The following is a 68,257-nucleotide window of genomic DNA, read 5'->3' as shown; positions in this document are numbered from 1 at the left end:
AAAGCTCCCCGGTGATTCAAATGTGCAGCCGAGAATGAGAGCCACAGGAAGACAGTTTCCATTTGATCCTTTGTGCTCTGGAGACCAATGCTTCAGGGGGAAAATGATGTGGCGTGTCCTCCCTGCAGCACAGCTGACAATGATGAGTAAATGCACGGCTTTGTAAACTAATTCACACTAGAGTGTTGATGGTCGGTACATTTTCACTGTCTCTGTGGAGAGCCGTCCATCCATAGGAATGGATGATGTGGGCCCTCTGGCAGGAGACGAGGATTATTTTTCAAGGCTGCACCCTTGTACTCACCCCCCACCCCGACCCACCTCTGCTCCACGATTCAGGAAGGAGGGTTTGCCTTTTTGCCGCATCTCCCTTCCCTGCCTCGGACAGCGTTGTCAAAATGTAGCAAATAAAAACACAGCAGCGCCCGGTTCCATTTGAATTTCAGACAAGCAACATATTTTTTAGTATAAGTCCATCCCACGCAGTAGGAGATATACTTACACTAAGAAACGATTCACCGTTCACCCGAAATTCGGATTTAACCGGGTGCCCTGGATCGTACCCAGCAGCCCTCGCTTTAGACCCACCGCACCGACAGGGGGTCAAATGGCGAGAGAGTCGCGGGGGCAGGAAGTAGTTCAGTTGGATAAGCCTGTCCAGGGGTGAGATCCCAGAAGCAGAATCCAGAAGACTTCTTCCTTTGGGCTGTTTCCCCACCTGTGAAGGGAGGATCCTTAGGTTATGTCGCTCTTGGGGGTGACGCACCTTACTGAACGGCCCCACCTGGCTTCGGGCGTGCTGCAGGGGGGGTGGCCGGTGGGGGGTGGGGTGGCCGGAACTGCTCGGCTTTTGGCGTCTCCTCCCCTGGAAATGACAGATGGTCCCCAGCAGCTCCAGCCTTTTCTATCCTCCTGCAGGCTCAGCAGGGAAGACAGACATCCTGTTCCAGCAACAGCTCCTACCAGGGTCCCAGAACCTTCTGCTGTCCCGAGTTTATTTATTCCCCACCAGATCTCTGCGGCCCGGGGCCTGGGGGGCTCGTATCGGCCAGCCCTGACTCACGATCCCCGACTGTCCTTCAAGAGAAAGGAGCCTCATGGTCTAACACGCTTAGCCCTGGCTTTACCAGTCTGATGGCCGCCGTTCCTTTCTGAGGTTCCGAGTCTTTTTCTGTTATTATTTCTTCAGAGAACCCAACTTTGCCGCCCTTTGGAGGCCAGGATGGCAACACCTTGTCCCGATTTCCCCTCCGTCTGGGCCGGCCTGTGTTTCTCCTTCATTCCAGCCTGTCTGCGGAGGAAGGCTGTTCTCCACCACTTTCCTCGTCCTCCAGCACCCCAAAATGTGACCGGGTTTGGAGATGGGACCTTTAAACGAGGTGATGGAGGGGGCACCTGGGGGGCTCGGTCGGTGAAGCATCCGACTTCGGCTCGGGTCACGATCTCACGGTTCATGCGTTCGAGCCCCGCGTCGGGCTCCGGGCTGACGGCTCGGAGCCCGGAGCCCGCTTCGGATTCTGGGTCTCCCTCTCTCTCTCTCAAAAGTAAAGAAACATGTAAAGAAAATTAACGTAAAAGGTGATTAAGTCATGGTGACCTGATGAGAAGACAGGAGCAGGATGCACAGGGAGATCTGTCCTCGAGCTGGGGAGAGAGGCCTCCTGAGCCACCCAGCCTCGGCCTTCCAGCCCCCAGAACAGAGACAACAAACGAGTGTTCGAGCCTCGCCCTCGCTAGCATTTTGTCCCTGGGCTCGTAGCAAACCCCTGTCTGTCTCCACGTGGTCTGTTCGTGAAGACACGGTGGGGGGGGGGGTTTGAACCCGCCCCCGCCCCGTCTCTCCCAGAGGGAAGTCTCCCCGAGCAGGTTCCCTGCTTCCCCCCACACCGGGCTCACGGAAGGCCCTGGAAGGTGTTGTGCTGCATTGCAGGCAAGAGACAGAGTGCCCCGGGGCTCTGGCTCCGAGGCCTGTCTCCGGGACGTGCCCGCACAGTGAGGGCTGGAGGGACACCCAGGTGAGGCGGGCTCCTTTTTGGCCAGGTGGAGAAGGTAAACTCTATTCCTAGGGCCTTGGAGGGTCACAGGGGGTCACCCGGCCCCGGGGATGCAGGTCCCTGGGAAGTGCCATCCGCCATGGGGTGTAGAACAGAATGGGGAACGTCATCGCCGGAGTCCCCCAGGCCACGTGGGTGGGGTGCGGTCTCTGTGGCAGTCAGGGCTCAGGGACAGCGGGGGGAGAGCGGGGGTCCTGGGAGGAGTCCTCACCAGCCCCAGCTCTGACACCAGCAGCTGACCCCCTGGGCCCTTCGGGGGGGCCCCATCTTCCCGCCTGTTGACTGGGGGGGTCCTTGGATTCCATTTAGAGGGGTGTGTATTTTTCTTTATTAGCCAAGGTGTGGGCAGGGCCTCACTCCCTCCGGAGGCTGTAGGGGGGAGGATCCTTCCTGCCTCCTCCAGCTTCTGGGGGGCTCCAGGCATCCCTGGGCTGATGGCTGCGCCCCTCCGGCCTCTGCCTCTGGCTTCATGTGGGTAATCCAGAACGATCCCGTCTCAAGATCTTTACATCTGCCACGATACTTTCCCCAACTGAGGTCACATTCTTTGGTTCTGGGGGTTAAGAGGTGGACACATCGTCTTGGGGAGCATCATTCAACCCACGACCGATGGAAAGTTGAGAGGAATTGCCACGTCGGAAAGGGTACGCACGTTACGCGTCTTTCCAGAGGCCGCCGGATTGCACGCTCAATTTGTCCAGGGGCAATGCTTATGCACGTGACGTGTGCAGTCAGGTCCCTCAGAACCACCGCAACTGTTTACTTTAGGAAGGACGGGGGGCCGACGGTGAGGGCGCCAGGCCTGGAGTTTCACCCACGACCGACACCAGCCCGGGACTGGTAGGGCTCCGGCGGGGTGGGCATGGGAGAGGCCCGAGGCAGGTTGGGGGTGGGTGGGGGTCACCTTCCTCGTCAGCTGTCCAGCCCTGTGGCTCCTGGGCCCCCAGGTAGCGTGGACGGAGCCCAGGCCCAGGTGAAGCCTGGATCCAACACCAGCCCTGGATAAAGCGTCTGAGAGCTGGGGGCAGCTGGGCTCAGACCAGAGCAGGTTGATGGGAGGAGTTCTAGAGTGCTCTCCCTGGGAGACCTGGGACTCGGGGCTCCGCGATCGTGCTCCTCATCGGAGCTGGGTGATGTCAGTCGGCCAGGTTTCCTTCTCCTTATGTGATCAGAGTGCTCCCAGCTGGACAGGGGCAGTGAGTGGGTCAGGACCTGCTCTCATGGGGGCTGGGCGGCTAGAGGCTGGGGTAGGCGGTAATGGAGGGAGGCCATGTGGTCGGGGGTGGCTTTAACATCTGCCCCTTAGAAGCCACGTGGCCCCCCCTCGCCCCCAGAGCCTCAGGGTCCACCCTGAGTGATACTGATAACATCCCTCCAGGGCACATTTTTAAGAATTACAAGTGATAACCTAAGAAGAGGTTCTGACACACAGATAAGTGGGTCCTTATCGTCATTATTGTGGCCTGGCTGGGGAAACGGAAGCAAGGGATAAGAATGTTCTAGCCCCGTAAAAGGGCCGCCAGTAGGGATTTCCCGAGCCCGGCGGCAGGTGGCCCGGAGCCGAGCTGGGAGGCGCGGCCCGAAGCGCAACGGCGCCCCCCAGTGGCGGGTGCGCGAACGGCCCGCGCGCGGCCGACTCCGGCCTCCTGCCTGCCAGGGTCCGCGTCCACCTGCCCAGTTTCGCGGAGAGCCTCTGATACTGGACCCCAGGAGGGCGCGGAGGGAGGGGAAGGCTCCTTCCCTGCTGCCACCTGCCGTTAGACACGCGCCTGGAAAATAACACATAAATATACACGTTTATAGATATAAATATTTATATTGACAAAAACGAACATATATCACGTGTATATCTATGAATATGTTTATTGCATTTCCTGCATGCCAGGCACCCATCGTCCCATCATGCCTGCGAGGCGGGGAGGGGACCAGTATTCTTCCCATTTTACAGATGAGCAAATGGAGGTGAGTCCCACTAATGCCCGGTCGGTGAGGCTGATTTTCAGACGCTGAGAAAAGCCGGTTTCCTCGAGCAGCGCCACACACCCGAGTAGAGGAGGAAATGGAAACAAGGGTCTGGGCTTTACTGCTGCAGAGCTCAGAATGAGTGTGCTCAGGTTTCGGGAGCCCCAGCCTCGCCCCCCCCCCCCCCCCGAGGTCACTGTCCCCCGTTGGGAGGCAGATATTCAGGCCGGGAGATAGAAGAGCTCTCCCAGGCTGGGCAGGAAGCCCAGAGAGGGGCGCTGGGGCCAGAAGGACCCTGCAGGCCGTGCTCAAACATGCCAGGCAAACAGGGCCAAGGTGACGTCTGGCCCCTCCTGCCTCCCATGGCCCCGGCGGTGGGGGGGGGCGGGGGGGGGGGGAGGGGGGCTTCCCAGCCAGCCACCTGCCAGCGGAGCTCTTCCGCTCCTTCCTTCGCCCCCACGTCCGGAGCGTCTGCGCTGCACTAGACCCTTGGCAAAGTAAGCTTGCAACTTTGGCATCTGCAAAGATTCAGACGTTCGTATTTTCTTTGACACCTTCGCCGACTTTGAAAATCACAGTTTGGGAGACCCCCTCCTCCTCCTCCCCCCCCACCCCCCCCCAGCCCCGGCCCGCTCACGCTAGACTCTGTGCAAGTGGGAAGCAGCCAGCCCTTCGGGGCAGAAGCCACTGAGATGTCAGGGTGTGTCTGTCACTCAGCACAACCGAGCCCGTGCTGACACAAGGGTGCGCGGGAGAGGTCGGTCCCCTCTCGGCCGAAGTAAGTACGGCTGCCGGATCTTTGTGCCACTTTACCCCCGATGGTCTCTGCCTCTCCATAAGCGTATGACTCTCCCTCTGAGACCGGCCGGCCTTTGAAGACTTCGGGGGGGGGGGGGGGGGCTGCCTGCCCAGACTCTCCTTGTCTCCTCCTTGCATTTGGAAGCACTGGACGTGTCCCCGTGGATCCCAGAGCAGTCAGGAAGATGGAGGGATTCGGAGCTGGGGGGCCTGGGTGGTGAGCTCGGACCCAAATCTCAGAGCGGGGCCCCGGGGGGGGGGGGGGAGGCTGACCCCTGCCGGCCAGGGCCCTTCCGTAGGGCGTGAGTGCTCGGGGATGCCTCTTGGTCGCGGGTCACAGCACCAGACCCCCAGTCTCTCTGCATGTCTCCTGGCTTGTAGCTGTCAGAGGCTCCCAGCGGGCAGGTAGAAAACGGCCCTTCGGGCTGGGAACGCACACGGGTGCAGCCGCTGGAGAGAACAGGATGGGGTTTCGGCAAAAAGCTAAAAATAGAACTAACGCATGATCCAGTTATGGCGCTGCTGGATATTTACCCCTCGAAATACAAAACCGCTCATGCAAAGGGGTACGTGCGCCCCCATGATTATAGCAGCATTACTTACGATAGCCAAACCATGGAAGCAGCCCAAGTGTCCACTGGCTGAGGAATGGGTAAAGAAGACGCGGTATGTATACACGATGGAATCGAAAAGAATGAAATCTTGCCATTTGCAACGGCATGGATGCAGCTAGAGAGTACAACGCTAAGCGAAATGAGTCAGACAAAGGCAAATACCGTACGATTTCATTCATATGTGGAATTTAAGAAACAAAACAAATGAGCAAAGAGGCAGATCAAGAAACAGACTCCTCATTATAGAGAATAAACTGACGGTCACCAGAGGGAGGTGGGTGGGGGGCATGGGGAAAACAGGTGACGGGGGATTAAGAGTACACTCATCGGGGGGGGGGGGGGCGCCTGGGTGGCTCAGTGGGGGAGAGGGGGGCGCCTGGGTGGCTCAGTCGGTTGAGCGTCCAAATTCGGCTCAGGTCATGATCTCGCGGTCTGTGAGTTCGAGCCCCGCGTCGGGCTCTGTGCTGACCGCTCGGAGCCTGGAGCCTGTTTCAGATTCTGTGTCTCCCTCTCTGTCTGACCCTCCCCGGTTCATGCTCTGTCTCTCCCTGTCTCAAAAATAAATAAAACGTTAAAAAAAAAAAAAAAAAGAGTACACTCATCATGGGGGAGAGGGGGCGCCTGGGTGGCTCAGTCAGTTAAGCGTCAGAATCTTGATTCTGGCTCAGGTCATGATCTCACGGTTTGTGGGTTCGAGCCCCGTGTAGGGTTCCACGCCGTCAGTGGCGCCTGCTTGGGATTCTCTTTCCCTCTCTCTCTGCTTCTCCCCCCACTGACAAAAAATAAATAAACTTAGGGGCGCCTGGGTGGCGCAGTCGGTTAAGCGTCCGACTTCAGCCAGGTCACGATCTCGCGGTCCCTGAGTTCGAGCCCCGCATCGGGCTCTGGGCTGATGGCTCAGAGCCTGGAGCCTGTTTCCGATTCTGTGTCTCCCTCTCTCTCTGCCCCTCCCCCGTTCATGCTCTGTCTCTCTCTGTACCAAAAATAAATAAACGTTGAAAAAATAAATAAACTTAAAAAAAAAAAACAAATAGAGTCCACTTATCATGACGGGCACTGAGTAATGAATGTATAGAATTGCTGAATCACTATATTGTATACGTGAAAATTATATAACGCTTTATATGAACTATACCAGAATAAAAATAAAAACTTAATAAAAAAAATAGTGGGTTAAAAACAAGAAGAAAAAAGAAAATGGTCCTTCTGAGCAGGCTCCCGCGTTTTCTCCTTTGGGGAAGGAACAGAGGGGAATTAGCCGAAGAGCCTGCCAGGGACCCAAAGCGTGGATTCTCTGTCTCCTGTCCCAGGGGTCAAACTGGGATTTGAAAGCCTCCAAAATGCCTCTTTTTCCAGTTGTGTCTTCCTTTATTTTTGATGAATAAAGAACGAGAGGGAGATTTATTTCCTGGAAGTCGTCGCCTAAATGACTTCCTTTTAAGAATTTGAAACTGCTTTTTTTTCCTTCTGGTTATACAAGGCACATTTGCTCCACGATGAAAAGAAAAATCAAACACAGAAACACATCAAGGAGAAGATAAAGATTACTCATCATCTCGTCAACCCATTAGCCAGAAATGAGCACTCCAGCTCTGTAGCTAAGGACCGAATTAATCTGTAACGGGATAAGGACCTATGCTTGCAGGTTATTATTATTATTATTTTAAAGTTTGTTTATTTATTTTGAGAGAGAGCGCGCTAGTGGGGGAGAGGCACAGAGAGAGAATCCCAGGCAGGCTCTGCCGTGTCAGCATTGTTAGTGCACAGAGCCCAACACGGGGCTCAAACCCACAAACCATGAGACCGTGACCTGAGCCGAAATCCAGATTCTGATGCTTAACCGACTGAGCCACCCAGGCGCCCCTGCAGATTTTGAAACATATATTGAAACTGGCCGAGAGGCCTGAAGTTTTTTTGTTTTTTTGTTTTTGTTTTTTACTGCCTTGGGAACAAATGACACATTTTGTTTTTATCTCGCTTTTTTTTTTTTTTTTTTGTCCTAACAAAATGGATGTGTTTCCAGGTTAACAACTGTAAATCTGCACGTTCAGGTTCATTTTGCTTAGTTTTGCAGGCTGGTGAATATTTTGCTGCAGATATAGGTAAAATTAAAAAAAAAATCAATTCCAGTAAGCGAATACTTTTCAATGAACTTGGATGAATTTCGTTTTTCTCTTTACTTACATTGACTTGGTTCCATTTGAACCTGAACAAGAATACGTGAAACATTACAATTTTTTGAAGTGTGTTTTACTTGTTAATACGGTGGATTCCCAGGAGTTGATTATACTATCCCCTTGATACTCTTGTTATACATTAAATATTTAATAATAGTGTTTTGAAGCCATTAGAATTAATATAATCAAGGCAAGAAAGTTCTACACCTTTGAAAACCTTTTTAGTTTTCATTATACCTAAACAAATTTATGAATTCTTATTCCATTCAATTAAATGGAGAAATTTCAGTTCCTAAGAGCTACCCAAACAAATATCACGTTTTCTAAAAAACTCAAAAACATAACAGGGAGAAATATTAATTCAGAGTATTTCTACCTACTTTTTAATGGGTTCAGGTATTGAAAAGGACATCAAATTTGAAACATTTAAGAATTTTGAGGGGCACCTGGGTGGCTCAGTCAGCTAAGCATCCGACTTTGGCTCAGGTTATGATCTCATGGTTCCTGGGTTCCAGCCCTGTGTCAGGTTCTGTGCTGACAACTCAGAGCCTGGAGCCTGCTTCGGATTCTGTGTCTCCCTCTCTCTCTGCTCCTCCCCAGCTCACTCTGTCTCTCTCACAAAAATAAATAAACATTTAAAAAGATTTTTAAAAATCAGCTGAAGCTAATCCTTATTAAAAAGAAGAATTTTGAAGTAAATTATATTTGTACTTGAAAATTGCCTTTTTCTACCTTTGAGGCCATGTTTTAAAAGTCTTGTCCTTGTTTGGAAATGAAGCTACTTGTGAACAAGTACTGAAAATCCAAGATAACAGGGGTGCCTGGGTGGCTCAGTGGGGTAAGTGTTTGACTCTTAATTTTGGCTCAGGTCAGGATCTCACAATTCGTGGGTTCAAGCCCCACATTGGAGCCTGCTTGGGATTCTCTGTCTCCCTCTCTCTCTCTCTCTCAAAAATAAAAATTAAAAAAAAGAAAAAAATAAAATCTAAGACGACATAACCAATCTCTGACCCTTTAACGTTAAAACAGTCTGGGTTGAAGACAGTATTTTAGGAACATAACCATGGAACACAGTGGGGGAAGATCTCTCCAAAGTTGTTTTTTTTTTCCCCCCAAACAATAGTTTGAATCAAATTGTGTTGTTTGTGTAGCACATATAATCTTTCAAAGCTGTATAAAATTATTTAAAAGTTTGAAATTAAGATTCATACCGTTCTGCATACGACTTTATGTCCACAGATCTTATCCTGTAATCGGTCTCTTCCTCATCACGTATTCTTTTCCCATGGCAAAATATTTGGTTTATTTCATTTTCTTTCAGCTGATGAGGTTTATGTTCAAAAAACCTATTTTATGTATGTAACAATGAAAGAACCACTCCCTTATTTGGGACATATTTGTAATATAAAGTTTTATTACTCATTAATAGGCAGGGAGAAGGATATGAAATTGTATGTGTGTTGCCATTTTCACCTGAAAATTCGAAGAAAATAATGTAACAAAATTAGCAAAAATTAACTGGTGGCCAGAGTGCTGGGAGAGTGGATTTATTTGCTTGCTTGTTTTGTTCCTTTTCCTACATCCCAAATGTTTTGTGGTTTTATTTGCTGATTAAAAAAAAAAAACAACCCTAAAAATGAAAAGATATTTAAAGAACAAACTCATTTCATCTTCTGAAAATCCTATTTCATGGGGCTCTCTTAATGCTCTTAAGACGAAAAAAATATAAAAGAGGATATTTTAAAATTACCGTAATTCCAAAATCTAGATCTAGTCACTGTGAACATTTTGGTGGTGTGCTTTCATTCTTTTTAAAAGGAGAATTGCTTAATGTAATTGGAACTGGAGGATACGTGTAATCCTTTTTCCCCGTGAACCTCAGGAGCATTTTCCATGACCTCACTTTTGCTTCCAACATCATTTCTGGCGGCCGCTGGAGTCGTCACGGTGCTGCGGGGAACATCAGCGCGCGTCCTGGAGGCGAAGTGACAAGGTCTCGGGCACAGCCCCCGTTCTCCACACTGCCTGACCCGTGGGTTCCGCCCTCAAGCCCTGGGCCCGTTGCTTGTCCATTTTAGTAAGCTCTTTACAAACAAGAAACGTGATTCCCTTAGGCATGACGTTCATGAAACACACACCTCTGGATTGTTCCTTAGCTTTTAACGCTATCGCCACTTTGGGCATGCACGGATTTGCATTCTCACGGAGTGAAATGTACTGCTTTTCCCTTTAGGATTTCCTCCACGGCTCTGGCGTAGAAACTGCAACTCCGCGCTCACCTGGAGCCAGAACGCGAAGCCTTGTGTCGCGAAGGGGCCGCTGGACCTCGCCGGCCCCGGCCCCGCCCCCCCGCGGCCGGCGCGCATGCGTCCTGGCGCCCCGGGCGCCGGCTGGGCCCTCCCGCGTGCCGTCCTTACCCGGCCTGCCCCGCGCCGCCGTCCCCGGAAGTGGCCTCGCCTCCGCGGCGGCGGCGGTGAGTGGCCCCCGGGGCGCGCGGGTGGCGGCGGCCGCCGCGCGAGGGGGCAGGGCGGGCCGGGCGCGCCGCCATGGCCGGGAGTCAGGACGTGTTCGACGCCATCGTGATGGCGGACGAGAGGTGGGTGGCGGGGCCGGGCCGGCGCCCGTTCTCGGCCGCGGAGGCTGCGCGGGCCTGCCGGGCCGCGGGCGTCGGGGGGAGCGCGGTGGGGCCGCGAAGGCCGCGGACGCCTGTGGGGCCGAGAGGCCGTGGCTGCCCCTTCCCCGCTCGGCCGCGCGCCACGTGCCCAGCTGCTGCCCCAGACCCGCCTCCCGCTCCGGGGCGGCCCCGAGCATCTGCTCGGCCTGCTGACTGCCTTCCTCCGGGGACGCCCCGTACTTGGGTGGGACGGGCCTTTGCCATCTGGGCGCTGCCCCCTTTCCTTGTTCCGTGGTGGCGGGACATACGGCCGCATTCATGGGCACGCTGATAAATGTGTCAGACGTCATCCCTTTGCCTCCAGAGCCCCCGGGGGAGTGCCGAGGGCTGTGACGGCGGGGACCTGTGCGGCTTTGTGGCCGGCCCACCGGAGACATCAGTAGACCTCAGCCCCGAAAGAGAGCGGACATTGAACAATCAGCCGCTGACATTTATTTAGAGCTTTCTGTGAACCCGGCACTGAGCGAAGTGTTGCATCCGCGTGTTGTTTTAGCCCTACTCGTGAGTCAGGCCCTGTAACTCCCCCTGCGTCGCAGAGGGGGCGAGGGCACTCCCCGCGGTCGCACAGCCAGTAAGTGGGAGCTGTACGTTGCCTCATCGGGGGCTCCAGCAAACTTACTTTGTTCTTGGTGATCGCAGGTTAGGACGGTACCAGTTCCGCTGTTGAGCCCTCAGAGTCAGAGCCTTGACTGTGTTCCAGAAGCCGCTGCGGTGGCACATTTTGCGGCGATCTGATGGCATTTCTCTCTCCCAATGTACTGGGTTGTGATGGGAAGCCCTGTGTATTTCGTAGGGTGTTTTGAAGCAACTGAGCTGATAGACCCACAGAACTCACCTGGCTGCAGACGAGCGGCACCTCGGAGGTTTCAAAAAAGTAGATTCCTGGGCCTTATGCCAGATTTACCAAATTATCGGCGGCGGTGGGGGCCAAGGCTCTTGAATTTGTATCTTTAAAAATTTCCTGTGGGGGCGCCCCGGTGGCTCAGTCGGTGAAGTGTCCGACTTCGGCTCAGGTCACGATCTCGCGGTCTGTGGGTTCGAGCCCCGCGTCGGGCTCTGGGCTGATGGCTCAGAGCCTGGAGCCTGCTTCCGATTCCGTGTCTCCCTCTCTCTCTGCCCCTCCCCACCTTGTGCTCTGCCTCTCTCTCTCTCGTCTCTGTCTCTCTCAAAAAAAAATAAATAAGAATTAACATTTTTTTTCCCTCTGTTTCTGGTATTTTACCAGGTTTGGGAATCACAAATTTACCCCCCCCTCCCTCCCTCCCTCCCCCCCCCCCCACGTAGAAGAGGCAAATCGGGTTTCAAGAGGGGCAGTGACTTGCAGCGAGAGACCGACCAATTTAGGATTGGAACCTAAGTTTTCTTTTTGTACTATTTTAAACAGTTGCTCTTTTCTTTTCTTTTCTTTTCTTTTCTTTTTTCTTTTCTTTTCTTTTCTTTTCTTTCTCTGCTTTCTTTTCATTCTTTCTTTTTTTTTTAAGATTATTTATTTATTTATTTTGAGAGAGACAGTGAGCAGGGGAAGGGCCGAGAGAGAGGGAGAAAGAAAATCTCAAGCAGGCTGTACGCTGTCAGTGGGAAGCCCACCTCAGGACTCGAACTCGGGGATCACGACCCGAGCTGAAATCAAGAGTCGGATGGCTAATCGACTGAGCCACCCGGGCGCCCCTGGGACCTAAGCTTTCTGACTTACATTCCACATTGTCTCTATTATACAGTGTCTCGCCTTGCTGAGTCTGGGGAACGTGGGAGAGAAGGATTTGTCGAGGAAAAACACTCTCCCTCCTGGTTGTTTGATCAAGCTGGTCTCTCCCTTACAGGTTTCATGGGGAAGGATATCAGGAAGGCTACGAAGAAGGCAGTAGCTTGGGTATAATTGAAGGAAGACGGTACGGCACGTTACATGGAGCCAAAATTGGGTCCGAGGTAAGCGAGAACCCCCCATTGAGAAATGAGCCCTTTTCGTGTAGTTTATAATTCGCTTTGATGATCCATATGGTAGAGCCAGAGCATCAAGCCTCCCTAAACAGCAGCGGTCTAGACGGTGCGGATGGAGAAATGTTCTTGGTACGGAGCGACAGAGCAGACTGCTGTACAAGGACGCCTGGTCCCCTTGCGCTCTGCGGGTACCGCGGCTCGTACAGGTTGACGTTTTGTGGCAGCCCCGGGTCGGGCAAGTCTGCTGGTGCCATTGTTCCAACAGCATCTGCTCTCTCCACGTCTCCGCGTCACACGTGGGTACTTCTCGCAAGGTTTCAAAGCTGTTCGTTATTTTCTTTTAGGTTTTTAAGGTTTATTTATTTAGAGAGAGACAGCGTGGGTGGGGGAGGGGCAGAGAGAAAGGGAGAGCGAGAATCCCACGCAGGCTCCGCACTGTCAGCACAGAGCCGGACGTGGGGCCGGACGTCACAAAACTGAGATTGTGACCTGAGCCCAGATCAAGAGTCCGACGCTTAACCGACCGAGCCACCCAGGCGCCCCTCAAAGCTTTTCATTATTGTTATTTTCGTTTTGGTGATCTGTGGTCCGTGGTTATGCCTTGCTGAACGCTCAGGTGTTGGTTAGCGTTTTTTAGCAATAAAGTATTTTTAATTAGGGTATGTACATTGTTTTTTTTTTTTTAAGGCAAAATCAATTGCACACGTAATACAGTACAGCGTGCTGTAAACATAACTTTCACGTGCAGTGGGAAAGCAAGGCATCGTCTGTTGCGGCGGTCTGGAACCGAACCTGCAGGGTCTCCGAGGTGTGCCTTTATAAAGACAATGAAACTGCCGCCTGAGGAATGAGGAGACAAGTCCTCGGTCACCTCTGTTTGTGCCGGAGTGGCCCGTAGTGGCGCCCTGTGTCTTAAGCCAGCTGAATCCTCACCTTGTGTCCTATGACAGCATTCCATTTCCACTCCCCTTGAAAGTCCATGAAGTGTCCATAGTTTTCCTTCTCGTCTGCCCTTCGTGGCGGATGACCGGCTCTAAACGGCCAAGCCAGTGGCAGTCGTGACTGCGTTAGATGTCTGTTGCGGTAAAGCTGATCCCCACAGGCGGTGTGGGCCGCAGACAACACGTGCTCATCACGTCACGCGCATTCTGAGGGTCGGGAGTCCAGGAGCAGCGGGACTGGGTGCTTCTTGCTCCAGGCCGCATGGCGCTGGGGTCAGGGTATCAGCCAGGCCTACAGCCATGTGAAGGCTCGACTGGGGCCGGGGGCCCTCCTTCCGGGATGGCTCGCTCACACCGCTGTGCCGGCCACGTGGACCTCCCCATAGGCTGCTCGAGTGTCCTGGTGACGCTTGGCGCGAGCGATCTGAGACAGCAAGGCAGAAGCGATGCTGTCTGTCACGCCTAAATTCAAATTTTTTTTTTTTTCAACTTTTTTTATTTATTTTTTTGGGGGACAGAGAGAGACAGAGCATGAATGGGGGAGGGGCAGAGAGAGAGGGAGACACAGAACCGGAAACAGGCTCCAGGCTCCGAGCCATCAGCCCAGAGCCCGACGCGGGGCTCGAACTCACAGGACCGCGAGATCGTGACCTGGCTGAAGTCGGACGCTTAACCGACTGCGCCACCCAGGCGCCCCTGTCACGCCTAAATTCAGAAGCCGTGTGCTGCCTTCTCTTCCGCGTTCTCCTGGCTGCGTGGGCCGGCTTGCTGCGGCTACAGGGGACCACACGGGACACGCCTCCCAGGGTGCGGGGCCCGTGGGGCCTTCTTGCGAGGCTGCCACCCCACTGATGGCTCGGCCTCTTGACTTCCGTTGCGTGAGGCCCAGCAGGTGCTTCCAGAACCTGTGGCGCAAGAAGCACCACTGCCCTCCGTCCCCCCCTTGAGTTCTGAGAGCTTGAAGATTAGATCAAGTGTAGCTGGTTGCTGATTCATCTCACTCTTAAATGTTTTTATAAATTCACAGATTGGATGCTATCAGGGGTTTGCTTTCGCTTGGCGATGTCTCCTGCACAGTTGTGCCACCGAGAAAGACAGGTAAAGTTGAAGATTTCTTTCTTTTCCAGCATGTGGACCAGGAGTCCTGGTTCCATAGCTCACTGTGATTTTGGACAGTTAATGCGTCTGTCTCCTCACCTCCAAAGTGGAAAAACAATCGGGCCAGACTTGAATGTTGTCGCAATATTTACAGGGAATGGTAAATAGAGAGTGCGGGCCCTGTTTTCGGTGTTCGATGAGCAAGGTTCCGATTACTTCTGAGGAGTTTTTGGTGCCCTCTGCCTTTTCCTGGAATCTTAGATACCCGGCCAGTAAGATAATGTTCAAATTGATGACATCTTCTTGTTCATCTTTCCCCTGGGCTTCTGGTAAGCTCCGTAGGATGTTCTTGGTGTGAACGGGGCTCAGGAATTCGTGACTGTGTTGTCGTTAGCTTTTTAATGCAGCTGGTCTGCTTGCGTGATAAGGCATTGAGTATGTTTGACCTGACTCTGGTACTTGGAGGCACCTAGTAAATGTTGGCCGTGTTTTGTATCGTTCGTACTCTAATTCTTAAGCTCTCCCTACTGTGTGCTACCTGCTCAAGCCCCCGCGGCCCCGTTGCACATCTGTCTTTGCCCTAAGCTGGAAATGAGCCTTACGGCAAAAGGCACACGTGGTCTGGCCGTCCTCCTGCTCGCGGGCTCCTGCGTCATGCTGTTGTCTGGTGGCTTTGCCTGGCCTGGGAGGGGCCCTAGGACACTGGATAACAGAGCAGGGAGGGTGGCATTCCCCTGTCGGAGCGACTCATTGTCTTATTTGAAATAATTTTGAACTTCTAGAATTTGGGCCGCCTCCGTATCCGAATGTGAGGAGAGGAATGCCGGCGGCTGACTGTGGGTGATGCCGAGATCGCCCGCGATGGGCTGCCTCCATTGAGTCCCCCATGAGTAGCCCAGGGTGGACCGGATGTGGAGTTAGCCCGGGGCACCTCGCTGGGGGTCGGGGCGGGGAGGGGGGGGCAGGGGTGGTCCTCTGAGGACTGCGGGAGCAGTCGGGGAGCGAGCGGTCGGCGTCTTGTGGCAACCCTGGGCGGCAGTCCCAGCTGAGCTCGGCTCTCCGTCTGGGTCTGGTCCACAAGAGGACAGGATGGGGAGAGGCAGTGCTTGGCGCTCTCCATCAGTCTCCCCTTCTCTCCAGCTCCGACGCGTGCTGGCTTCCGGAGGAGAGCCGCGCTGTGTGGAGGGGTCCCACAGCCAGGGCCTGCCGCCCCCGCCCCCCATGGGGGCTCCTAAGTCCTTCCTTTTTGTTTTCTTAAAGTTTATTTATTTTGGGAGCGAGAGATTGAGCCTGAGCGTGGAGGGGAGGGGCAGAGAGAGGCGGAGAATCCCAAGCAGGCTCCGCACTGTCGGCGCAGAGCCCGGTGTGGGGCTCGAACTCACAAACTTTGAGGTCATGACCTGAGCCGAAATTGAGAGTGGGACGCTTAACCCACCGAGCCACCCAGGCGCCCCTAATTTCTTCAAGCCGTGCACGCAGCCCCTTGTCAGGAGAAAGCCCTGCAGCCCCCTCACTGCCGCCCCTGCTGCACCAGCACAGCCGGAGGGGCTCTTTGAAACACAGCCTAAAAGCCTTTCTCACTGAGCTGTGGTTCCCAGGTTTTTGCACTTAAAAGAAATTTTGTTAGTTTATTTTTGAGAGAGAAACAGAGCATGAGTGGGGGAGGGGCAGAGGGCGGGGGAGACACAGGATCCGAAGCAGGATCCAAGCTCTGAGCTGTCGGCACAGAGCCCGATGTGGGGCTTGAACCCATGAATCGCGAGATTATGACCTGAGCCGAAGTTGGGTACTCGACCCACTGAGCCACTCAGGCGCCCCCGCAGGTTTTTGCATTTTTATGTCAGTATGATTTTAAAAAATTAAAAAAAATTTTTTTTAACGTTTTATTTATTTTTGAGAGAGAGAGAGGCAGAACATGAGAGGGAGAGACAAAGAGGGAGGCCCAGAATCCGAAGCAGGCTCTATCTAGGCTCTGAGCCATCAGCACAGAGCCCGACGCGGGGCTTGAAGCCACGAACCACAAGACCATGACCTGAGCCCAGGTCGGACGCTTAACTGACTGAGCGCCCCAGGCTCGGTACAGGTTTTAAATGGTTGTTTAAATGTGCACACATGTGAACAGTCTCCCCCAGCCCCTGGGGGTGGGCCCCGGCCTCCAGGGTCCGGGGGAAGCGGAGAGACGTAACCCTTGCAGGGTCCAGTACTTTCCCTCCGTCCTGGGTACTGAGCTTTACGGAGATGACTGTGCTCCAGAAAGCTTGTGATGTGGCCGGCAGGTGTGCGTGTTGCAGACGAGGATGCCGAGGCTCAGAGACGTCCCACAGCCGCCCCGCCTCCCAGCAGAGCTTTGTCTTGCCGGGAGAGGGGACCGAACCCGGACCCCTGACCCTGATTCCTGCCCTTGGGGGGAGGGGCTTGCCGGTTTACCTGCCGCCCAATTCGCCAGGGCTGTGAGCGTGAACGTGTCGAGGTCCCGAAAATCCCAGGCCCCAGAGCAGGCTGGGTCGTGCCCCGGCACTCTTTTCTTGTCTGGCTTTGTCTGTCCCCGCGTCTGTGACCTAGAGAAGCCGTGGTTGCTGTGGTCGTGGCGGGCGCTTGCTCCCTGGCCGGGAGACCGGTCTCTCCGGAGCGTCATACACCCCGATGGCGAGTGTGGGGTGTGGGCGAGAGCACGTGGCTAGGTAAATAAATATTATTGAGTGTAGCGAGAAATTAACCATCTGGCTTCTGAACCCAGGCACGCTTCCCACGCCCACCGCTTTCAAGTACGCGATCGGCAAAGCTGCTACATAAGCGGAGCCCATTATGTAAAAGGGACTAAAAGTCTTTATTTCTGTGCTTTACAGCAAGAAGATGAAGGCCTTAGAATCGTTGATTGGAATGATTCAGAAGTTCCCTTACGATGACCCTACCTATGATAAACTTCACGAAGACTTAGACAGAATTAGAGGGAAATTCAAACAGGTCTGTCCCCTGCACGTCTCTCTTCGATTCGGAAGTGCGTTTCTCCGGCGGCTGGTGCGTGGTCTCGGGGCTCACGTCGCTCGTGGTCTGGGGGCTGCGTGCGCGGGGTTAGGACTTCCTTAGGGGGTGGGGTCGTGGAGTCGAGAAGCTGCAGGTGGAAAGTTTTGTTCTGATTTGTGAGTAAAAATACGTAAGGCTTTAAAAAATACACCCTTTTTCTTTTGTGTTTTCAGCTTTGTTCACTACTGAATGTTCAGCCGGACTTTAAAATTAGTGCGGAAGGTTCTGGACTTTCATTTTGAGGATGACAGATGAACAAAGACGAAACATCAAGGAACAGATGTCCGTATGTTAAGTGTTTAAAAATGTGATTCAAGGCAAAACAATGATGGAGTATTCATTGTTCTGGGGGGAGGGATCCAGTTCGGCCGGTGAAAGGGCTTCCTTCTCCCTGGGGGCCTCCTGTGTCGCCTCGGTGCCCCCCCCCCCCCCGCCACGGTCCCTATACACAGGCCCGGCCTTTGTCGGGTCCTGTCCACGCTGCGGTCTGAGCCGGTCCCCCCCCCCACCGCCCCCGGGCCTCGGGAGGCCTCTCCCTTGCGGTGCAGGGTCCGCTGGCCTTGCGGCCCCCTCCAGTGGACGGGCCCGGCCGGTTCTAGACTGGGGGTGGCCCTGGCTGCGATTCCCCCCCCGAGCCTGAAATCAGCACTCAGAAGAACAGCTCTTTAACAGCCGAGAGCACCGTGGCTGGCCTGATGGGAGATGGCGGCGGCGTGCCCAGGACAGTGCCCTTCGTTGACCCGTAAGATGTGCCAGCGCCGGGTGATGTGCTCCCCTGTTCCGGTTAATCCCTGCAGCGTTCCCACTTCACAGATGTGGAGACCAAGACCCGCGGGGACTGCCCGGTCCAAGGGCGCCCGGCAAGCAGAGCTGGGGCTCCGTCCTGCGCCCGCCTGTCACCACCGTCTGGTGCCGCCTGCCCTGGAACGCGCCTTCGCAGCCATGGAGCAGGGTCGCTGCTCTCGGGCCCGGTGTGCCCAGGTCCCCGCTGGGGAGTCCACCACGGCCGGCTGACGTGGGCACCTGGCTTGGAGCGGGTTCCGAGGGAGCCTGGACACGCTCTTCGCACGGCCTCTCTCCGCATCGGGCTGGGGCTTGGCAGCGTTGAGCGTGGGTAAGGGGAAGATACTTCAAGGACTAGATGTCAGGCCACTGTCGTGCTTACGCAGAAAGTTTGGGAGCCTTACGTTGAGGACGCTGTGTTTTCTTGTCCTACGAGTTCCTTTGCCTTCTGCCCGTCCCTGGCGGGCATCCGAATACACCGTGAGGTCTGGATTGCTGGAGCAGGTGACGCAAGGTCGTGGCTCCTGGGCGTCCCTCTGCCCGTGCGTCTGCTCGCCCCCGGGGGCTGGGGGGCAGGGTTGCCGGCAGGTCCCGCCTGCTCCTGTCCGCGGCAGCGTGGCCGAAAGTGACTCGCGAGATTGATAAGGGGTAACCGCGAATCGTCCCGGTTTTTAAATACGTTCCAGAGCGTCTTAGCGACGGCTGTCGTGCCGCCCGGGCCGGTGGTCGTGAGAGCCTGCCGGGAGACCCGAGGCCCGGGGCCTCGAAGGAGCGGGGCGCTGGGTGTTTTCTTTCCTCTGGTTCCGTTGCCCTGGCGAGTGTGCTGAGGACGAGAGAGGTGGCTTCAGCCGGCGAAGGTGGACACTCGGGCTCGAGCCTGGCACGCTGTCGCAGGCGGGGGCGTCACTGCGCACGTCGCTGTCTCCGCCCCAGCTGGCTTCGGGGGCGCTCGCGTGCTCGCGCACCGCCTCACGGCCGGACCCTGCGGCCACAGACACCGACCGCGGGCGTCCCTCGCCGGTGGGATGGGGGGCTCTGGTGGTTTTCCCTGGGGGACTGTTTTCTGAGCGTTCTGTTTTGATAACGTGTTACTGTTACAAGCGGAGAGCACAATAAATAGATTGCAAAGCAGAAGCCCTTCTGGTACCGTTTGTAATGTGACATCCAGCAAATTAACTACTTTCTGGTATTTGGGATTTAGGTATAAAAGCAGGCAGGCATGCAGTCGGCCCGGGCACAGCTTCCTGTTGTGTTTCCGTCCACGCGCCTCCTTGAAACACGGAGATGTGGTTCTTGGGAGAGAGTAGTGCCCTGTGATGTTCGGGGAAGGGTCAGCTCCCGCCGCCCCGGGCCCAGCCACCTGTCCGCACTTACTACTGTTCCCTCCTGCCCAGACCCGCCGTGTCCCTCTCTGTGTCAGCCTCTCCCGCCGCGGGTGTTAGCGTGGGCCAAAGGCGGCCCTTCCCTCTTCCTCTCCACACGGGAGGCCGAGCTGCCTCCCCCATTTCCTTCAGAGGCTCTGGACCCGGGCTGCCCCCGTGCCCGCCCAGCTCCTTCTCAGACAACTGGACCCGGTGTCTAGGAACCCTTGGCCGCCTCGGACACTCCTTGGTCATGGCCCAAACCCAGGCCTCCTTGACGCTTGTGCTCTGTGCCGGGGGAGGTCATCTGCAGCGACTGGTTCAGGCGTGCGCATGGCTCCCCTCGGCCGATGAGATGCGAGCGGAAGTCTTCTGGGGGTTTCTGGGAAAGGTTATAGCACTCCAGAGAGAACATATCTGTTTCGGAAGCTGTCCCATGGAACTGCTTGTCCCGTGGATGTGACCGACCCCTGGAATCACCGCAGGAGACTTGCACCTGGCTATGGACGAAAGCGCACCTGGGCGCGGTGTGGCAGGAGCCGGCGAGGACCCGGCCCCGGTGGCACCGAGCAGCTGCCGGCCGGCCCCTGAGCCGCATTGCTTCTGGGCTTGACGTTACATGAGCTGACGAATGTCCCCGAGTCCAAGGCTGTTGGGGTTGGGTTTCCGTTCACAGGCAAGGTTTCCTGCTTGTGTTCCCCCGTCCCATCCGATCCTGTCCTGGGCACCTAGTTCTCTCGGATGTTAACCTTTGTCCGTGTTGGCCTTGAGTTTGGGAGCTGTCCGGCTTGGGTGTTGTTTCTTTCTGGTGGGTTCATTGTTTCCCCAAGGCTTTGGCCTGCTCCCTCTTTCCTGTTGGAAACCCCCAGCGTGTTTTGTGCCACTATTAGCCCACTGGGGCCACCATGACAGACACCGTGGACTGAGGCTCAGCCAATAGACATGTCCTGTCCCCCCGATCCTGGATGCTGGAGCCCGAGGTCCAGGCGTGGGCAGGACCAGGCCTCCCGAGGCCTCTGTCCTTGTGTGTGGCCGGCCGTCCTCTCCCTGTGTCCTCACGGGGCCGTCCCTCCGTGCGTGTCTGTGTCCTGATCCCCTCTTCTTGCAAGGACCCCGGTCACACGGGATCAGGGCCCACCCCGGTGACCCCGTGTTACTTTAATCACCTCTGCGAAGACCCCATCTCCAGATACAGACCCTCTGTGAGGTGCTGGGGGTCAGGGCATCAACGTCGGAAATTCTGGGGACACCATTCAGCCCATAGCAGCCACCCGCATGGCTGCTGGGTAAGACTGCTGACTCAGGACTTGGGAGAGAAGAAGGCGTTTCACCTGGAGCTGCTTCATCGAATTCTGGAATGTGAGTGATCGGGACCTAGGGCAATGCCTGCTGCCTAAAAGAGCACCACTTTTCACTTCTTACTTATGTCGTATTCATCTCACTTTTTCTCTCCCCAGGGGTGAGGAAAGAATTCAGAGACGCTCAGGGAGCCTGTCAGTGGGGTGGGGTGTTCAGTATGAGGGAACGGGAAGGTGGGCAGGGAAGGCTTCCTGGAGGAGGTGTCCTTCATCCCACTGCTTTTGTGAGTTTTCGTCGGACCTCAGCACCACAGAGAATCTCCCGCTGTACTTGTGAACAGCAATGGAATATGGAGGTAACCGAAAACGAATCAGCCCGGAGGTCATCCTCCTTCCTAGATCAGTCCCAGTCCTGGATGAATGAAGTGGGCAGCTGGTCTCTGACTCAGGAAACTCAAGTCACCAAGCAAGTACTGTTGACCAGAGAAGAGTGGGCGCAGTGTTCATTTCCTTACAGGGTACGAGTCCCACAGTTGAGGGCCCTGCCACGAAAGGGTCGGTGGCTTGTCTGAGTTGACTAAGTGGCCCCGCTGGAGCTTTGCAGATTCATTGTCCGAATAGGAAGTTCACTCCTAACTTCGGGGGCTTCTAACTCTCTCTTCGTGCCTGATTAAAGCCCCCCCCCCACCTCCCCCCACCCCCCCCCAGCATCAAGGTGCTTGCCCGTTTGTCCCTTGGGGACCCCTGTGGAGACCGCACTTTGGCCGCGTCTCTTCGGGCGCTGTAGCAGATCAGCGGGGCCTTGGGTGGCGGGTCCAGAGGTTCTGTCGTGGGCGATTCCCGAACGTGACCTTGTTTGTGCTGCTCAAGAGTGATGGGCCGGGGAGCGCACGCACCCGGGAGGGCTCGCTGAACCCAAGGCTCAGTGGCAGGTTGGCTCCGTCTTTCCCACCAGGATTCAGCGAGCATGTGCCGTAGCAGTGGGGGAGTGCCCCCGGAATGGCGGGGTGCTTGCTGAACCTGCCCCCCGGTTGGCGAGCTCTGACTCGTCTGTCGTGGGTTGAATTGTGTCCCCCGCAAAGAGCTGTGCTGCAGTGCTCGCCCCGGGTACCTGTGGGTGCAGCCTGATTTGGAAGTAGGGTGTCGGCAGGTGCGGTTAAGGCACGAGGGGGGATGGGTCGCACCCAAGTGACCGGCCTAAACGAGGAGGGGGGACGCACAGGGAGGAGATGCCGTGTGAGGCAGACACGCAGGCGGGGCCGAGGTCGCAGCCGTAAGCCGGAGAAGGCCAGGAGTGCCAGCAGCCACTGGAGGCAGGGAGAGAGCATGGGCCGTCCCGCACCTTGGTTTCAGACCTCCAGCCTCCACAGCTCAGCCCCAGCATTTATATCGGCAACACATTAGATCCAGGAAAGGCAGAAAACGTATGGACACTGCTGTGGGTAAGAATCCTTGAAAACCAAATGACAGGATGCCCATATCAGACTGACTTAAACAGTAAAGGACAGTGATGGTCTCGTGGAACAAAAGGGCTCTCACTGGCTTCAGGAAAGGCTTGATCCAGCAGCTCGTCCGGAGAGTTGGTACCTTCTTTCTGGTTTCCCATAAGACCTGCTTCAAGCTTAGATGCCACCCCAAGGCCCGCAGCAGCTCCCACAGGGTGGTGGGAGAGCCGTCCCAGTGCCCAGGGTCCCGTGGAGGACAGGGGAGGGCTCCCTTTTTCAGAAGCCCCAGGAAACCTCTCTCCCTGTGTCATTGGCTCTGTTAGACTCCGCATTTACCCTCGAGCCTGCCACCGTTCAACACCACCACCCCTGGGTGGGGGCGGGCAGATGTGCTGTTGGGTTTGAGCCCATCCGGGCCTGTCCTGGAGCTGGGGATGGGGTCATTCTCACCCACGCCACAGAGCGGAAGGACCGGCACCGGGCGGGGGGATTGGGGCTGGCGCGAAGAACGGGAACTGTCCCCTTTATGAGCCCAAAGACGAAGTAAGTGTGGCCTTGCTGCTGCTACCCAGAGAACCACCGTTGGGTTTGGGGGTCTGTCTTTCCACACCCGGGTGACGCACGGGGTGATGATGGCCTCTACTGAGCAGTGACTGTGTCGGGCGCCGTGCTGAGTACCTCACACACTCGGGCCATCTAGCCCTCACCTCCCGAAAGCACCGAACTGAGGTTACTGAGCTCCAGGTCCGGGCTGGGCCAGGCCTCAGATGCCGAGCAGGGTGCAGACCCCACCCTGCCCTCCGTCCAGCATCCGTTCTCCTGGACACACTTATTCCCATTTTCCAGGTGAGAAAGTTGAAGCTCAGAGAGGGAAAGGTTGCAGAGCTGAGATCCAGCCCCCAGGCCTTTGACGCCCAGACACGCATGCTCACGGACGCACGCGCACGCGTGTGTGAGCGTGCTCTCTAAACCGCCGCGGGTCACCTCGCACGTCCGCTGCCTGGAGGAGGGCAGCTTGGCTCGCCGGCCAGGACACCGCCCTGACTCAGGACCACGGACAGAAGCCTGGCACGTGGGTGGCCCCGACCTCGGCCGCCGGGCCTCCTGGCGGAGCCGAGCTTCAAGCGCACGCGCTGGCCGTCACGCGAAGCTTAGTGCGTTTTCTTCAGGCCCGCTTTTGAAGACGGTGCCCTTCTCTGCAAGATGGCCAAGCCAACGGACAGGAGTGTGGGCTCCGGACACACGATCTGGCCCCTGGGCCTGACTCGGTCAGTTCCTGGCCGTGTGATCCAGGCCCCGTCGCTTTCCCTCTCCGGGCCCTGGCCTCCTCATCTACAACAGGAGGCTGAAAGTCGCCACCCTCGGCCCCTGTGCAGCCCACTGCCCGTCGGGGCCCACGAGGCCCGGCTGGCACGCGGCCACGCTCATCCATTTACCGTCGTCCGCGCCCGCTTCTGCCCAGGGGCGTAGTCGAGAGGGACGGAGGACATGCGGCCGGCGGAGCCGCAGCCACTGGCTCCGGCCCTTTGTGTGGACTCTGCCCACGCTTGGCCCCCAAGATGGAGAAGCTTGTAGCCGTGGGAACGCAGGGCCCGCTCACCAGTGGTTTCAAGAGCTGGGGAGGCTGCAAGGCGGGCCCAGTGCCTGGTCTGCAGCTCGCGCTTGGGGCGTCTGAGCCGTTACCCTCCCGTGCCGGACGGAGAAGGAACCCCTCGGAGGGCCGGGGTCTGAGGCGCGCAGTGATCCCCCTGGTTGGCCCACTGGCTCTTAAGAAGACCGAGACGTTGGCCCGTCTGCGCTGCCTACAGCTGAAAATTGAAAGGATTAACGGACGCGGCCTTCTTTGAGAGGCTCGAGGCCCACCGAAGCCCCTTTAGGAGGCTTCGTATTCCCCCCCCCCCCCCCCCCGCCACCTCCTTGTGGGCCCCTGGGAGTGGTGGTGACAATGCCCCCGGATGTGGGCCTCAAGGCCCTCGGCCCGGAGCTGCCCGCCCACCGTCGGCCAGCTATTGTCTGCCGGGCCGCAGTGTGGCTCGGGGCCGGGGGGCCGGTGGGCCAGGGGACTGTGGGAACGGATTAGAGGCCCTGGGTCCGAGTCCCCCTCTGCATAAACTCCTGATCAAAGGCATTCCTGGGATGACAGAGCCCTGTGTGCCGCAGAGGCCTGTCCAGCCCGCGGGGCGTGTGCTTCACGCAGCCAGCTACCCGGACACGTGTGGGAGCCCGCACCGCGGGCGGCCTGCCGTGTAACCGTCGTCCCCCCGCCAAACACAGAGCCAAGGCGCGGGGGCAGCGAGGCTTCCAGGAGGCCCCCGGCACCACGGGCTCGGGTGGGTCCCGGGAGCCCGAGGTGTGGCCGTAGTTCCCGGGGGCCCGGCAGTGCCCACCTCTGCGGACACAGCCGGCTGCTTGCCCCCCGGGGCCCCGGGGGCCGCTCCTCGTGACACAGAGGTTTGCCCATGGCGCCCGGGTTCGGCCAGAGCCGTTCCTCTGCAGCGCACGACACAAGCTGGGGTCGGCCCGCGGGCCCGGCCTGTTGCCCCTTCTGTCCTGTTCCCACTTCCGCTTCTGAGCACCCCCGTGTGCCAGGCTGGGAATAGGGCGGCAGAGAAGGGACAGCGAGGTGTCCGTCCTCAAGGACTCCTAGCCCGGAGTGGGGGACACTCAGGTGTCGTGACTCCTGGACCTTCCAGAGCCACCTGCCGGGGGCAGGGGTGGCGGTGCCTGCAGGGGGGCCTTGAAGGGGAGCGGAGGGGAGGGCACTTCAGGCGCAGAGCTGGAGGCAGGAGATAGTCTGGTGTGTCTGTAGTCCCCGGGGGTGGAGACTCAGGTTGGAGCTTCTGAGGCTGGGGGAACGTAGGTCGGGAGGGAGACTTGAGGGGGGGAGTGGGGCGTGAGTCCGGGAGAGGTGAGGTGAGGTGGGTCAGGTGGGGAGAGGGGAGAGGCGGTGTGGGGTGGGAGGGGTGGGCGGGAGTGAGGTGGGTCAGGTGGGGAGAGGGGGAAAGAGGGTAGACAGGGGTGAAGGAGGAGAGGTGGCTCGGGGCTCGGGCCCTTGGACCAAGCTGGAAGGAGCTAGAAGCCCCCGAAGGTCTGGGCCCAGGTGGTCAGGAGGCAGTGGGCCCAGCGAGGAGGGTCTTTCCGGCTGGGGAGAGGGGGCAGCACGGAGCCTTCGTCTCAGAGGCCCTCGAAGGCCAGCTTCTACCTGGGATACAGGCAGGGGACAGGCCCTCACTGTCCCCCCACCCTCCTCCCCGAGGAGCCACGGGCACTTTGGCAGGGAAGGCCTACAGAGTCCTTTCTCAGGGTCTTCAGAGACCAGAGGCAGGGTGGGGGAGGTGGCAGACCCCTCCACCTGCTGCCCCTGCCCTGCACAGGGGCTTGGGCTCCCCTCCCCCACTTGCTGGATTTCTGCTGGAACCTGATGCCGTGAGGTTGTTACCCCTGCCCCCCGAAACCGCTCCTCAGGACACACCTGGCTGGTCCCCGGGGCTGGGCGCCTATGATGGGGCACATCCGGACACTTGCAGGGCGCCGCCCCGGCTCTGACCCCCTCCCGGAGTGCCTGTGGCATGGGCTGTATGTCCGCCGTCAGGCCTGGGGCTGCCGTGGGGAGCGCAGTCACCCTGGTCCCGCCACCCCCCGCCTGTTCCCGGCTGCTCCAGTGCCTGGAGCACCAACTAGCGGATCTGGAGGCTCCCCGCTGGGGTGAGGGGCACCCTCAGGGGCGGGGCTGGTATACAGCAGGAGCCTCATAAAGGCCACGGCGAACTGATCTGATAAGGAGCGCTATCCTTGGCACGTGAACCAGCTTCCCTCCTGAGCGGTCACGCACCCGACCGCCCCGGGGTGGGTGACACGTTGGGGACCCCAGACTCTGAGAAGAGACCTGGGCCCCATGGCGGGGGCAGAAGGCCCGTTGACGCCTCCCCAGTCCGCTCCCCGCCTCCACCTGGGCTGGAAACGAGGCCGGCCACGTGCGTCCGAAGCCGAGGCGGACGTCACAGGTGTCCACTGGGCCTCCCAGGTCACTAGGTCCGTGTGAAAGGCCACCGGCCTGCGGCCCAAACACGCGCGCTGTGCTCTTCTCCCTGAGCTGGGGGCGCCTCAGGACCGTGATTCACCAAAAGCAAACACCGGTTTGCGCCAGAGGAGGGTTAGTGAATGCCGGCTTGTTTATTTTCCTATCTGCAGATAGCCTGGGAGGGGGCTGGCGGAGCGTGGGCCGGGAACCAGTCCCGAGCTGCCTGCAAAGACACTGACCAGCCGCTCTCCAGGGCTCCACCCTGGGGTCCCAGCGGCCCCTCCCACCGCATGCCCCCGTCTGGACTTCCTTCCTCCCAGCCGAGAGCATCACTTACTCCCTCTGGGTCACCGGGGGACCTCTGGCAATGTTGGGTTCTGGCTGTGACACCTGGGGACTGTCCCGCCATCTGTTGGGAAGAGGCCAGGGACACGGCTAAATACCGCACAGTGCACAGGGCGGCCCCCACCCCCACGACAGAGGAGGACCTGGCCCCAGATGCGGACGGCTCCAAGGTGCGAACCCCCGCGCCCAGTCCGGGAACCGGCCGCTTGGGCACCTGTTCGTCAGCACCGGGCCCCCCCGGCCCTGGCTCCCTGCCCACCCCAGGAAACAGACATGGCACTGGGGTTTTACCAATTTTATTTCTAGACTTTTCACGTTTGTCTTTTGTTTTCTGCTGGCAACGTGCCGGTTACATGTCTGTGCTGGGAAACGCCGCAGGGTGCAACCAAAATACAGACCACAGCTGCCCACCCGCCAAGAGACCCTCACAGACTTGCTGGTCACAGGACAGACTCCGCTGTGCTCCCCGGACCGGCCACGGCCTTTGAGCACACACGACGTTCACACCCCCCCCCCCCCCCACCAGGACAGACCGTCCCTCAAGGGCCCCGTTTGGTTCAGACACAGAGATGCCGCAGCCAGAAGAGTTGAGGTAAGCGGAGGCAGTGCTCCTGCAGGGGCGGGGCGGGGCGGGTTCGGGGCCTGCCAATGGCCTGGGAGCACACAGGCTGACCCCGCTGGGGCAGGGGCCGCAGATGGTGCAAATCCTTGGAGTCGAGCAGCGTGCCAGGCGACACGGGAACACGGCACTGTTAGCTGGCCTCACTGAGGCTTGGAGTCCTTTGACATTAGCATCACGCTGTACTGAAGAGAGCAACACACAGAAAACGCGGGTACAGAATGACAGATGCCACACGGCCGGAGCTGTAACCCGGTCCCGAGGCCGCTCTGAGCGTCCAGAATGACGGAGCCCCGCAGCACAGCACCACGCGGCACGTTAGGACACACTCGTCACAATAATTATAATAATGCAACTTTCATAGCTACACGCAAAGAACGACACGGCTGTAAAAACCACAGTGGTGGTACGTCCCAGGTCAGGAGGACAGCCCAGCATCACAGGCGCAGGGAGGAGGAGGCGGACGTGACCCGGGCCTCGGGGATGCCGGGCTGCGCGCACGAACTCGGCCCGGAGCCCATCCCGCCGGGCCCGTTTGGGGATCCCGTCCGCGTGTCTGTTCGCCGAAGCAGGAGGCCGCGGGCCAGACGGGGCCTGACCGCCTGGTCTACACATGGCTAAGAGAAGCATGAGGTATCGTGAAACAGGAACCTTTTTGGAATAGAGCAGTAATCACATTAAGTCAAAATTGATCACATAAAAAAAAAAATCTACAAAAAAAAAAAAGGCATCCTTAATACATTTTTCTATGAGAAAATTAAAACTAGAACATGGCAGTATATGACATCGTAAAACAAAACAAAACAAACTGATCCTCCAATAGCAGCAAAACAATGTGAAAGAGACACAGAAAAGCAACGTGAGTCTGTTTCCAAACCGGGTGCTGGGAAGTCATCGGTAGCAGCGAATCAGGAAGCGGAGCGGCAGCCTGCCCGTCGCGTGGTCCCGCCCTCAGCCCTCCGCGCACACGCACCTCGCGCCCTCGCCAAGCACCAGCCCTGTGCTCTCGCTACCTCCTGACACTCCCTACGCAGTCGTTACAAAAAAGGTACACAGCCAAGATGTGCAAATTGTCTACGGGTTGCTAACCTTCCTTAAAAGGAGGGGACAAGGGGACAAGAATGTGGGGGGGTGGCTGAACTGGTTTCGAGTACCCTAATTTTCCACCTAACTGATGCCTCTCGGATCGGGTTCCCACCCTGGGAACCAAACGGCACAATCCGCGCTGTGTTTTTTTTCTCAGGACTTTTGTTCTCTCTCCTATAAAAAAGGACCTAACGGTTATACACTGTGTGAAACCCATAACACCAAAGGCAGAAAGGTGTGTGTGTGTGTGTGTGTGTGTGTGTGTGTGTATGTGTGTGTTTAAATCAAGGGGAGATTACATTACTTTATAAATCATACTGGCCTTACGAACATCCTCTGCAATAAATATTTTAGCCTTAACTATAAATTATATATTTTAGTGTTTCAAAACCTCCCTAACCCTTAAACTACACCTTCTCGAGGTAAACCTTTAAAGGCCCCTACTCTCAAACACCAGTTGGCACCATAGGATTCCTAAACTTACACTACCCTACAGAGAAAGAAACGCATCATCCTGGCAACGTAAGAATGCACTTCTTGACTGGAAGCTCGCCTTCGAGAACACCCCCTCTCGCTAACTCCACAGTGACATGCACTTGCCTCGCAATCCCGTCTGCACCCAAGTATGTGAATATTCCCAAACCATTCCATTAAGAAACTGCCCCCCCCTCCACACACAACATAAACAGAGAGATTCGTTGAAAGTGCTTTGAAATGGAATGGTTCTAGAATATCGAGAAGGAAAAAATGGTTCTAGAGCACTGGAGAGGGAAAATGGTTCTAGAACCTCAAACAGGAAAAAGAGTTCTAGGACATTAAAGAGGAGAAATGGTTCTAGAATATTGAAGAGGGAAAATCGTTCTAGAATATTGAGAAGGGGGGGGGGGCGGGAAGGAGCCGTGGATTTCACCTGGATGTGAGCAGGCTGTGGGTCTGTGGGGTGAGAAACCGGCATCTCCTAAACAGGCCACTACAAAAATATGAAGATTATAAAAATAGAATATATTACGTCGCGGTGGCGGGTTCTCTTTTACAGTAGCGCAGGCCAGGAGTCGGAGCTGGATTTCTGTGGCCGCCACGCCGGCCGGTGCCCGGCCACCCGCCCCGGGTCGGGCCACAGGCGGAGGGAGGGTCAGCACGCGGCCGTGCTGAGCTCTACGCTACGCTAACCGAGGTTACGCCAGCCACTGACAGGTGAGGAGGTTACGCGCCTACCTACGGGATAAAATGAACGCGCACAAATGACTTACTCATAAAGTGACTACATGCCCAAGCAAGCGAGTTGTGGGACGCCTAGAACCGCCTTAAAGCTGTGCTCCTTCAGAACAGCACACGAACACGTTTGCTACCTACGACCCTCTTCCGCTTCAGAAATGGTTTCTTGGCTTTTCTCTCGTTTTTACCGTGTTTTCATGCTTTTTTTTTTTTTTTGCCGTCGTTTTGTTTGAAACACAGAAAGAATCAAATCTAATCCTCCCCTGCAGACTTGTTCCTTGTGTTAATGCCTATCCTTACGACACAGAGACACAAAACACGTTCGCATACGACCTAGTTGATTATGGGGTATAAGGTTCTCTATTTTTGTAGCACAGCCTCCCCCCACCCCCTCCCCCCAGCTCAGGGTTATGCAAATACTATTTTTTTTCTCTCCTTTTTTTTTCTTTTCTTTTTTTTTTTTTTTTTTTTTTAAAGACAGCTTCTCGGATACTTTTTTTTTCTTTTGCTTATGTCAGAGACGGAAGGGAGAAAGAGCAAAGGAAAAAAACCGACAGTAAAGGAGAAGGAAGCTTTCCCTTCTGGTCGTGACCGGTCCTGGCGAGGAGCGGTCCTGTCCGGGGAGCACCCGGGGCCGGCCCCTCCCGCGCCACGCATGCGCGCCCTCAAATGTTCACGTCTCGAACGTCGGTGGGTGTGCAGGCCAGGTCGGCCTCCTCCTCCTCCTCCTCCTCCTCCGCCGCCTTGGGGTCTAGGCTCTGCTGCTGGGCCTGGCGCAGGCTGGACTCCAGCAGGGCCTCGATCTGCTCCTGGCACGCCCGGAGACAGTCCTGGCCAGACGGGAGACAGGGAGACAGGGGGTGCTCAGAAGGGGGCCTGTGGTCAAGGCCCTCCTGCAAACACCAAGACCTGGACCACCTTGCGAAAGTGAGGCTAATCTAAAGCACTGCCTCCCCGCAGTCGGGTGGGGCCACTGCCCGAACCCCAGGACCCACGGGCATGGGCTCTGCTTGGCCCCCGGCTGCCCCGGCCTGAGGAGCCCCCGTGCTCCCTGGGCTACGGAGACCCCACTCGGGTCCGAAGGCCCCGGAGGCCACAGGGCTGCCGGCTGTCTCCCGTGCCCACCTGGTGCCTCCCTGGCCTGTCCCGAGCCCCCCCTCTCCACCCCAGGACCCTGGCCCCCTGCTGGAATCCCTCTGCCAGGCTCTCATCCTGGCTCCCTGTTCCCACCAGCCCGAACTCAGCGCTATTTGACCCAGGACAGAGAGGCCCTCTGAGCCCTGCTTTTGGGACTTAACCTCTGCCGTGTCAGCCCCTGCGGTGAACCCAGCCTTCCGAGATGAATGGCTGTCAAAAGCGTTAGGCCGTGCATGACTGAGAATGAGCGTTGGGTGGCCCTGGGGGGACTCGGACCCTCTATCCCCCTCTGTCCTCACCCGCTTGGCCTGCACCCTGGGAGACACGCTGGCCTGGCCCAGCGTGCACCCCCGCAATCCCGCGGCCCTCCTCTGCCAGCAATCACCCCGAGTTCTCGATGCCCAAGAAGTGATCTTGGGGAGTCCAGGGCTTCTCGTGGTCTCATGGTGGCCAGTCTCCCCGCAGCTCAAAAGTGCAGGTGTCAGGCTTTGTCCCAACCCCGGGATGCCACGCTGGGGCTTCTTTTCTAGAACCAGGTAGTCTCTGGTCCAGCCCGGAAGACAGATCCGAGCCTTTCCCCAGAGGAACAGGTGAACCGCGGGCCCACCTGGGGAGGGGGCTGCGAAACGGGTGTCCAGTGCCCCAGAGAAGGGGATCCAGGCCAGCAAAGCTTCCGAGTGAACCCTGGGGGACCTGCCACGTTTACAGAGCCATACGCTTCCGCGCGGAGGGCTCTCCTACACCACCGGTTCAGTATTTGTCGTGGCTGGTGAGGAAAGCGGTGTAGGTGCAAAAAGCCAGTTTTACGGATGAGGACACTGAGGCTCGAGAGGCCTGGTGTTGGACTCAGGGCAGAGGGGTGCAGGGAGGGACTTGTTTCCTCCTCGCAGCCAGCAGCCTCGGCCCAGAAGAGCCGCCTCTGGCAGCCGGGAGCCAGCTCGGAGCAAGGGCAGACGCGGCTCGTGCCCCAGGAATACGCAGGGCCCCGCCCGCCACCCAGTGTTTTCCGGATGTTTGTCGCCGGGTGACCAGACTAGCGAATTGCAGCCTCAACCGATTTCTCCCCCGTCCTCAGCTGAGATCTTGTTTCAGATCTAACTGACACGATCTCTATGCAAATAAGGGGTCGTGCAGTGATTTCCTACAACTGTCTGTGCCCAGCACCGTCTGTGGGGTCTCTCTCTGAAGGGGAGAGGCAGGGGTCATCTTTCCAGGACACCCCATCCCTCTGGGGGGCCCAGGAAGCACTGAGACTGAGGGAGCCCCCCCCTCAACCCCCCACTGCCTCCGGGAGCCGCCTGCTCTCAACAGGGAGATGAGCAAGCATGCCGCCTCCTCCAGGCAGCCGGCAGTGCTGGGCAGCGGACGGGCAAGCTTCTGCCCCGCAGCCCGGCTTTTCTTCCCCGAATCATGCGGGGAGGTGGCAGCCGCTAGGGCCCACGACGGAGCCTCCAGGCACTCGAGGGTGGGCCACCAGAAGGCAGCCCGCGTCCGAGCCAGACCCGGACCGGGGTCAGGGCGGTCACTGGCTCCCATAAGGCAGGCCCAGCAGGGCCGAGGGCTGACCTGTCATCCTCGCTGGTCTAATCTGGTAAAGGCCACAAACCCTTGTAATTGTTATTTTCACTCTTTCTTTTAAGACAAAAACGGAACCGGGAATAAAACAATGGCATTTGTAAGCAGGAAGGACACCACGGACTCCGGCTCGGGCTGTAATAGCAGCAGGCACTCAGAAAGGGCCGTAAAACACAAGGTTGTCTCCACGGGCCTTTGTTTCGTCTGGAGACCTCACAGGAGCCCTTTTAAAGCCTCCATTTACGAGCCATCCGCATTGTTGCGCAGACAAAGCTGGACGGGGCCACAGCTCCACATGCCATTAGGGCACGGATCACTGACGGGCCTGCCTTGTGGCCCCGCTCCCTGGACGGCTCACCGGGAGGGGTTTATGGCTCCTGCCTGCTCCTGGGAAACCTGAGGACCCTCCTGGCCTGCCAGCAAGTACTGCGAGATGCTTCTCCTTCCAAAGGAGCCCCGGGAGGGTGGGGTGAGGCCGGCGCCCGGGCAGCCTGGGGCCAGGGCTCTGTATGACCAGGTCCCTTGCGTCTGAACACGGGGCACCCCCCCGCCCTCCCCCATCACGTTTGGGGGCCTTGGCATGAGCCATGGCATTTCCCATCAAGGAACTGGCTTTGGACCCCCGGGTACTAGAAGCTTCTAGTAGCCGGTTGCTGAGCAGGCCAGCCAAGCCAGCGTAGGAGCGGCGCAACCGATCGCTTACCGCGTCACACTTGATCACTTTGGAGAGGAACCGGGTGAGGCGCGGATAGGACAGGAAGCTGTTGGAGCTCCCCAGGGGCAGGCCTTGCACCGCGGCCAGCACGCTCCCCGCTGCCACCATGGAAGGCGGGTTGGAAATGAACTTCACGTCTGCAGAAGAAAGGGAGAGAGGCGAGGGGCTGTGAGCGGGCGGCGGCGGGGCGGGGGGCCTCCCCGGGACCCCGTGGTCCCACCAGCCCTGCATCAGGGTGCGGAGGCCGGGAGAGCACAAGCCGGGCCTGCGTGGCACCCAGCTGGAGCTGGGACACTGGCAGAGAACAAACTGCAAAGGCCTGCAGGGAGGGGCGTCGCTATACTGGAGCCCTGGGAACGTGTTGCTTATTCACATTCTAAAAGGTGACAAACCTACAAGGGAGAAGGCATGCTGCGGGGCCACAGGGACTGGAGACGGCCCGCCAGGCCTCCAGGGACCCGGCCTGTACTCTCGGGAGGGGTGCACCTGTCTCACCTTCCCCAGGGCAGCCCTCTGGGCATGCGCAGGGGTCCTGCAGTGGTGGCCTTGGATGCTTATCCTCTGTTTGTCCCCCTCCTGGGACGTGGCGTTACCTCATTACTCCACCCGCCAGTCGCCAGCATGCCGTCCCCTCTGCCCCAGGCACAGCTCGGCGAGGGCGGAACCCCTGCCTTTGCTCCGAGGGTGAGGCCAGCACTCGCCACACTTGTTACGGAAAGGTGGGAAAGCAGGAAGGATGTTTAAGCAGCCACGTGGTGCCCCGTGGGCTGCCGTTCTGTGACACAGAGCCAGGAATTCTTGGTGGGGGAGGCCACCGAGTTCCGAATCTCGATCGGGGGCTCAGCCCCTTTGCCTCATCTTACACGCATAGGGCACAGGACCGGGCTGGGTGAGCGGAGCGTGAGAGGAGGGGACCTAGTGGGCCAGGGTGCTTGTCCCCAGCAGCCTAGCTGAGGCTTCATCCTGGGAGGAGACATCAGGCTGTACCGTTGCCAGCAAAGCAGGCTGGGGAAGAAAGGAGCCACCCTGGAGGGGGAACAGAGCCCGCTGCCGGGCACCGTGGAAACTTGAAAAAGAAATACCTAACCAGGCCCGCCCCCCTCTTTCCCTCTTTAAATGGGAGCATTTCCAGGGCGCCTGGATGGCTCAGTCGGTTAAGCGTCCGACTTTGGCCTAGGTCATGATCTTGCAATTTGTGAGTTTGTGAATTTGTGAGCCCCACGTCAGGCTCTGTGCCAACAGCTCGAAGCCTGAAGCCTGCTTCAGATTCTGCGTCTCCCTCTCTCTCTGCCCCTCCCCTGCTCATGCTGTCTCTCTCTCTGTGTCTCAAAAACAAATAAATGTTAAAAAAAGTTTTAAAGAAAAAAACATATTAAATAAATGGGAGCATTTCCACCCAGTCTGTGAGTGGAGAGCCATGAATGAAAAGCTTGTCATTGAGGGACATCAGGGCTGCAGGGGCACCTGGGTGGATCAGTCGGTTAAGCATCGACTTCGGCTCAGGTCGTGATCTCCCAGTTCCCAAGTTCGAGCCCTGCATCGGGCTTTCTGCTGTCAGCAGTGGAGCCTGCTTGGGATCCCCTGTCCCCCCCGCTGTCTCCCCCTCCCCTGCTCACATGCATGCTCTCAAAAATAAACATTAAAAAAAAGTTGCTGCAGTCCCAGCAACAATTTGGTTGGAGCTCGAGACTCCCGTCCAAGACGGATGGTGTAACAGGGGGAGGGCTCGCTCCTGAAGCCCACGTCCCCACTGAAGCGTATGTGCGCCTTTGCGGTGTGGGGCTTATGTGTGTAGATAAGGAATATGTATGTGTGTGTGTGTGTGTGCATGCGCGCACGGCGCAGGGCTTACGTACGTAGGTAAGGAACAACCTGACTATATCGTCCAACACTTCGACTCGGCGCCCAGTGCAAAGAGCCTGGGGCCACTGCCAGAGCAGCCGCTGGGGCTGTGCGGGTTTGCTGACCCTTGCTCAGACCCATCTGTCAGACTCGATTTTTCTGTCTGCTTCCAACAGCACCTGTAGTTTCTTTACCCAGCCCACTGCGATTCTCCAGAAGGCTCCAGTGCACACGCAGGCATATACGTTAACAGAAAACCCACCGCGGTGCAGGGGATACGTGCACATCTGCAGATATGCGGGAGGCCCAGTTTACAGGCACACACAGCACAGAGAGCAGAGACCCCCCCCCCCCCCCCACGACACCGTTCAGCGGGACCCTGGCCCCGTGGCGGACAAAAACATCTTTGGGGGCCTTTGCTTACACGTCCCCCTCACGCCAGTCTGTTTCTGTTTCTGAGCTGCCATCGCGTTACTCCAGAGAGAGTGGTCCCCTCGTGACCAAGGGCCCGGCTGCGCCTCGGCTATGTCGCAACCGTGCAGGTGAGGATTTGGACCGAGAATCTTTCCAAGGAGGGACATGGATGGGCAGGTGACCCTCTCCTCCCCCGGCCTCCTGTCTCCCGCGGTGGGGGGCGGGGGGCGGGGGGGGCCCACCCTGGAGGTAATGCATGTGAAAAGCTGTCGCAGCCAGCCAGCCATCGCTGCACCTTCCCTCCAGGTGGACCCCAGGCACCGGGGCCTGGGATGCACCCTGCAGGCCCCAGGTTGGGGGCGGGGGGTGGTGGTGCTTGCTGGGCACGGTCTCAGAGGCCCCGCGTGCTTACGCACGGCGGCCCGCGGCAGCTGGACAGCCAGCACCAAAGCGCGTTTACAGCCTCCGCACCAGGCTCGCTCGCCTCACTGCCAGCGCCCCACGAGGGCTCCACACCCCACTTCCGCGGGGTTCTGGGAGAGGGGAAGCTCCAGGCTGCCCCAGCCATCCTGGGGGGGGAGGGTGTACAAGAACCGTTCCTTGCATGATCTCCAGGAAACTTTGCCATTTCTCTGAACCACTTTCAGCTCCTTAAAAGGCTGCCTGGAAGTCTCCGGAGGCCTCTCTCTTCTGAGGCGCCCCAGCCAGAGAACGCCTCCCTGCCTGCTTGAGGGGCTGGCCCCCGGAGGCGGAGGGGACGGCCCGCGGGAGGCTCCCTACCCCTGCCAGAGGGCTGGAGCCACCACCCCGCAGATCCGTCAGGGCTCCCCTTGCTTGGAAGGGCTCAGCGGAGGGGTTCGTGCCTTGTGCAGGAGGACGAGCAGGGTGGAGAAGCCGGCAGACTCTCGCCTGACCCGGAAATCCCAGCCACCAGAGCACCCGGACAGCGGGAGGGTGCCGGGAGATGTCGGAACAGGGGCTCTACCGCTCCCGGGCAGGGAGTGAAAAAGGCCAACCTCCCCCCCCTTTGATGTTGCGTGGCCCACAGACTGGGGGAGCCCCACACGATGTCTGAGGCCTGACCCGGGGCGGAGGTGGCCCAGTGTGGAGCTGGCTGGGATGAGGACGTGGGTCCTCAGGCAGGGTTCTCCAGGTCTGCTGGGCCCAGTCCACGTGATCAGAGGGAGAAAGAAAGGGGTCGGCGTCAGGGTCAGGGCCCGGGGGAGACAAGGCAACACCGGGCGCGCGTCTGCCTGCCCTGACTTCTGAAAGGCTGGCTGTCCCAGGGCCCGGGCCAGGGCAGTGTCAGGCAGGGGCCTCCAGGGACCATCCGGAGCCCTGCCAGCAGGGGAGAAGACTGGCCCCCTGCTGCCAACCGTGGCGGCCCGAGCCCGGGCCGATCTGAAGCCCCTCCCAGGGCTCAGCTGAGCCCAGCCGGCCCGAGGCACCCCTGGCGGGGCCTCTGGCGGCCAAGTTGTGCTGCTGGCCGCCCCCGCACGAGGGCTGCTGCTGGCCGCCCAGAGCACGTGGTGCAGGCACCGCGGGCCGGCACTCCCCACCCCTGTAGGCGCCCCTGGCAGGTGGCCCAGCCCGGGAGAGGCCAGAAGGGGGCCCCTTGAGGACATGGGGAAGGACTGGTGTGTGTGTGTGTGTGTGTGTGTGTGTGTGTGTGTGTGTGTGTTGGGGGGGGGCGGGAGGACGGGAGTGGGGAGGCAGGCTGGGCAGCCGAGGTCAACCTCTCTCAGCATGGAGTGGCCGCGGCCTGGCCACCCACCCACACCCATCCCCGAGGCACTGCGTGGTGGCCGTGGCCAGCCTCTGCTGCCCGACCCCAGGAGGGCACCCCCCCCCCAGCCCATCTAGCCCCAGCGCACAGCCCGAGGAAGGAAGAGGAGCCCCTGTGAGAGGCACCCCGGGAGACCAGGGCCAGCAGGACCCAGCTGCCCTACCTGTGGCACAGAGGGCGACGAAGGTCTGCGCGTGCTTCCGGATGATCTGTTTGTTCTCCTCGGCCACGGGCATTTTGGAGAGGAAGTGCTCGATGAAATCGTGCGGGGTCATCGCGGCCAGGTTCCACTTGAGCTTGTTCACCAGGACCAGCTCCATTTGCTGTGAACGTGGGGTGACCCAGGGTAAAGAGAGGTGCAGGGGCAGCCCCTGCCCCTCCCCTCCGTGGGGCACGGCCCAGGAGAGAAGGGATAAGGGATGCTGGGGGCCCAGGAGGTGGGGGAGAGCAGGCCATCCCCAAAGAGGTCCCCAAAGAGAAAGTGGCGTGGAAAAAAAGGCCCACTGTTCCCAGGTCGGGCCAAAAAATGACCCCCACCTGGAACGCAAGACCTGGTAGCCAGCGCGGGCCGCCAGCGTCGTCGCCGCTAGAGGGCGCGCGCCGCCCACTTTTCGGCCGCGCTAGGGGCGCAGACGAGTGGGAGTCGGAGCGACCGCGAGCGGTGGGGCGCCGCAGCTGGGGGGCGGCGGGGGTCCTGCCCGCTCCTCGAGGGGGGCCCCACCGAGCGGTCGCCCGCCCATGGGGCATAGGGAGTGTCGGCGGCCCGCGGGGCCTCCTGCCCTCTGCACCTCCCCCACCCCCGGGGTCCTGGGGGTCCTGGGGCGTCGGTGGGCGGTGGGGGGTCCCAGGTTACCAGCAGCTCGTCGGGCCGGATGGAGTTGTCAGTGTAGATGCACAGCTTCTCGGCCGTCAGGGGAATGGTCTCCTTCATCTTGGAGGCCACGAACATGCAGGTGGCCCCCAGCAGCTGCAGGCGGCTCTTTTTCACGGGCTCCAGCGACAGGAAGCGGTCCAGGTAGTTCATGGCCAGCGGGAAGACCTCTTCCTCGCACTTCTGCTCCTCACAGACCTGCCGGGGCACGGGGGCCGTGACCGCCGCCGCCGGGCCCCCTCCGCGGAGACCCCGCGGTCCCCCCCTCCCCCCCCCCCCCCACCGGGCTCGCGCTGGGGCTACGGGTCGTCCCGAGCGCGCGGCGGGTCGGGGCAGGGGGCGGCAGAAGCGGCGGCTGCCGCGCCCCCTCCCCGGCGTGTCCCCAGTGCCCACCCTCCCCGAAACTGAAAGGGAAAGTCCCAGCGAGGCTGGCACGGTGGGGGCGGGTGTGGGCACGGCTGGCGGCGTGCGCCGCGCGCGGGCCGCCGGCCCCGGGGACCCCGGCCCGCGTGGGTGCTCCGGGGACCGCCGGGCCGGGGCTCGCTCCAAACGGGGTGCGGGGCCGCGGGGCGGGCCGCGGGGCCGGGCGCCGCGCTCACAGCGCCTGCGAGACACAAAGGTGGCGTCCCAGGCCGCCGCGCCGCATTTCCCCAGACGTCATCTTTTCAAAAAATATTTAAAAATATTAAAAAAATAACTGAGTACATAAAAAACCCCTGAAAATGACCCTCGGGCGGCCCTTTACCCAGGCCAGGGGTCTAGAGCTCGTTGCAGACTCCGGGGAGAGCCCCAGGAATTCAAACTCGGTGGCCCCCCCTTCCCCCTGGGCGCGGGCGCCGTTTCCCTCTCGCAAGGGCACCACGCCGCACTTTCAAAAATTATTTTAAAATATCTGCGGGTCCCCCGGGCGCCCACCGGAGACCTGAAAATGTGCCCCGGGCCGCCGGCTTGCTCCAGGCAGGTCCCCCAAGCCGAGACCCCTGCAGACCGGGGTCAATCCCCAGCGTCTTGGGGGCCACGCGACCTTGCAGCTCGGCGTGCTCTCCGGCCCAGGCTGGCCGTTCGGGGCGCCCCGGGACTCGCAGCTTGAACAAAGGGGCCCCTCTTCCCGAGCGGGGTCCCCCCCGAGCTGCCCGCGCTCCGTCCCCGCGCCCCTCCCTCCGGTTCCCGGCGGCTGCGCGGCCCCTCGCGGCGGCCCCAGCGCCTCGCCGGCCGCTCCCCGCCCCCACCCTGCCCCCAATTATTAATAAACACTTTTGCTTTGCAATAAAAGAACAAAGATGGCGCATAATACTGGCACGAGCGGCCCTTGCATACGTGTCCGTGGATATTAATTTAAAAATCAAATCTATGCCCCCTCCCCCTGGAGCAGGCGGCTCGCGGCCGTGCAGGCAGAGAGGAGGCGAGGGGGCTCGGGCGCAGGCAGGGGCCACAAAGGGCGCCCAGGCCGCCGGCCCGCACCCTCGAGCCAACTGGGGTGCCCCTGGCATTGGCTTTCCCCGAAGGGGACCCCTCCCCGACCGCTCCACCCCCACCCCCCCGCCAGGATAGGGAATCTCAATCGACCCCACCCCCACCTCCTCCCCGTTCAAAAAATACCCACAATATCTATATATTGTGAAAATGCGGTTCCTAGCAACACCCCGGCAAACTTCAAAGTTGAGGTGGGAGAGAAGGGAGGGAGACGTGGGCAAAGAAATGTGGGTTTGGGCAACAAGTTGCAGGAAAGGTCCTAAGAAAGCGGCCCGAAGCCCCGCACCTCCAGCATCCAGGTGGCCACGATCTTCCGCATGGACGGCAGGATCTCCTTCTGCACACACTTGAAGTAGGACACCGAGGGCGCGCAGGTCTCCTCCGCCTTGAGCATGGCCCGCAGCACCCGGTCGTTGAGGAGGTTGGCATCGGGGTACGCCCGGCGGATGGTCTCCACCTCGCAGCATAAGAGTTGGTGTGCCATGGCTGGGGCTCTGCTGGGCGGCCTGGGGACGGCGGTGGGTCCCGGGTCGGTCCGCGCTCGGCTTTAGCTCCCGCTGTCCCGCGCTCCCTCGAGCTCGTCTGCCCCTCGCCGGAGCGCGCGGACGCTGCTGCTCGCTGCTACTGCGCCGACAGCCCTCTGGAGGCTCCAGGACTTTGCAACTTCCAACAAAACTCCCCTGTAGTCCGTGTGACGTTACTGTTGTTAAGCAGAGATCAAAGCCGGGCAGAGAATGGGAGCGGGCGGGGGGGAGGGGGGGCGGGCGCAGGGGGAGGGGGCGCGGGCTCCGAGCGCCGGGGAGCGGAGAGGGGCAGAGCCCAAAAGCCATCCCGGAGGCGCCGCGCCTGCCCCGCGGCGGAGTTGCCCCCGAAGCCTGGTTTTCATAGAAATGCAAATCACCCGAGGCTGCCTTTCTCCCCGCCGGGGAAGAGGGGTGCAAGGGTGTCTGCCCTCCCCGTGTGGGTCCCCTGGGATTTGGGGAGTGGGTGGAGGTGGCTTTGCAGGGGGGACAACGGGGGGGGGGCGGGCCACACGCAGCCAGGGGAGAGCGCATGGGGGGGGGGGGAGACTCTGGGGCCCGGCGACACCCTATACACGAGCCGGGAGAATGGGCGCATTTCCGAAAACGCCACGAGGGCACCCACGGGCGGACAGGCGGCCAAGGAATCTCAGCGTCTGCATCTTCTTTCATTTTCATTAACACGTGTAAATTTCAGGAACCATTTAGCATTCAGGGACGCGGAGCAGAGTCCGCGACCCTGGTGGAGGCTTCATTCCCGCGCCAGGGGGGGGGCTCGTTGCAAATGCCCGAAGGGGTATCCCTAAACCCTAAAGGGATTTCAGCCTAGCATGAGCTCGCTCAAAAAATAAAATAAATAAAATAAATGCCCGAAAATTCCAGCAGCAGCCCAAGATGGTGGCCAGCATTTCCTTCATCCTGTCCTCCTCGCCTGGGGGATCTGCGAGTTGGCTCCCTACCTTGACCAGTACATCCTTTTAGGGATCCCCAATCTCCCCAGCCCCCCACCCCCGTCCCGGCAATTTAACAGCTAGAAAAACACCCTGGATGGAAGGCTGCGAAAACAAGTTGTCTCTGTCCTGCCTCATTTTTTAATTAAAAATAAATTAAATCGCTGGAAATATTAGTCGCGTCTCTGTGACAAGACCACCGGAAGCTTCCTAATCGGTTTTGCTGGGGGGTGTGGACACCTCTGCACCTTTTACAATCAGCCCCGGGCTGCATTCGTGAGCCTGTGGGGGGATGGCAGGGGCTGGCAAAAATGAGAACGATTCCAAGTTAAAGAAATGGGTGTACTGATCTGGTTTTAAACAAAATCTATACGTATTTGTGGTTATACCAGAGGGAACCCAATGTTATCGCTAAACTAAGAGATATACAAAAGAACACAGAAAAGTGGTCTTAAAAAAGTTTTTAAGATTTAGTCTTCTTCGGTTGCTTTTTTTTTTTTTTAAATAAAAGGACATTTTGCCCTGTCTTAACTTTTAAAAAAAGTTTTTACACTACCTGCCCCCACTTAAGAAAACTGTTCATTTACTTCCCTCTGGACATAGTGGAGCGTCATCAAACCGTCGTATCCTCTTAGCAGTAAAGGCTCAAAAAATACGGATGAAAAAGCCCCCTCCCCTTCGCCAAGGGCACACGCAGCAAGACAGGACACCCCCCCCCCCACTTCCAGGGCTGATTCTTCCCGCTCCCCCCCCCCCCCCGCCGGGTATTAGGGTTACGAATATTCCGGGTCCAGGAGGGTAATTACCCCCGGCTCACGCCTCGTAAGCGGTGGGTGGCCCGGGCGGGGAGCACCCACCGCCGTGTCCCCCTCCCCGGGCACCCACGCTCGCCTTGGCCCCGGGCACGCCGGTGCCTCGCAGCAGCAGCCCGCGCACGAGGGCGGCCCGACTGCTTTTTCATTCATAAAATCCCGACCGGGCGGCTGCCCCGATGATTTATGGGGCTGCGCGCTCTCACCGGGCCGCTTCTGCCCCGGGGGGCGAGGGGACCGAGCCCCGCGAGCGCCTCGGTCCGGTCCGCTCCGGAGCGGCGGGCGACGGCGAGGGGCAGCGGGTCATAAAGAGGCTCGCCCACTACGGCTAAACGGGCTCCGGGTCCGGGAGGGAGCTTCCCCCTAACCCAGGAGAAAGACAGAGGAAACTGGAATTAGCATGAGCCAATGGGGGCGCGGCGCTGTTACTAGGCGGACCGGGCAGATCTCGACTAGGAACTTCGTTGATTTCCCCGCTCAGGGACGGGCGCAAAAGTGCAAGCCCGGCCGGCGAGCGTGAAGAGCCGTCCAGGAACCCGCGGGGGAGGCGCAGGAATTTGGGGCCTGGCGGGGAACGCCAGCGGCCCAGCCCCCACCCCGGGGAGCCCAGAAACGCGTCCCTGGGGCTGCAGAGGGGGCCGACAGCTCCGGCCCCTTAAGGGCGGCCGCTTCTAGGAGAGCCGAGGGCGCGTTTTTATTTTAATGTGTGTGTGTGTGTGTGTGTGTGTGTGTGTGTGTGTGTCCCAAAGAGAAAAGCAACTTAAAAAAAAAAAAACAACTTTTCTGTTGCAGTTTAATTTTGCACTGCCTTTAAAAAACCCCTCCACGAAGCAGGAACTGCGAGTCCTGGGCTCATTTAAAGTGCTCTGCGTTTATTTCTCGGTGACTATTTGGAGACAAAGGGCCAGCGGCCCAATCGGGAAGGCACTACGTTGGTTGGAAAGAAAATCCCAAAGTAACCGAAATCACCTTCCCGCTTTCCTGGCCCCCTCGCTCACCACCCCCAGGGGAGACGGCGGCCATGGTGGATCTTCGGCCCCGAGAGGGCGAATTCCGCGGCCGGCGCGTTTGCCACCGTCCCTGGCTGTGGGAACCTTCATTCAGGCGGGGGAAGGGAGCGCGTTCATTCAGGAACCGGCCCGCCGCGGCGCCGACCCCTGGACGCACTGCGGCTGCGCGCCGGCCCGCGGTGGGGCTTTGGGGAGGGGGGGGCGAGGCCCAGTGGAGCTCTTCCCCCGGCCTCGACCTCCCGCAGCCGCCCACCCCACACAGGACCCGAGCTGGCGCACCCAGGTGGGGTCACCTGCAGCCGCATACCTGGCGGCAACTTGAAAGGAGCTGGCTCCAGCTCCGCGAGTTTTCCATTGTTAAGCCCTTAAGTCGCTCTGGAAAACGCTTCCGAATGCTGGCCACGGGGTCCCCCGGCGCGGGGGCTCCCCTTCCCCCACCCTGCTCGCCTCGGGCGCGCCCGGAGGTCCACGTGCCTGCCGCAGTAGCTCCGCCTGGGCTCTGCGGTGCCCACCCGGGCGCTCCAAAGCTGCGGGGCGTGCCGGGACGAACTCCGGCTCCGGCGCCCACCTGGGAACGGTCCCACGTTGGGAACCGGGGCAGCCGCACCTCCCACCGTCCCAAGCCGCCCATGTGCGTTTCCGCCCCTGAGAGTTAATTCCAGCCACACACGGACTAACCCCCTACCCGAGTCCCGGTCGTCCGCCTGGCGGGATGCGGGGACGGGGCACTCCGCTCCCAGCTCTGAGGGCTGTGGGCACGATGTGCCCGGAGTTAAAGGGCAAACCCCAACAGGTGTGGGGGTGGTGGCTCACAACGCCCCCTGTTTCCCTAGGAAAAAGGTGCAGTCTTAGGGGTGAAAGAAGAATCCAACGCCTTGAACTTCGTCCCTCAAAACTCATCGCCTGGTGTCCTGAGCTATTGTATGAAACCCCAAAGTTCGCTAGGAATTCCCTGGACTCTTGGCTCAGGCCCCTGGCCGGTCTCTAGCCAAGTGTCGCGGAGTGGGAGCCCAGACCGAGCAGATAACCACCTCCAACCGAGGTAAAGAAATCGGTTGGGGGGTGGGGGTAATGACCTAAGAGGCCAAGACGTGTCCCCGTGTCCCGGGGCCGGGCAGGGCCAAGGCCTACCCGAGGTGGAGCAGACCCCGCCCCTGACCAGGGCGCGGAGCGCCGCTGCGGCGACTCGCGGGGGCGCCGCGGCAGCAAGAGCGGTGGCTCATCCGCGCCAGACCTTCCCGGACGAGGACCCGCACTGATACCCTTGTGGACTCCCGCGTGCTCCCGCCCCGCCCGGGAAGGGCTCGACGCCCCCTCATTCGCCTTGGAGGACTTGTCACTCGCTCCCCAACCCCGCGCTTTCCCCGAGACCGTGTTGGGGGAGGACCCCACATCCTCGTGCCTGCTCCTTTGTGCCCTTGGGATGCCCCAAAGCGTTCCCAGCCTTCGCTTTGGCCTTGGGGGTGGGTGGAGGGATGGCCGGGGTCTTTATTATGGGGAACCTCCGAGTTCTGGGGCTCCAGACACTTGCCAGGAGGGGAAAGGGAAGGACAATTTTTTTTTCCAGGTGCGCAAATTGGGGTTGCACGCCCAACGCCCAGCACCCCTGCTCTTGGGTCCCTTGGCCTCGCGCCGTGAGGGCTGGGGGCGGATCGCGGGTCTGGACCCTCTGGGGAGTTCTGGGCATGCGGAGTCCGAGGGGCCCAAAGGGCCGCGGTCTAACACCAAACCCCGCCGGGGTGCTTGCGCGGGGTTCGACCTACTCCCGCGAGTCCTGGGCGATCGGCGGGGGGCCGGGGTGCGGTCCGACTGGGGAGAGATGGGAGGCGAGAGCGCGCGCCCGGGAACCTGGGCCTTGGCTCCGGAGCAGCTCAGGGCCGCGCCGCGCATTCCGCACATTCCCGCCCGGCCTCGGTTCCGCCGCCACGTGGTTGCTCAGCGCGCCGCGCTTACCGTAGGGCTTGGAGAAGGCGCGCATCCGCGGCCCCGGAGCGCGTGCAGACCTCCCAGGGTGCGGGGCGCGGAGGCCAGTTCCAGCCACCCTACCCAGCAGCCCTCGCCTCTCTCTCCTCTGCATAGATCGCTTTTTTGTTGTTTGTTGTTTTTTTGTGTTTTTAAACGTAACAAGAGTTGTACTGCTGGAGTGATGACAGACTCACTTGTAAAGGCGGGGCCGGAAGAGTCTCAGGCCCCACTGCTATTTGTAATTGGGTGACTGTCCATCTGAGGAACACGACCGAACCAGACGAGTGAGTGCCTTCCCAGCGGTGACAAAGCTCGTCAGAGGAGCTGCGGCTTCGGATCGTTTTCTCCTCCTTTTCCGTCTTCAAACTCAGTGGGTGGCTCAGTCGATTGGGAAGCTGGGAGGAGCTTAGCCCATAGGGAAAAGCCCAATAAGCTGGCTATAACTATTTTTTTTTTTTTTTGGTAAAGTCCTTAAGGGTCTTTTTCTGAGGATCGGTTCCAGATAAAGAGTCCAGCACATCCCTGGATCCTGAGCAGCAGACCTTGACGGGCAGGATGCCTGCCTCTGCCTCCTGGGTCCCACTGGAACCCATAGGACTGGGGCTAGGCTGAGGTCCCTCCCCGCTGCTGGGAGGGGTGAGAGGGCTCCAGATAGCGCCACCTCTCCCAATCCCCAGTGGACAGATGGCTCTCCCCGCAATCACCAAAGGGGGGATGGGGGTGGGAGGGAAAGGCTGTCCCCCTCCCCCCCCCCAAATGTGAGGCATGCCCATTTTCGCCTAGGACCTACTGCAAGGTTTGGAGAGCCATCCTTCACTCAGGTACCTGTCCTCATTCCTCGCTTCTCCTGCAAGGTACCCCACCCCCAAGCTCATTGCTATCGTGCATTTCACCTTCCAGACAAACCTCAGAAACACACTTGGTGGGTGGGGAAACTGAGGCACCTTATCCAGCCTCATGCGGCCGGCAGCGTGTCTGTGCCCTTAGCCTGCACCTCCCTCGGTGTCGTGGGCACCGTCAGAACAATTTCAGGGGCCTTTGAAGCCGATAAGGATAATAATCTACCTTTTCAAGAATTCACGAAAAGCCCAGCCCTTTTTTCAAGGTATCAGGAAGTTTGCAGCCATGTTTGCGAAGCGGCCAAGCCTGCCACCCACATGCATCTGCCAGGAGCCGTGCGGTCTTGGGGAAACCCCTGTCTTCAGGTGGGGTATGGCCTCACTCTTCCCAAGGCCACGGAGCAGAGCGATTAAGGTAATATGTGTGAAGCAGTGAGCAGCCCGGCCTGGCCTGGTGTATGTCAAGGCCTGTTAAATGTATTCATTCATGTATTTGTTCTTGTGCAGAAGGAAGGCCATGTGATGCGCGGTGTATGTGGAATTGATTAAACATCTCCGTTTACATTCAGAAAGAGGACGTAAAAACGACTCTCTAGTCTGTAAGCTTGCTTTTACTTGCTGAGTTCTCCTGAGCTGGCCGTGGACAGGAGACCTAAATCCTAGAATGCATTTTTAAATTAAAGAGAAGTCGAGCCGTGTTAATCTTCCCTCCTTCCTTCTCACCCTGGCAAAGGAGTAGACAAGCTTACTTAAAAAGGAAGCGCGTCCATCGGGGGCACAATCGGCCATACAAGAATGAAGGATATAAAGTGGGGGGGGGGGCGGTTCTGCTGGGTCCAAGAGGGCCGGTCCCGCAAGGCACTGCTCAGGTCTCTGGATGAACAGGGCTTGTGCCTGACATCCCTTCGCGTAAAAAGATCCCCTCTCTACTCAAGGGGAAGCGGGGAGGCAGTCACAAGTGACATTGGCCAAAGGCGTGGGTCAACGTGACGTGGCTAGAAGCCGAGAGGCACAAGTGTAAGAAGCCGGGAGGCTGACCGTGTCAGCCCACGGCCGGGGCACCGCCTGCCCAAGGGGAGGATGGAGAGGGTCAAGGAGCCTGGCTTAAACATTTAACTGTAGCTGGAGCTTCTAGAGGAGAGAGGGCCCCTGGGCTTGCCTGCCTGGCGGGGGTGGGGGGGTGGGGGGGTGGGATTCCTGTGCCCCCAGGACCCTGGGTATCTATTGCCCTTTGCGCCTTTGGACTGACCTGCCTGGTTTCCTTCTGACCCAGAGACAAGGCTGGAAGTACCAGCTGGAGAGCTTTCAGGCAAAATGCAACGTTAGATGCAGCGACAGCTGACGTCCCGCCAGCTCCCAGGGCCTTCCCGGCTCCCTTCCCTCTCCTGCTTCAGTACTGAGCATGTAGGACGCCCTCGGCAAGGAGCACCTTGCCCGGGAGGTGTCTGTCCTTGACCCAGAGGGATGCGCTGACCTTTAGTCCTCACGCTGGGGGCGGGGGACCGACTCCTGGGCAGCCTCGTGACTTGGGAGCCTGTAGGGAGATGCGGAGACGTGGAGTGAGGGGCTGGCTCCTAAGTCCGTGGCGGGGAGGGGGGTGTGGGGATTAGGACCCTGAGCCGGGTGTGGAATAAAGACCTCGGTATTACATCCAGCCCCATGGTGCTTCCTTAGCCGACCATCCACAGAATATTTACCAATACCAGAGAGAAGGGGTGGGGTAGGGTGGGCCAGCTGAGTCCTCAGCCTCTACCTTCAGCCTCAACCCTCCCTTGGCCTTGGAGAGACCGCTGTTACAAAGGGCCACCCACCGGGGGGCCTTAAAGTGAGCGGACATTTGTTCCGTCACGGCCTGGAGGCCAGTGTCCCAAATCAAGAAGCAGGGCCACGCTCCCCCCAGAGGCTCCGGGGGAGGCTCCTTCCTGCCTCTTTCAGCCTCTGGGGGCTTCAGGTGTCCCTGGGCTGGTGGCTGAACCCCTCCAGCCTCTGCCTCTGTCTTCCTGTGGCCACTCTTCTGTGTTCCCTCTTCCTCTCTTGTAAGGACACTTCCTTGGATTTAGGACCCACACGGATAACCCGAGATGATATCATCTCAAGATCCTTCATTTGGTTACATCTGCAAAGACCTTTTCTTTTCTTTTCTTTTTTTTTTTTCTCCAAATAAGGTCAGATTCGCAGGCTCTGGTGGTGGGGAGGTAGACATGCCTTTTGGGGGGCACCGTTTAACCCGCTAGGGCTGGGGAGAGGGAGAAACAGGGGGTGTGCTTTGTGGCCGCTTAGAGTAGACAGTCACATCCTTGTGTTTGCCAAGGACTTGGTTTGAGTCAGGCCTTCTTAACAGTTTGGGGGCAGGGAGACAGACCTCAAACATGACTGAGTCGCAGTCTCTGTCCTCCAGGGGCTTTCCATGGACACCTGAGATACAGTGCCTGGAAATTGCTTCTGAGTGAGAGTTCATGGCCAAATTGGCAGGTGCCTTCTGCAGGCCACCACTGTCCTCTCCGGACATAGAAGTACCGAGCATTCCGATTGCCATTAGCATTCGGACGGGGGCGAAGAGAAAGGCTTCACCCAAGAATGAGGAAGGGCACAGAATGAACAGGCAAGGAGGCAGGAGAGAATGTTCTAGATGTTTGAACAGCACAGAGAAAACCCTAAGGGAGAAAAGTGCAGGGTATTCTCTTCCCTCAAAAGCAAAGAGTCTCGGGGGCCTGGGTGGCTCGACTGGTTGGGCGTCTGACTTCGGCTCAGGTCACGATCTCGCGGTCTGTGGGTTTGAGCCCCACATCGGGCTCTGTGCTGACAGCTCAGAGCCTGGAGCCTGCTTCGGATTCTGGGTCTCCCTCTCTGCCTCTCCCCTGCTTGTGCTCTGTCTCTCTCTCTGTCTCAAAAATAAACATTAAAAAAAAATTACGCCCTTTACCTCCATTTTACAGATGAGGAAATCGAGGCCGGCAGGCTCATGTGGCCATGGCGGAGCTGGGATGCGTCCTGGCTCTGTCTGACTCTAAAATCCAGGAGAAAGAGGCACATCACAAAGCACCTAGAATCGCGAGGTTCACTTTTCTAAAAAACAGCTTTATTGAGATATAATTTACGTAGCGTAAAGTTCACTCATTTAAAGTGTACAAGCCAGTGGTTTTCAGTCTATTCCCAGAGTTGTGCAGCCATCACCAAGATCTCATCGTAGGACATTTTCGTCAACCCCCAAAGAAGCCTTGTGCCCACGTGGTGGTTCTTGGGTTTTTCCTTCACCCCCCCTCCTCTGTCAGAATCATGCCCTCCTGAGTGCCCATGAGCAAGGTTTCGTGTGGTTTCTTGTGTCTCTTTTTGTAGCAGGGCTCATCCTGAGCGCACCTCCGGTTGGGGGTCGGTTCCCGGGCGTTAGCTCTCTGGGACCCAAGAGACCCGAGACAGACCTGGACACTTTGAGAGAGGATCTCTCAACCATTTGCCGCCTCCTGCCTCACCCTTGTCCCTGCTTCCATATTTCCTCCTTTTCCTTCCGCAGGGAGCTCAGAGCGTCTGGAACCACAGGCATTTATAAGGAATGTTTTTGGCCGTGACTTAAGAGCCTCTGTAGGATCAGCTCCTAAGTAGCCGTGCGTCCTATGTAGCCGTGCGTCCTAAGTAGCCGTGCGTCCTATGTAGCCGTGCGTCCTAAGTAGCCGTGCGTCCTGTGTAGCCGTGCGTCCTAAGTAGCTGTGTGTCCTATGTAGCTGTGCATCCTGTGTAGCCGTGCGTCCTGTGTAGCCGTGCGTCCTAAGTAGCCGTGCGTCCATCCATGCCCTGTGAAGCTGGAGGGGAGGGTAGACATTGCCAGGAGCCCTGGCACAGGCATCTGTGGTGCCGCGGCTCTGATTCTCACTGACTCAACCCGCACCTTTAGCGTCCCAGACGTAACCCAGGGGGTCAACCTGAAAAAGAGAAAATAATCTTAGGGGCCTCTGTTCAGAACAGGCACCATCCCCACTGTCAAGGAGCGTGGATAAGTGGACCTACCCACAGGGGCCGCGTGAGTCCTGTAACAGGGCAGTGGCCAATGGCGGGGGAGCAGGAAGGAAGAAACCAGGGAACCTCCCGCGAACTCACCCGAGGGTGATTGCGGGTGTGTATGAGTTACCTACTGCTGTGTAACGAATCAGCCCGGCACCCAGCAACGTACAACAGCCGGCACTTTCTCGAGCAGTGGCTGAAGGTCAGGAAGCCGGGAGACGCCTGGTCAAGCGGCCTGGCTCCAGGTGCCTCGTGAAGCTGCAGTGAGGTGTCTGCGGGGCTGCCTCACCTCCTGGTCCTCACACACGGCTCGGAAACGGAGACAGCCCAAATCAGAGGCTGCAGCCTTTCGTGGCCTCGTCGGAAAGGTGGAATGCTATCGCTCCACATGCTGTTGGTCACGTAGACCGGTCCTGGAGCACTGGGGGGGGGGGGGGGGGGGCGCTGCACAGGGACGTGAATGACGCAGGAGGCCATTCCGGAGGCTCGTGGACCTGGGTGGGGTTTCCAGGTTGAGGAAGTGCGGGCATAGGGGCACAGATGGGGACAGAGCCGTGGGCGCCGTGGGAGACGTTGAGTTGTGCCTGGTCTAGGTGCGGCTTAAGCTGATTGTTTCCCGCACGAATCCCGCAACTTTGTCCTTGTCAGGTGCACATGCAAGTGCGGGGCTGTGTCTGTTCTGTCCCTGAGGTCACGGGGTCTGGTGACAGGGCCCGGGCCGGGGCAGTCATCCACAGAGTCGTGGTGGGGACGGTACAGAGTCCTCGCGGGGCAGGACGTGGGGCGTGTCTTACCTCCCCCCGTTCCTGCCTGTTTTCTGCCTCTGGGTTTCCTTTTCTACCGAAATCCGTCAGCGCTGGTGTTTGTCGATTGCCACAGAACCCGACGAGCCGGGCACCAGCACTGAGAGCGCTCGCGTCCGGCGGGACCCGCGGCTCCCCTGCCACGTATGTGCCTGTGAGAGTCACCCTTGAGGCGAGCTGGTGTCCGATAACCGGGGGAGGGAGGGGACAGAACTTCTGGTGTATTCGGAGGATGAGGGAACATTAAGGGGAAAAAGCAAGATACAAACATATCCAGGCATCACTAGCTCAACCGTAGGACAGACACAGCTGGTTCGAAGGACTTAGAACGAGACGGGAGGAGCTGAGACTTGGGGGGGGGGGGGGAGGGGGGATGGGAACGATGTTTTCCCCTTCCGTCTATATTTTAGTTTAGTTTTATGTTCTTTTTTGTTTTTCTGTTTAGATAGCGCATGACTTTTGTTTGCTTATTTATTTGAAAGAGAGAGGACGCAAGTGAGGGAGGGGCAGAGAGAGGGAGAGAGAGGAGTGGAGCTCACCCAAAGCAGGGCTTGTGTTTTACTCGAAGCGGGGCTCGAGCTCTCCCGACGTGGGACTCGAACTCACGAACCGTGAGATCATGACCTGAGCCCCGCAGGTGCCCTTATTTTTATATTCTATGTGTTTTCCATCCACTGTGTTCTCTTATGAACGAATAGTGTTTTAGAAACGAGAAAAAGGAATCCAACCAGAAACAACTCCAAAGATACTCGGGCATTTTCCAGCAACCGCCCGCCCCGCCGGTCCCCCCGTGGTTGTCCTTGGAACCCCTGAACCAGACCCTGTAGTTCATCAGGCAGTAACCACATGGGGATCCTTTCCATCTTGGATGAGCGGCCCCGGCCCCAGTCATCAGCTCGGGAGAATCCTAAATTCTCGGGACAAATTCTTCCAGCGGACGAAGGAGCGGGAGGCTGGTGTGTTAGGTAGAGTTTAGTCGGCCCCAGGGTAGACACTTTGTAAATGCGAGGCCAGGCCTTCCCAGCACCGGGTGGTGACCACTTAGGAGCAGGGGAGGCCTGGACTCTGCCTCCTAGGATGCCAGGCGTGGGCCGAAAACAGGAGGGGTGCCAACGGGAACCACCAGATGCAGCCTAAAATGTGCCATGCTCCCTCTCTCCTCTCTGGCCACCCGGGCTGGGGCCAAAGAGCGGCCATCTTTCCTGAGTAAACTTAAAAAAAAAATGGGGCTCCTGGGGGGCTCCGTCGGTTGAACGTCTCACTCTTGGTTTCAGCTCAGGTCACGACCTCACGGTTTGTGAGTTCAAAGCCCTGCATCGGGCCCTGTGCTGACAGTGCAGAGCCTGCTTGGGATTCTGTCTCTCTCTCTCTCTCTCTCTCTCAAAATAAATAACAACTAAAACCAAAACAGAGCACCCACAACGCCGCTTTCATTAGCGCCCCCCAAGAGTGAAACACTTAGGTATTAAGTCCAACAGGACACGTACACGATGTACCCGGCGAAGCGCACGGAGCTCTGATGAGCGAAATCAAAGATCTGACCAGGTGAGGAGAGATTCCCGTCCACGCCTGGGAAGACCACCGGTCAAGCTATCGGCTCTGCCCAGCTTGGTGTGCAGGTTCGAAGCAGTTACGATCCGGCTCCCGGCGCGTTATTCTGCGGACGTTGGCACACTGATGCTACAACTTCCTTGGAGACGCGAAAGACGCGGGGCAGCCAGCTCAGTGCTGAAGCAGGACCCGCCAGAAGGCCCACGTTCCTCAACTTCAAGACTGACCATAAAGCCGGCTCGTAGAGCAGAGCCCCGGTTGTGACCATCGTCCCCGGGTCTGTGTACCTGCTCCCTTCCCCCACCCGCCCTGCCTGCCACCCTTGAGCACTCTGCCTCATGATGTCACTCCCCGGCGGTGCCCTCGGCGGCTGCCCAACCCCCTCCCCCGCCCAGAAGATGTTCTACAATCACCAGCCCGGCCCTCCCAGGAGCCCACGGAAGGGAGAGCCCCCCACGAGCCTGGCCTCCAGGGAAGACCTCTCCTGGGAGCCTTTGGAGTCTGGAAAAGCGAGCTCTGGGCTTTGACACAGAGGCGGGCTGAGGCCTGGGGATCTGTCTGCCAAGGAGGCTCTTGGAAATCGCAAGAGCCCGGGGGCTCCTGGCCTTCGGGGTCCCCTCGACGACGTGCCCCGCACCGGAGCACCAGGGCCCCAGGACGGTCCCAGGCCGACCTTGGCGGGGCGGGGGAGGCGTTGCTGGCCCCCGTCCGGGGCCCTCCGCGTGGGCGTTTGTCGTGGGACCCCGGCTTGCGAGGCACAAACCCTCGTCGCAAGAGTGGGAGGCTGCCTGGGAACTTTGCAAAATTGGGAAAGCGAGTGTGTTCCCCGTAGCAGAGCGCGTTGGGCCGTCCCCTCGCCCCTGATTAAGGGGAACTGGTGTTTGTGGGGGCGTTCAGCAAGAGGCCTCTGATTGGGAGACAATTTTGTGGCTTCGGCCTGTAATTTGGATTCGAGGGATTGGGCACAGTTAATGTGATAAACTTGCAAACCTCCGCCTGGGACCAGACGCCGCCCGCACAGGGGGCCATCAAAGCTGGCGGTGCAAAGGCTCTGCTCCTGGGGCCGCGGCCGGCCGGGGAGGCTGGGCCCTCTCATGGCTGGCTTTGAAAATCCGGGAAGACGAGCCACCGGTCTCGTTCACCGCCGAGATGGAAATGCACGCCGCCGTCGGCTTTCGTTTCTGTTAGATGTGGGTGTTCGAGATTATCCGCGTCCTCAACTATAAACTTTTTGAGGCAGACGGGAACCGTCCTTAGCCCACCTGGGGGCCTGGCACGCTCTCGGGCTTCGCACAGCTATGCTGGACCAGAGAAGGAAGGAAGGAAGGGTTAGAAGATGTGTGTTTGGCTTGAAGAGCGATGGCCACGGGCCCGTCCAGGTCGGGTGTTTGCCCCAAGAGATCTTCCGGATGGTCAGGGTCATCCGAATGTCACCAGGAACACAAGGGCTCTTTGTGGCTAGTGACCACATCAGTACATTTCTCCTGCTTCCTAAATCACCGAGGTTGGGCCACGGAGAAGACAGACAGACGCTAAGCGTCTGTGTGCGCGTGTGTTAAATGTTGTGGGTGAATCGGGAGGAGGGCAGCGATGGCTGGGGAGGCTGACGGAGAGATGGATGGGAGTGGGGAGAGGGAGGGGGTGGGGGTGGGGTGGAGGAGTCAGTAGCCACCTGTGGGACCCCCTCGCTGTCCCTTCAGGCTCCCCGGACCTGCATTCCCCACCGTCGCCCTCGAGAACATACGCTCTACGCTGGCACCTGTGTGGTTTCCGATGGTCTGGTTTTATACCTGTGTATCTTTGGTTCGGCTCCTGCCTCCCTTGTGACCAAAGTGGGGCCAATTCCCAGCTCCCCTCCATCTGGCCGGGGGAAGGGCAGGAATTCTCCAGCAGGCACCCTTACCGGGACACAGAAGGCAGACAAGCCAGCAGCCCAGGAGACTCCAACAGACGCGAATGAGTTTCTACGGCGCAACTTTCTGGTCCCGACTCAAAGTCAGATCTAATCAGGGGCCGGTCGGTTAGCTGAGCTGACACTATCGATGGGGAAGCAGGCTCCGTTTCTTCCCCTTCCTAAAGGTTAACAAAGATACGCAAACATCTAGGGCTAAGTATACCTTCCGGTGTGACTTCAGCAGGGCATGTGATTTTCGATAACATCTCTGGACCCGATGATAATGGAGTCCAAGGTGGTTCTCCCAGTTAAACGGGGACCCTGAGCGATGGCAACCCGGGGGAGCGGGGCTCCAGTGACGGACCACCACGCTCTCCTGCCCGACTCTGCACAGTGACTTCAAGAAGCAATAGAAAGAGCCTGCTCCTCTACCTGGCCAACCAGAGGGGGCCTACCTTTTACTAACTACAGCTGAACTGGGTAAGCTTTCCCACGCTGGGGTAAATTCAGGTGGCTTCAAAGTTTGCACTCTTAGAAATAACATCCTTGTACAAAACGCGTCTCTTTTGCTCAGTCTGATTTCCAGCAGTCTCGTGAGACTGCCCTGTGAGGCGTTCATAAAGTTACCGTAAAAAGATCGGGAGATCAGGGGCGCCTGGGTGACTCGGTCGGTCGGTTAAGCATCCGACTTCGGCCCAGGTCGTGATCTCACGGCTTGTGGGTTTGAGCCTCGAGTGGGGCTTTGTGCTGACGGCTCAGAGCCCGGAGCCTGCTTCTGCTTCTGTGTCTCCCTCTCTCTCTCTCTCTGCACCTCTCCTATTTGGGCTTGGTGTCTCTCTCTCTCAAAAATAAATAAACATTAAAAAAAAAAATTAAAAAAAAGATTCTGAGATCAAATTCATTGGGTCAATCCCACCTGCTCTCGGAGATTCTCAGGGCACGTTGTGCGGAAAGGCACTGAGAAGTCCCGCAGCACAGAGGCATGCTTGCTTGTGGCCAGGACACTTTTTGTGTCACATCTGCTGACATCCTTCGTCAGGCTTCCAAAAGTCTTGCTTGGGAAACACTGCCTCGGAGCATATTTTCGAAAGTCACGCAAAAGAGTACAAATAGCTTGTCTTTTCTCCTCAGTGGGACGAAAAGGGCGGTCAGAGTACTCGCCAGACAGAAGCAGATTGTGGTGGGCACTGTCGGTGGGGGGGGGGGGGGCGCTGATTTCCCGCGGCTCCCTCACCCCAGGGCCCTACCACTTTGTTTCTTTCCGGCTGGAGTAACAGCCCAGATCGTGACACTTCCATATTGTTCAGCGTTCTTTAATTGCCGGTGCAGAAGCTTTGCGGTTTTCCACATGCCTGTTTGTTATCTGAGTCTTCTGGTGTAGAATTTGTATTTCCTTCTTCTTTGACTGCTTATTGAGTTGAGACTGGATATCGATCTCGTATATGTTATAGTGACGGTTCCTTCATAGACCTGGAGGGTTCACCATATTTATCTATGTTTATTCCTCACGTTCCACACCCTCGCTGTAACTCTTTTTTTGCATTTCATCACTCAAAAATACGGTTATAGAAGGAGCTCATTTTTAAAACTTAATTTACACCCAAGTTAGTTAGCATCTAGCGCAACAATGATTTCAGGAGTAGATTCCTTAGTGCCCCTGACCCATTTAGCCCATCCCCCCCCCACACCCCCTCCAGTAACCCTCTGTTCTCCATATTTATGAGTCTCTTATGCTTTGTCCCCTCCCTGTTTTTATATTATTTTTGTTTCCCTTCCCTGATGTTCATCTGTTCTGTGTCTTAAGGTCCTCATATGAGTGAAGTCATATATTTGTCTTTCTCTGACTAATTTCACTTAGCGTAATACCCTCCAGTTCCATCCACGTAGTTGCAAACGGCAAGATTTCATTCTTTTTGATTGCCGAGTAATACTCCATTGTATCTATATACCACATCTTTATCCATTCATCCATCGATGGACATTTGGGCTCTTTCCATACTGTGGCTGTTGTCGATAGTGCTGCTGTAACCATGGGGGTGCGTGTGTCCCTTCGAAACAGCACACCTGTATCCCGTGGATAAATGCCTAGTAGTGCGATTGCTGGGTCGTAGGGTAGTTCTATTTTTAATTTTTTGAGGACCCTCCATACTGTTTTCCAGCGTGGCTGCACCAGCTTGCATTCCCACCAACAACGCAAAAGAGATCCTCTCTCTCCGCATCCTCGCCAACATCTGTCGTTGCCCGAGTTGCTCATGTGATGAGCCATTCTGGCCCGTGTCAGGTGGTGTCTCGCTGTGGTTTTGATTTGTATATTCCTGATGATGAGTGATGTGGAGCATTTTTTCATGTGTCGGTCGGCCATCTGGAGGTCTTCTTTGGAGAAGTGTCTGTTCATGTCTTTTGCCCGTTTCTTTTCTGGATTATTTTTTGGGTGTTGAGTTTGATAACTTCTTTATAGATTTTGGATACTAACCCTTCATCTGTCATTTGCAAATACCTTCTCCCATTCCGTCGGTTGCCTTTCAGTTTTGCTGATTTTTTCCTTCGCTGTGCAGAAGCTTTTGATTTTGATGAGGTCCCAATAGTTCATTTCTGTTTCTGTTTCCCTTGCTTCCGGAGACGTGTTGAGTAAGAAGTTGCTGCGGCCGAGGTCAAAGAGGTTTTTGCCTGCTTTCTCCTCGAGGATTTTGATGGCTTCCTGTCTTACCTTGAGGTCTTTCATCCATTTTCAGTTTATTTTTGTGTCTGGTGTAAGAAAGTGGTCCGGGTTCATTCTTCTGCCTGTCGCTGTCCAGTTTTCCCAGCACCACTTGCTGAAGAGACCGCCTTTATTCCATTGGATATTCCTTCCTGCTTTGTCAAAGATTAGTTGGCCATACGTTTGTGGGTCCACTTCTGGGTTCTCTATTCTGTTCCATGGATCTGAGTGTCTGTTTTTGTGCCAGGCCCATACTGTCTTGATGATGACAGCTTTGTGATACGGCTTGAAGTCGGAGAAGTTCATTTTTAAAAAACATATTCAAGCCCTTCCGTCTTGTCTCCAATAAAATACTTCCATTTCTTTTCTCAGAATTTGCTTCTTTTACATGGATGGGAAAAACGCTATTCTGTGTTCCTTTAAGCTTGTTAGAATAAATCTGAGAAAATAAAATATTCCCAACATACAAGTAATACATGTTCATAATGAAAAACAAAAATAAGAAAAAAGAGAGAGAGAGAGCACTTGTAATATCACCGCCCAGATCCATTGGCCATACTTTTTGGTAGCTCTTCTCAGACTTTTCTCAGGGCTTATATACGAGTGTAGAAATCTTTCAAACTTTAATTTCTTCCAGTGAGCACACCCATGTACGTGCACACACCCTTCTCCCTCCCGCTGCTTCAAGGGGAATTTTGGAATTTCAAGGGCAATTGTAGATCTCACCACGAATGGATCGTATTCCTAAAAGTACCGGTGAAACAGCTCCGGGCTTTAGTAAATCGGATGGTGTGCAGGGCAACGGGCTCATTGGGAAGAGAAGCCCCGACTCGTGGTTTTTGCCGATTGATCTCTGTGGTGTAAACTGACCCCCCACCCCAAACCCTGCCGAGTTCAAGCTCTGAATGACCTTCACGAGGGCTTGTGAATTTCCTGGATTTTTTTAGCCATCAGCTCTCACCTGTCGGCAGGGACGGGCTCATCACCGTTACTGTTTCTTCTGCTCTGTTTCCTGTTTCCCTCTTCTTAGGCTCTTATCATGGCCGTTGAATAAGCGTTTTGCGTTCCCCGCGTAAACAGATACACAGTTATTTGATTTTTAATTGCTCTCGAAATCTCTTTTAGGTTACACGCACATTCTAGTTGCGTGATATGCCCGGAAGGCACGGTTGATACACGTTTTTTTTTTTTTTTTACGTGCCATCATCTTCCCGAATTGGTTTACGAGGCTCTGGTTTTAGGAAAGGGTTGAAACGGCTCAAGGAAGGGCGGGTGAGGCTCAGGTCTGCATCGGGGTGGGAACGGCAGCCAGAACCACGGGCGGCTGGACCTGGTAGGCGAGACGGGGGCTTTGTTGAGAGGGGGGCATTCTGAGAGCGGAAAGACCCTTGGCCTGTCCCCCTACGGCACCCAGGAAAGTGGCAGGCGCCCGACAGGTTGGCTCTGAAGGCCAGGGTCGGGGGTGGAGAAGGGGGTCTGGGGTGGGACTCGGGTCATCGGAGCCCCGTGTCCATACCGGGCGTGGCAGGATAGAGCTCCCCGTCAGATGGCCAGCGAGGCCAGCTTGCGGGTGACCCAGATGGCCCAAAGGTCAGGAGCTTCCGTCCCATCCCAGGATTGTGTAAGCGGATCACCCCGGCTTGACCTGTTCAGCCAGGACTGGGCCCGGGACCCCACATTCCTGTGTGGTGCCACCATTTTACGTCTGCCCCGGCCACCTGTGTGTCCAGACTCCTGACACCGCCCCCCACCTCCCCACCTGCAGCCTCCCCGTTGGGGCGGGTCCTCCTCCCATCCCTCCAGCTCCAGCAAAAAGTTGGCGGTCAACCTTGGCCCACGTTGCCACTCACACCCACGTCTAGGCCAGCGGCAAGGCCTTTCCGCCTCGCTGCCCAAGTCGGTCTAGACCCTGGCCACCCCTCCCCCCTCCCCTGCTGTTCTTCTCCCCGAGCCGCCACGGCCTCTGGGCCGGATCATGGTGATGCCCCCCCACCCCCAGCCATGGCTCCTCGGTCGCCGAGTCAGGCTGCGTCCCGCTGAGGGAACAAAATCACCACCCTCGCTGTCGGAGACAGCGAAGCCTTCTTGCTCGTTTGTCGAGTGGGTCAGCGAGGGGCTCAGCTCCGGGCCGTCCCAGGGGCCCAGGCACGACTGTCTCAGACGAGGTGGCGGGTCACGGAGCCAGAGGGGGCATGTAGTTGACCAAGCGTGCTCTGGCTTTGAAAGTGCCCGTTCGGGAGGGACACTGCTTTTGCAGACACTTCACTGGTCTTCGAGGGCAGTCCTGTCCTGTGCCTGGAGGGAGACAGGGCTGGAGCATTTGTGGCTGGCTCCAATCCCCCTGCGGCCTCTGCAAGCAGTTCCCCATGTCGCTCAGAGGAAAGCCAGAGTCCTCCAATGCCCCCGGGTCCTGTCCTTCTTCACCCTTCCTGCTCTCCCTGTCCTTCCCCACTGTGATTTCCTGTGGCCCAGCCTCCTGGCAGGTCTCTCAGCACATCAGACAGGCCCCTGCCTCAGGACCTTTGCACTGGCTGCTCCCCCAGCCCTCAGCACAGCTGGCTCTCTCATGGACTTGAACTCCCCAGATGTGACCTTCTCAGCGCAGCCTTCCCTGCCCAGAGCACCCCTCTGCCCAGCATGTGCCGCCCCCTCGCCTCTTCTTTTCTCTGGGATGCGTTGCTTTTTGACATGCTCTGCAAGTCGCTTATTTGTGTGTGCACTTGGATGTGAGCTCCGCGGGGCGGGACCCGGGTCCGTCCAGGGCCCACCTGGTCCCCTCCTGTATCCCAGAGCCGTGACTGGCTCCGGGGAGTCGTGCTCTGCCTGCCTGCTGGTGGGACGAATGCACTGAGTACTGAGTACTGAGTACATCAGGGACTTTACTAAGTGATACATTTCACGTGTGTCTTCAAGAAGTAGCCCCGCCTCGAATATCATTCCTGAGACTGGGTTTCTTGCCCCCGTGGGTTCGAAGTGAGACCCGCGTTTGATGTGGAGGGAACTCGTGGCCCAGAAAGGAATGCTGGGGAGCAGCTGGAGAGTGCCAAGGCTTGCGAGCCGGGAGATGAAGGAAGGCCCCGCGGGGCCCACGGAGAGCCCTGGGCTGGGCTGTCACGAGCCTGCTGGTCCTCGGGACGGGGGACATTTTAAAGCTCGAGAGTCCGCTGGACGGCCGCCTTCTCGCCGCGTGCTCACACGGCGGAGAGAGAGAGCGAGCGAGCTCTCGTCTCCCTCTTGCGAGGGTGCGAATCCTGTCTCGGGGCCCTCCCACCTTCGTGATCTCACCTGACCTTAACCGCCGCCCACAGACCCAGCTCCAGGCACCACACATGGTGGGGGGGGGGGGGATGGACTTCAACGCAGGGATTTCAGGGGGACGCAGACTCTCAGTCCACAGCAGTCCACTTGAGCTCACGTGGCTCAGTGGTACTGGGAGGTCCCCTCCTCACCCAGGGGCTCCGTTCTGGGCTACGGGTGGGAGACATGCGGAGACAGACCACCCAGCAGTTGAGGGCTGGCAGTGTTAGGTGCCCCCCCCGATGCCTCCTGGCCCCTTGGGAATTTGGGTATCATCTCGTGGCTTCTGCAGACCAGCATCGAGGCATCTTCGAATCTGGGAAGCCAGCCTGTCCGTCTGTCCCCCTGTAAGTGGCGAGGTGGGGCCTCCCCAGGCACAGGGCAAAAATCACGGTTCAGGAACTGAAAATAAGGTGGTGAACAGTAATGCAGAAGGCTTTGCACGGAGCAAGACTTTAAACAAGAAAAAAGAGAAAGAAACAAAAAACCGGCTCGTAAAAATCTGTTTTAAACACCTCAGCGGAAGTCATTGCTTTAAAATACTCGCATTGTTCCTAAGTTCACTAAAAACTTTATTAACTTAATTATTGCCGCCCCCCCCCCCCCCCCACACTCTTATTTTTGCTCTCAATACAAATATCTAAACGACTCTTTCGGACGTTCCCAAATCAAGCCTTTCATCTTCCCGGGGCAAATGTCACCTGCCGATTTGCCAATGGGCTTGTTTTGGTCAACAGACCGCAGCACTCGATGATGCGATGATGCTCGGCAGAGTTTCTGTGTGTGCCCCGCTTCCAGGCCCTCTGGAAGAGGCTCGGGCAGAAATTCAAATAAGGCTTTTTATTTATTTGGTTTTTTTTTTTTTTTTTAATTTTTTTTTTTCTCAACGTTTTTATTTTATTTTGGGGACAGAGAGAGACAGAGCATGAACGGGGGAGGGGCAGAGCGAGAGGGAGACACAGAATCGGAAACAGGCTCCAGGCTCCGAGCCATCAGCCCAGAGCCCGACGCGGGGCTCGAACTCCCGGACCGCGAGATCGTGACCTGGCTGAAGTCGGACGCTTAACCGACTGCGCCACCCAGGCGCCCCTATTTATTTGGTTTTTTAAGTGATCGAGGGTATGTGTCGTGGGGTAGCCGAGAGGGGAGACACCAAGCTTCTTCTTCGTCCTGTCTTACAGCTTGCATTGCTTCGAAGGTTGCAAGGCAGGGGAGCTTGGTGTGGCCGTCCTGGGGGGCCTCCTCGCTCTACGGCTGGACCTGGGACCTCAGAGGGGCGTGTGCATGTCTGCTGCCCTCTCTCAGCCCGCTCGGGGTCCCTTCTGATGCCCCCAGCCCTTCTCCCCCTCTCCCGGGCCACCTGCCGCAGTCCCCGGCAACCCGGGTCAGGCCCTCGCCTCAGAGCTACCCAGCATCTCCCGCGCCGGGCTGGGTGGGGGACCATTTGCTTTCCCTGCCTGGAGTTTGGGCCAAGTGGGGACGGGCTCCCATGCAGACCATCACAAAACAACGGGCCACGATCAAGAAGTAGAGGCCGTGCTTGGTGGAGAGGGCAGGTCAGTTTGGGGGATGAGGATATCCTGTGAGTGTCGTCAGAACCTTCGGGAAGGTCAGAGTTCCTTGGGGGGAGGGTGGGAAGGGCACGGCAGGTAGAGTAGGAGGCATGACCTCGAGGGGTGGGCTGAGCCGGAGCTGGGAAGGGGGGGGGCACCAGGCCAGGGAGCTTGGGTTTCTTTCAGGGATGCTGAGGGGACGCCCAGCGTTCTGGGGCGAACTTCTTACGGGGTGAACGGGGCTGAAGACAGAAAGTCCTGTCGGGGGTGGGCGGGGAGGGATTCTGACTCCACAATAGAAGGCTGGGCTCCTGGGCCCGTTTGGCTTGGCCCCCTCTCTGAATCCTCATGGGAAGATCCCTCTCCTCAAACAGTAAAACAGGAACCTTCTTGAGGAGAGGAGTGTCGGGGCACCCGGGTGGCTCAGTCGGTTAAGCGTCTGACCTCGGCGCAGGTCACGATCTCACGGTTCGTGGGTTCGAGCCCCACGTGGGGCTCTGTGCCGACAGCTGGGAGCCTGGAGCCTGCTTGGGATTCTGGGTCTCCCTGTCCCCCTGCCCCTCCCCTGCCCTCTCTCCCAACAATAAACAAACATTAAAAAATTTAAAAGAAAGGAGAGGAACGTCTCATTGGCTCCGTGTCCTTCCCCAGGAGGGACTGTCTCTGCGTATCCAGCTGGCCTCTGTTAGCCGCCGTCGGTTCCGGGGACCCCACGTGCCAATGCATCGTGCCACTGTCACGATGCTAAAGTAAAGCAGAGCCCTGTCCCGTGCAGGCACCCTTCCGTGCCCGGTGTCTTTCCAGCTGGCCAAGTGCCCCCTGAGCACCAAGGCGGGAGGCCGTGGCCTCCCTGACACGACCACCCACGAACACAATGGCGGCGGCACAGCCCTTCCCGGTCAGGGGTCCCTCACCTGGGGTCTGTGGACTTGGAGGGGATCTTCGTTTCCGCCAACCCCCGGCTGCTCGTGGGTATTTCGAAGGCGGGCGGCGGTGACGCGGCGGAGTGTCTTTGCGGCCGATAGAAACCGCGGGCGGCTTCACCCCACGGCGGCTGCAGATGCCTTGAGATGTCGTTTTTGCTCGGTGCCCCTCGAAATCGTACAAGTTTCTCCATCTGCCGCTGGGTTTTATTCGAGGTGTCGGCAAAGCAGAGCAGTTTCTAGATCACGCGTTAATTGGGAGAAAAGTCTTTGGTTGGCTGCCTTGGGTGCAGCGCGATTTGCTTCGTTTGTCATCCCGCACGTTTTGTGTTCGGCATTTACCGGCAACGTTCTGAGCTTTCCAGAGAATTCAACGCTGCCCAAGAGTCCACGCTGCAGAAAAAGGCTCGGAGCCCCTGCCCTGGTTATCTCTTGGCTCCTTACTAAGGAGTGAGACGTGTAGACCTGAGCCCTGGAGTCAGAAGCCTTCCAGGTGATTCTGTGTGGGTGTGAGTGCGGAGGAGGACATGATCGCTAGAATGAACACAACATTTAAAAACGTTGTGGAGGGGCGCCTGGGGGGCTCCGTCTGCTCAGCGTCCGATTTCGGCTCAGGTCACGATCTCGCAGTCCGTGAGTTCGAGCCCCGCGTCGGGCTCTGTGCTGACAGCTCGGAGCCTGGAGCCTGCTTCCGATTCTCTCTCTCCCCACCTCCTCTGCCCCTACACCCCCCCCCCCCCCCCCGTCTCTCAAAAATAAATAAACATCTTTTAAAAATGTCATGGAGAGACACGAATAGCCCATGCACCTGAGAATACGCCCCAGGCCATCTGCTCATGGCAGACAGGGGACAGGTTCACCTGGGCCTTGCCCATTGGGCCACCTCACCCTCATCCGCCTATCCAGACGTTTCCTATCCTTCAAAGCCCTGCTGGGCCTCCCCTCCTTCAGGAAGGCTGCCTGGAGTCGTGGCCAGGCCCAGCTCCCATGGTGGAGGGATGCCCAGGGCCCTGCCCACTCACTGTTGGTCCTGCCGGAGGCTCACGGAGGGTGGCGGGTCTCCCCACCCCCACCGGCTGTCCTGGCCGGTGAACCCTTGGGAAGGGATCCTGCTCGGAGGGAGTCCCAGCGCCCACCCCTCTGCCGGATGCAGGCAGTGCAGGAATACCCTGGTGACAGGTTCGGGAAGAGACCGCCCATCGTCCTGGGAGAGTGGGGAAAGCCAGGAAACAATGGGTCTCTGGGCACTTGCTTACCAGGCTGTGCGGGCTCTGCCTCCCTCTCCACCGGTGTTGCCGGGCCCCTCGGCCTCACTCACCGTCACTGAGCCGGTCACGTCCAGTGACCGTGGGAAGTGTCAAGCGGCTATGAGCAAGCACAGGGCGTCCCACTATGACTACCCCGGAACCCCCAGATCTCCCTGAGGCCCCCCAGACCCTGTGAGATTCCTCCAGAACCCCCAGACTTCTGTGGTCCCCCAGATTCTCCTGGCCCACCCAGATCCCTGAGGCCCGCCACAGACCCCTTGAGGACCCCAGCTCCCAGATGCCCCCCAGACCCTCAGGGCCCCCCCAGCCCCCTGCCTGGGCAGGTGGTTAGGGTCGGCCTGGCTGGGGGACCCTTCCCATCCATGAGCCCCCCAGCCAGGGGCTTCTCCGGCCAAGCGGGGCTTCCCTCCGCCTTCAGCCATGTCCTCTGGTGGTCGGCACTTTTTCTGGGCCAGTGCGGAGCAGAAACACGGCAGGGGATCTGGGGCCCCATGAGCTGGCTTTGAACTTGAGCCCCGTCCCTCCCGCACTGTTGCCAGCTCTCTGGGCCTCACTTTTCCACCCGTGGAAGTGGCCAAAGGTGGTGAGCCCACAGTGTGTGAGCCTCAAGGGCTGAGCTCAGGGCAGGTGCATCCGTGTCTCCCCTGTGAGCACCGGGGTCCTGCCTCTGGGAAAGGCCGGGGACACGGACACCAGTAGAGAGATCTGTCGGAGCCAGAGCTGTTCTGGTCCCAGGTCCCCTCTTTCTGTTCCCTTCTAGGGCAGCAGGCAGAGAACTCACAGCTTCCCTGCCGCCCTGCGTGTCCAAGTAGGTTTCTTTTTGTTTTTAACATTTATTTATTTTTGAGAGACAGAGTACAAGCCGGGGAAGGGCAGAGAGAGAGGGAGACACAGAATCCGAAGCAGGCTCCAGGCTCCGAGCTGTCAGCACAGAGCGACGTGGGGCTCGAACCCACGAACCGCGAGATCATGACCTGAGCCAAAGTCAGACTCTTAACTGACTGAGCCGCCCAGGCTCCCCTACGTGGGTTTCTTGTTAAAATGTTCATTTTTCGCAAATTGTACCATCAGAGAGGAAACTCCCAAAGAATGGAGGAGGAGGGGGAGGAGGAGGAAGAGGAGGAGGGAAGGGGGGGAGGGGAGGAGCAGGAGGAGCTGTGTTTACACTCTAGAAAACCACCACTTGCAGAAAGCAACCTTCCCACCACGGTGGCCAGAGCGCGCTTCTGATTTCAGACGCAGACAAATCCACCGACTTAACGGGCACCTTCCCTTGAACCGCCCCCACCCTCACTCGCCCTGCCCGAATCACTCTTCAGGCAGTTGGGGGTCTGTGAGGGCTGCGGTCCCGGATTCTCAGAACCAAGTTTTGAGGCGTGGGCTAGCAGAGCAAGACCTTTGGAGTCAGGGGGCCCCCGGTGTGCGTTTCACAGCTCGCAGCGGATTCCCGTGGGTCCTGAGATCTGTGGTGCTCTCGTGGGCCGCGTGGGCCGCATCTTGTCTGACAGTCCTGATTCCTCACCGTTGCCTACCTGGAAACCCCAGGCGCACGCTGTCTGGGAGGGCCGGGTGGGTGTGGCCCCCCATCACGAAGGCGACGGTCGCACGTACACACGGGCTCCGACTTCTTGCTCTCCCCTCGGAGTCAGGGCACGGAGGCCAGGGGTACAACGACTCTGAGCCCAGACGCTTCCACCTCATTCTCTGCCTGGTCTCTGGTCCCCGAGTTTAAAACCCGGGCAGTTGCCTCAGTTGGCCGCGTCGTGGTTAAGACGTGACCTCCAATGTTTGCCCATTTCGTCCCCAGATGTTTCCTGGTTTGAAGGGGCTTGAAGGGGCTCTGCCCCCACTCACTGCTTCTGAGCTCCCAGTGTAGGACTTACAGGTAGGCCCGGGCATCAGGCATCACCAAGTGCCCCTGGTTAAGGTGGTTGGTACAGAGTAACCCCTGAGAGCAGAGCCCCCCGATGGGATTTTGGTGTTCGATCACTCCCCATGGCGATGAGGATCCCGTTCCTTGGCAGGGGGGCCGGGACCAGGGCGTGATGATCCCGGACCACGACCTCCAAGGCTGTCACCTGTGTTACCCAGGGTCGGGGGGAGGTGCACAAGGGAAGCGGGGCGTTGGGCTGTGTGGGCAGGCGGTAGTCCTCGAATAGTGTGGAGTGGACTGCCCCTTGATAATGGCTCCTACGAGCCTTGGGACAGGAAGCCACAGGTTTAGAGCGGCTGACAGACAATTCCAGTCACCCTGGGGAAGCCCCGGGGGGCCTCTGGCAACATTAGGAGATTTCCGTCTCCTGTGGGGTGGACCTCCTGGAAAATCAGACCCAGGATCTGGTTTTGGGAGGGGCAGAGTTCAAAGGAGATGACTGTCCAACCTCAACGGGTGTGCTTGGTCCCCATCAGGTCCTGACAGGGTGGGAGTGGTCCTTTGAGACGGGGGGATGGGAGGAGCCAGGGAACACTGCACCCCCAGGCTCCCCTGAACCCTCTACTCCAGCAGAAACGGTCTCCCTAACCCTCGACAGAGGGGAGATGCCCCTTTGCCAAGAGATCCCACAACATCTCACTCGTGGTGCTTGAGACTTGTCCTGGCCATCACCCCTCCATACATCGAGGCTGATAAGCTGACCAGGCTGACCACTCGGGTCTGAGCAAGACCTGAGGGGAGAGATACGTTTCCTGCTTTGAGAGGAAAGAGCCTATGCATAATGAGAGAGGGAGAGAGAGAGAGAGAGCGAGAGAGAGAGCGAGCAGGAGCTGGCTAACAGATACTAATGGGAACCAGGGAAATATACATGGCAGCTCGGGTCACAGATGCTGATCCCATTCATTAATTCACTGACTGATTAAAGGAGAGTTGAGTCCCCTGGAGGAAAGATCCTGTAATGTCACTGCCAGTTTATGCCAGTAGTCATTTCCCTGACCCTTCCCCAAAGTGACACGTGCCTGTGCGCTGAGGAAAGGGGGTACCCAGACTTGCAAGGATTGTTGGATGGAGTATCTGAAACCAGGAGACCTGAAGCTCCATCACTTACAGTGGGGGGCTTGTGGAGGCCAGGTGATAAATGGGGTTCCTGCCCAAGCCTATCCCACAGTGGATGGGAGGATGCACCCTGTGGTCATTTCCCCAGCCCCTTATAGTGTTATTGGACTAGCTGCACTTCCACGTTGGCAGGGTCTCGACTTTGACGCAAAAGTCCGTCCCCCGTCCCCGCCCCCAGCTTGTGGAAAAAGAGCCACTCGGTGGGAAGAGCCAGGTAGAACTGCCCCCTCCTGGTGAAGACGGCAATCAAAGCAATGACACAATCAGGAGTAATCGTGAAGATTTCGCTCATCGCCAAAAACTTAAGGATGCTGGGGTGCTGCCTCATCACATCCGTATTCCCCATCCCCTGGCCCCTGCAAACACCAGGTAGGTCACGGTGCACCAGGCTCTCATAAACCTACCCCCACTGCAGCTGCTGGGCCAGATGTGGGGATTCGCAGGAGCAGAATACCCTGGTCGTGAAGATGTCCCGGTGATACATTTTTTCAGGTGCCACTGGTCCGAAAACATCTTATTTCAATTCTTTTTTTTTTTTTTTTGACAGAACATCGTCACTGGATGTAACATTCTGAATTGACAAGTCTTTTCTTTCGATATTTCAAATGTCTCTTACCGCTTTCCACGGGGTCCTCTGATCTCTGTTGTTTCTGATGAGGTGCCAGCCACCTATGTTGCCTATGTGCAGTGTGCTTTTTGCTCTGGTTGCTTTTTAGATTTTCTCCTTCTCTTTGTTTTTCAGTGGTTTGACTACGATGTACATGGATGCAGTTTGTGTGTCTGTGGGGTTTGTTTTGTAATTCTCTCGTTTGGGATAAAAGCGAGTTTCTTGGATCTGTAAGTTGGTTTTGTCTTCCCTGTTATATGGAAATCATCAACTTTGGGAATTTTTTTTATTTGATTTCTTCAAACATTTTTCTCTGCCTCATGTTCAGCTTTTTCTTTCTGGGGTGCAATTATACAGATGCTGGGCCATTTGGTTTTGTTCCGGGGGTCTTTTTTTTTTTTTTTGATTGGATAGTTTCTATTGATCTGTCTTCAGATCACCCCTTCTTTTATTTCTAATCTTCTTTTTTTTTTTAATTTTTTATTTTAATGTTTATTTATTTTTGAGACAGAGAGAGACAGAGCATGAGCAGGGGAGGGGCAGAGAGAGAGGGAGACACAGAATCTGAAACAGGCTCCAGGCTCTGAGCTGTCAACACAGAGCCCGATGCGGGGCTCGAACTCATGGACCGCGAGATCATGATCTGAGCCGAAGTCAGATGCTTAACCGACTGAGCCACCCAGGCGCCCCTTTCTAATCTTCTTTTAAGTAAATCCATTCACTTTTTCATTTATTATTGAAATAATAAAGAGATTTCCAAGATTTCCAATCCTCTCACTCATTGGGACCATATTTTCCTTTAAGTCCTTGAACTTCTTTATAATAACAGCTTCAAGGTCTGTATGTACTAAGTTTAACATCTGGGCCATTTCAGGGTCGCTTTCAATTGACTGCTTTTTCCCTTGAGTATTGTTGTTTGGCACGTCTGGAATTCTTTTGCTATTATATGGAGCTGCATATTGTACGTGGCCTTGTCTATGACACGTGGTAGATATTTGGGATTCTTAGACTTGCCTCTGAGTGGTGCTGGTTTTTATTCTAGTAGGTGGTTGGATTCTTGGCTGACGGTGTGAACTTGCATAGACTTGGATCTGGTGTTTCCCCCTAAGTCAACTTGACTCGTCCTTCAAATTCTGCTTCCCAGCCACATGAAAGGCCCTTGTTGAGACTTGTTTTAGGCTGTGTTAGAGACTCAGACCAAACCTTACTCTACGTTATGGTTTTTACTCCAAAGGCATGACTTCTCTGATGTCTC

General features: G+C 57.7%; 2 protein-coding genes and 1 long non-coding RNA gene across 5 annotated transcripts; 2 read left to right on the top strand and 1 right to left on the bottom strand.

Annotated features, from left to right (window-relative positions):
* The first annotated feature begins 10,067 nt into the window (after positions 1–10,067).
* On the top strand, positions 10,068–19,197 carry LTO1 (LTO1 maturation factor of ABCE1). 3 transcript variants are annotated; one of them, XM_047823767.1, is made up of 5 exons: positions 10,068–10,201; positions 12,100–12,205; positions 14,186–14,256; positions 17,103–17,220; positions 17,454–19,197. In XM_047823767.1, exons 1-5 carry the CDS (start codon positions 10,152–10,154, stop codon positions 17,520–17,522), a joined length of 414 nt encoding a protein of 137 aa, XP_047679723.1. In that variant the 5' UTR covers positions 10,068–10,151; the 3' UTR covers positions 17,523–19,197. The 3 variants fall into 3 exon arrangements, with proteins under 3 accessions (XP_047679723.1, XP_047679724.1, XP_047679722.1); XM_047823768.1 differs by having other exon boundaries at positions 17,103–17,254; XM_047823766.1 differs by having other exon boundaries at positions 17,103–17,274.
* A 7,616-nt stretch (positions 19,198–26,813) lies between these two features.
* Positions 26,814–39,963, bottom strand: CCND1 (cyclin D1). The gene is made up of 5 exons (XM_047878845.1): positions 39,553–39,963; positions 37,776–37,991; positions 37,086–37,245; positions 32,869–33,017; positions 26,814–30,283 (listed from the first exon to the last, which is right to left on the bottom strand). Exons 1-5 carry the CDS (start codon positions 39,748–39,750, stop codon positions 30,119–30,121), a joined length of 888 nt encoding a protein of 295 aa, XP_047734801.1. The 5' UTR covers positions 39,751–39,963; the 3' UTR covers positions 26,814–30,118.
* A 4,114-nt stretch (positions 39,964–44,077) lies between these two features.
* On the top strand, positions 44,078–46,122 carry LOC125176919 (uncharacterized). Its single transcript, XR_007156427.1, has 3 exons — positions 44,078–44,894; positions 44,993–45,778; positions 45,871–46,122. It is a non-coding gene; the product is annotated as an uncharacterized LOC125176919 (long non-coding RNA).
* The last annotated feature ends 22,135 nt before the right edge of the window (positions 46,123–68,257 follow it).

The sequence above is a fragment of the Prionailurus viverrinus genome, chromosome D1 (genome assembly GCF_022837055.1).
Source record: "Prionailurus viverrinus isolate Anna chromosome D1, UM_Priviv_1.0, whole genome shotgun sequence".
Classification (NCBI taxonomy): Eukaryota; Metazoa; Chordata; class Mammalia; order Carnivora; family Felidae; genus Prionailurus; species Prionailurus viverrinus.
Note: the sequence above shows the minus strand (reverse complement) of the source record. Positions and strands in the feature narration are given on the sequence as shown.

Coding starts and splice junctions, on each gene's coding strand:
- LTO1 (XM_047823766.1), top strand. CDS start 10,152: ATGGCCGGGAGTCAGGACGTGTTCGACGCCATCGTGATGGCGGACGAG. Junction 14,257..17,102: donor TGTGCCACCGAGAAAGACAG/GTAAAGTTGAAG, acceptor TGTGCTTTACAG/CAAGAAGATGAAGGCCTTAG. Junction 17,275..17,453: donor GTGCGTTTCTCCGGCGGCTG/GTGCGTGGTCTC, acceptor TTGTGTTTTCAG/CTTTGTTCACTACTGAATGT.
- CCND1 (XM_047878845.1), bottom strand. CDS start 39,750: ATGGCACACCAACTCTTATGCTGCGAGGTGGAGACCATCCGCCGGGCG. Junction 37,992..39,552: donor TGGCCACCTGGATGCTGGAG/GTGCGGGGCTTC, acceptor GTGCCCCGGCAG/GTCTGTGAGGAGCAGAAGTG. Junction 37,246..37,775: donor TCCGGCCCGACGAGCTGCTG/GTAACCTGGGAC, acceptor CCACGTTCACAG/CAAATGGAGCTGGTCCTGGT.